Source organism: Ailuropoda melanoleuca, chromosome 7 (genome assembly GCF_002007445.2).
Source record: "Ailuropoda melanoleuca isolate Jingjing chromosome 7, ASM200744v2, whole genome shotgun sequence".
NCBI classification, from domain to species: Eukaryota; Metazoa; Chordata; class Mammalia; order Carnivora; family Ursidae; genus Ailuropoda; species Ailuropoda melanoleuca.
In genome coordinates, this window is record NC_048224.1 from 4,912,443 (window position 1) to 4,984,531 (window position 72,089).

Consider the following 72,089-nt stretch of genomic DNA (forward strand, 5'->3'; position numbering starts at 1 on the left):
ATGTTTTATATGTCTTTAGGAAAAATTATAAAAATATACGATGCCTCTAAATACACCAATGTTTAAGTTTACATAAACAGATGAAAAATTGATAGTTTTTGATCACAACCAAGTCTGAAAGACATTTGACTTAGGCGCTGTATCAGTCTCTACAAACAAGATTGCAAAATATACAGGGTCAGAATCACAAAGTTTGAACATTACTCTAATCCACTACTGAACACCTTGCTACCTTTTGCCTATCTCTTTCACAGTTTTAGGTCAAAAGCAAAGTTCTTGGCATAAGATAGTGAAAAAATTCAATAATTCTTAGACTAGATTTAAGCCGCATTATGGATAGCATGATCTTTTGTGGACCTGCTGGAATCCAAACCACATTTTATATTATGGCTTCTTCATTGAAATGTATTTATTTCCATTTTCAGACATTTAACATGTTAAAAACATGACTTATTCCTAAATGTAGCATAGGGTATGTCTAGATAAGGGAATCAAACTCACTGTTTTGGTAGATAGTGATATTTTAATATCCAAGAACAAAGTTCACTCTTAATTTAACACACAAATAAAAGTGATAAAAAATAAAATGCTATATTATTCTGAATGTTATTTAATCATATAGTTTTGTGAATATGCCATAATGGACAAATATAATAAAAAATGAAATTCATATTTTTAATGATGATTTTAGTTAAGAACAAAGTTTGTTAAAATTGTGTTGAATTCTAGTCACAGACTGAAGTGCAGATCTTAACACTGACATTGAGAAAAGACAAATAGTATTTCTAAATATGTCGTAACTTTGTAAAACCTAATTGAGTCTAGTAAAAATTAAGTTCAGAAAAAAACATTTATGATAGAATCATCGAAGTATTTTATATAGTTGTAATCCTGATTCATACTCGATTGGAGTATATCTAAAAGACTTCATGAAAATCAGGAAAGCAAAAAAGTAATGATTCTTATTCCAAGTTAAAAGGAATTCTGGACACTGGAAAAGGGGTGTCACATGATTTAGGTACACCTGGGCACTGACTAGTCTTTCTCCCTCTGGTTTCTTACTTTGGGAAAATTGAACAGCAAGTAAGTTAAAAAAAATAAAAGAAAATGGACTTCTAGAAATATTTCCTTAAACAGTTGCATGTAATTTTTTAATGTAGGTTCTAACAGAATGTTGATGTAGGCTGGAAAGAAAAAAAAGGTGGAGGCCCAGCGTAAATGCATGATCTTCCTATTTTGACTGTGACGATCACAGAATCATAGTCCTTAAGCAGTCATCTAAAAGGAAAAGCTGGGCAAGGTTATGACCCCACTTTGTACCTTGGTTTTGTGAACTCCCATGTCATTGCCTAAAGCCTGAACAAATAGAATTACAGTAGCTATGGCAGACTGTTTGCAATTCCCACTGTGATACTATTTTCTATCCCTGTACAGATGCGTCTTTGCAATGTGCCTATGTTATTTCAATTAAGAGGTAGAATCTATTTTCCCTCCCACCAATCTGAAGGGGTTGTGTGCTTGTTTTGCTTTGATTAAAAAGATATGCAGTTGTGACTATGAGCAATGTCCAAGAGGTATCGCAGCTTCTGCTCTACTCGTCTTGATGCTCTAAAATTGAAATGTAAGAAACTGAAGCTAACTTAACTTCTATGGAGATGAGAGCTCTTATAGAGAGACAGTGTTAGCCTACAATGACCACAAATGATATGCATATAAGTGGATAATCTTGGGTTCAGTCAGATGACTATGGACTTCTGAGTGCCCACAGTTGACATCAGCAGAAGAATGGTTCAGCTGATCCCAGTCCAAAAGATCAACCAATAGAATCATGAGCAAAGAAATGATTACCATTAAAACAAAATTCCCTGTGTTTTCAGGTGGTTTGTAATGCAGTAAGAAATGACTAAAAGTTGGAGTGTGTGTGTGTGTGCGTGTGTGTGTGTGTGCAGTAGTGCATATGTATGCAGGCCCTTACGCATGCACATAACGGTTTCTTCCTCCTGATCTGCAGATCAATCATATGCATTGGGAAAACCAAGCCAAAGATTATAAATTTACAAAATTCAAATAAAATATGTGTCATCATGACTTGACTCCAACATGTTTTTCCAATAGCAGGGGTCCTAACAATAGCATTTATTTTTACAAATGCATACGTGTATGACAAATATAATGAGGTGCATCTTAACATTACCCCATGTTGTTAAGCTATATTTGAAATAAATTATTTTGAACTTCATATATAAAGAACATACTGATATTCTCTTAGTACAATGCCAAATACCTGCCTTTTTTGTTTGTTTCAATACATAAGAGTCAAAACCATTCAGCAAAGTGATGCATTATTTCTTAAGGCATTTATCAATTGAACAGGTAAATAAATTATTCAAAAGATAAGCATGAGAAGTGTATTTAATAGGGTCACCATGTGAATAAATATTTTTTCCAAAGATAATTTTAAAATACTCTCTATAGGCAAACAGATGAATTAAAGAAACACACACACACAAAATGATCTTTACCAAACATATTTTAGTTAGAGGTCACCACTATGACAAAACTCAGTATGCAAGTCAATGCCAGTGGCAGAATGAGGTTGAATTCAGGAAGCCAAAACAAAACAGAAGAGATTAGAAACGCAGATATATATATATATATATATTTGTTCTAAAGCTTGATTATTTTTTCCCAGTTTGGAGTTCTGATCTTAATAAGATCTGTGTTGCCTTCAGCTCAGGATAAAACCAGAGACATTGCAGCGTAAGTTATCAACATTCACCTTGGAAAAGTCAGAAACTCTATTAGGGTGGTGTTAATTTAGCAGATATATGGTGCGCTCAGGCACTAGTGGAAAAGTGAGAAATACACCTGGGGTTTGCTGAATTTTCTAAGAAACTTCACTATCCAGTTAATGGCATATGTTTCCCATATAATCTGTCACATCTGCCTGGTATCAAGAACAAAATACTTAGAGGAAAGAATCATTCGCTATTCACTCCTGAGCCTAATTATAAGTACCCTTGTTAGACTACAAAACCCTACAGATATCTTCCTACTATGAGGAAGGGATATAACTATGTGATGGAATTTTATACTATTTAGAATTAAAATATATTAATATCATTAAACATCTTGATAATGATGAATATTATACTAATACAACTATTGTCATTATTCCTACTACTAATTCCTAGCAAGGGTTTGCATTATTGCTTATATTCCTAAAGTTAACCTAAGAAGCAATTATTACTGTTCTTATTAAATGGAAAGAAAAAAAAACTGAGTCTTAGTAAGGTTAAATCACTTCCAACTTCACCTAGCTTGGTGAAAGATCTACATTTGAAACCAGAGGTATTGATTTCAAATCACTTATGTTTAACTATTTCATAAGACTAAATGCTCAATATTCTCTGAATTCAGTGGTTGTTGTAGACCATTATTGAAATATGCCTACAAAAGAAATATAAATCTATTCTACCAGTTCAGTAATCAGAAAAAAAGTAATCTCATTATATAAATGGGATGTGAGATTTGACAGAATAAAAAAAAAATTTGAAAAGAATTGAAATAGCAAAACATTCCCAAAGTAAAATGACAAAGGCAATCACTTTAAAATGATGAAAAGAGGCATCGCGAAATTGTTTCCCATATCTGAAGACATCCTATGACAACATCCAGGACCCTTGCAATGTGGAATTTCTGATCATCTCAGGGAAATCTTTACACCAAGTTCGAAGGAATAACTGTGTGAAGAGGTCAGTCCCACTGTTCCCATAGCAATTTATTATAAATATGTTCTAGGCAAGAGCACTATTCCAAGATGTAAAGGTGAGAGATGATGATGAGACGTTATTGGGTTTTCTACTTCGATCACTGAATCTTTTGTTTAAAATCAGATACTAAGAATGCTTAGTCTCATGCAATTTAATAATGAAAATAAATACCATTGATTAATGTTTATTCACTTTTTCAACATAATTATTCAACAACTACTCTATTCTAGGTACTGTTCTATCTCCAAAAATTAGGCAAGGGACTCAATGAAGAGAAGGTGGAGAGCTGAAAAATGTCTTCAAATTGGAATCAACCAAGTTCATTCCCAAACAGTGTTCACAGTATAAAAGAAGTAGTGCATTAAAGACAGAACTTTGTGCATTTTGGAGAAGCTTAAGAAGTTGAAGCTTGAACTTGGGCTACAGGAACAAGTAAAATTTGGGCCAGTGGAAGGGAAAAAGTAAGCTATTTCACACGAAAGAATTCAAGGGCAGCACAGGTATGGTGTGAAGATTTTTTTGTATGGTTTGTTTATGTTTTATTTTCTTTACAACATAAAACATAATTTGTGTCATCACACATATTTTATATAGTTTTCTTTGTAAATTAGGACCAGTAATAAAGAATATATAATGTATATATAAGGAATAGCAAATCACATGTTAAAGTGTTAAACTTCAAAATTTAAATCTGAAATGTAGTATCTTAGGTGGGAAATTAGATTCTTGATTCAAAACTTTTATTCTCTTGACATAATCATATAATGCTATAGTTTTTGTTAATTGCATTGCTTTACTTATATACCACAGATTTTGATATGATGTGCTTTTATTTTTGTCAATTTAAAATATTGTCTAGGTTCAGTTGTGTCTTCCAATTTGACCATTGCATTATTTAGATGTCAGTAGTGTATTTTCCAAATGCTTTTAGATTTTCAAGATGTCAATATCTTACTGATTCCTACTTTCATTCAATTATATTCAGACAAGATATTTTGTATGATTATAATAGGTTTAACTTTGTTATGTGGGGATTTTTTTGTCACAGAGAGAAGACTCACTGACCAAACTGTTTTTGAATATCTACAAGGCAGCATAGATTAGCAGCTGGTAAAGGGTGCTTGGAATTCAGGAAGGAGGTCACAGAGGTATGTTAAACTTTTGGAGAAGAGGAGAGAGTTAACGTAGCTTTAAAATACCTGCTGAAGTAAATCCAGTATGGAATCAAGAAGAGCTGAAGAAATCCTGCCTCTGACCATGTTGGAATAGACAGACAGGATTTATCTATGAACTTGAAAATATTTTTTAAAAATATGAAAAAAAAAAGGAACAGTTGTTTTTAAGACACTGGGCACCATGAAACAAAATTACAGTAATCTAAGACATGGGAAACGAATGAGAAGAAATAAAAAATGAGAAGAACAGAATGACAGCCACAGTTTACAGCCTTAAAAGTTTTCAAGCATAATGCAATGACAGGGAATATGGGCAGATCAAACAGATACCTTGAATTAGGAAGAGACATCCGAGAAGCTATGAAAAGATCAGCTAGAGTTTATAGAAAAAAGTACTAGAAAGGAGAGCTACACAGAGAGCAAGAACTCTGGAGATAAGCAATAGATTTCCCTAGGGTATTGATAAGGAGATTGACCAACATTTACTCATCAGAAAACTACTTGAGATCATGCAGAAAATGATAAAGGATAAGAGGAAACAATACCTGGTATTCACACAGAACTTTAAAAAATTCTTCATCTTGTTTGTTTTATTTCTAGTTCTATGTGTTTATTTTACTAACCATGCTGGAAAACCTCATAATTCACAGATACTGAGAAGAGTACTCAGATGGGAATAATTAACTCTAGAATAAACATAGCTTTTGTCCTGCCTGAACAATCTTTAAAGCAATACCCCAAAGCATCAAAGGGATTCCTAGTAATAGAGGTGTGTCTAGGACTAAGTTCAAGAATAAATATAGGAATATAAAATTATCCCACACCCACAAATGTAAAATGTACATTTTGCATCCCATCAAAAAGTACCAGGTATGCAAAGAAGCAAGAGTATATGATCCATTATTGAAAGAAAAATTAATCAATAGACACCTTCCCACCACTGACACAGATCTTAGAGTTAGGCAACAAGGATATTAAAAGAGTTATTATAATTTGTAAATATATATATCCCATGATGTGGAATTAATAGCAGGTTAAATATTACATAACAAAATATTACTGAACTTGAAATCGTAGAAATATAAGCTATTCAAAACAAAGAGAACAAAAAGAAAATATTGCTTATATATGACTTTGATATATAATACAACATACTACATTTAATAAAGCATATATAAAGTATACAAACACACACCCACACAAGCACACACACACACAAAACATCAATGAACTGTGAAACAACTTCAGTAACCTATTGTAAGTGTAATTAGACTTCTCGAATTGGGAAGAAAGGAAAAAAAATTCTTGAATAAATAATGATTAAAAATTTTCAAGATCCAAGGAACTCAAAGAACCCAAAGCATAAGAATAATGAAGAAATTGCACCAAGACATATTATCGAATTGCTTTAAACTAGTATTAAGAGAAAATCTTAAAAGCAGCCAAAGAAGAAAGACATGTTATGTAAAGAAAAACAAAGATGAAGATGACAGCACATTTCTGAACAGTGCGCTTGAGAAGACAGAAGAACAAAATCTTTAATGTATGAAATATGGTGTCAACCCAGAATTTGATGTTCAGGAAAAAACAAAGGTGAGGTAAAGTCTTTTGTGGATACAATAGCTGAAAGAATTCATTAGGGAAAGAGAAGACTAGAAGAAATGTCAAAAGATGTCCTTCAGACACAGAGTAAATGATACCAGACGGACATATGGAACTACACAAGGAATGAAGAGCATCAGAAATGATAATGACATGGATAAATAATAAACATATTTTCCTTTTATATAAATCACTTTTAAAATATACACTTTTTAAAAACTATTTTATTATCAGTTTTAGGTTTACAACCAAATTGAAGGAAGTGTACAGAGTTTTCCCATATACACCCTCCCTCTACACATGCTTAGTATCCCCCATTATCAACATCATTCATCAGAATGGCACAGTTTTTACTAAGGATGAACCTACACCGACATCATAATACTCTTTATATTGTACATTCTATGGACCTCTGAAAATATATAAAGATGTATATCCATCATTATAATATCATACAGAGTATTTTCACTGCTCTAAAATTCCTCTGTGCTCTGCCTTTTCATCTTTTCCCTTCCACTTCTGGCAACCACTGATTTTTTTCCCCCATTTTTTTTAAAGATAAAATGGACCTATAACATTTTGTAAGTTTAAGGTGTACAATGCGATATAAATCACTTTTAAAAGATAAATGGCTACACAAAATTAGTAATAATATAGAGTAGGGGTCAAAAGATATGTAAAAGTAAAATGCATGATCTTCGTAGCCCAAAGAATAGGAAGGAAGAAATCAAAGTGTATTATTTTAAGGCTTTTGTATTATCTCTTAAATTTAGACTGTAATGATTTTAAAGATGTCTGTGAACCATGAAGCAGCCACTAACAAAAACAAAACAGAGTGTTATAGTCAATAAATCAACAGAGGAGAAAAAAATGGAATCACAAAAATAATACAAATGAGGAAGGAAGGAAGGAAGGGAGAGAGGGAGGGAGGGAGGGAGGGAGGAAGGAAGGAAGGAAGGAAGGAAAAGAAAGAAAGAAAGAAAGAAAGAAAGAAAGAAAGAAAGAAAGAAAGAAAGAAAAAGAAGAAAGAGGGGTGCCTGGGTGGCACAGCGGTTAAGCGCCTGCCTTCGGCTCAGGGCGTGATCCCGGCGTTAGGGGATCAAGCCCCACATCAGGCTCCTCCGCTATGAGCCTGCTTCTTCCTCTCCCACTCCCCCTGCTTGTGTTCCCTCTCTCACTGGCTGTCTCTACCTCTGTCAAGTAAATAAATAAAATCTTTAAAAAAAAAAGAAAGAAGGAAGAAAGAAAGAAAAAGAAAGAGAGGGAAGGAGAGAAGGAGGGAGGGAAGGAAGGAAGGAAGGAAGGAAGGAAGGAAGGAAGGAAGGAAGGAAGGAAGGGGGAAGAGAGAAAAAAAGGGAGGGAAGGAGGGAGGACGAAAGAAAGGTTAAAAAATAGGATAAATGGGGGTGGAATTTAAATAAATAGAGGTTGAATTTAAATGTAGTAGCATCTTAAGTGAAAAATAGCAATAAATGCTTAAATTAAAAGGCAAAGATTATCAGATTGCATAACAAAGGCAAGACCCAACTGTAAGAAATGCATTTAAGAAAGACATCACACACAGAATATTTGCAGAGCCTTAAATTATCTCAACCAAAATGTGTATTAATGACAATGGTAATTTTAACATATGTCCACAAATTCTTTGATACTCCAGTAGCTGGGAATTAATTCCCCTTTGCTTGAGTGTACCTGGATTTAGACTCATTTCTCACTAATAGAATATGAAAATGGAAACATAGCAATTTCCCAGTGGAGATATGTGGCAGACACTACCTCACTCAAATGATTAAGTTTAACAGCACCATTAATGAGTCATTTTGATAGGCATTACCTGATATGAGAAAGAAATATCATCTCTTTGTAAGTCATCCCTAAAATTCATAATCTCATTGTAATCATGAGAAAACATACCTATATTCTATGGAATAACTTAGCAGTACACTTCCAAAATATCAAAGTCATAAAAGAAAAAGAAAGACTGAGAAACTGTCAGATTAGAGGAGATTGAGGTTATGTGACAACTAGAGGCACTGTGATATCCTAAACTGTCTACTGGAAGACAAAGGAAAAACTAGGGAAATATATGCATATTTAAAATTCATATATTCAAAATCTATAGTTTAGATAAGAGCACTGCACCAATGTTATTGATAAATGCACCATGGTTATGCAACTATTAACATCAGGAGAAGCTGGGTGAAGAGGAGATGAATAGTCTCTGTCCAACCTTTCCAACTTTTCTTTAAATCGAAATTCTTTTCAAAATGCAAAGATAAAAAGATACTATTTGAGACAGAATCATTCAAATATATTTAAAAACCAGATTAAGTATAATTTTAGAATGTCCTGTAACACATAAGATTCACAGGTAAGTTCTGCTTGAAAAAAAACACAACCTTAAGTTATGATTTGAAAATATTTAAGTTTGAAGTTGCTTGTACTAGAAATACTACAACAGTTAAAAAATAGGTTAGCTTGAGATCTTGGAATAGGAATATATGTCTTCAAACAGTATGTCACCATTATCCCAAGTGTATAGGCCTGTCCATCTCATGTGCAGAAGTGGCAGGCACACATCTTATTTAGACAATTCCATAGAGAGTTGTAAGATTCTGGATTTTTAAAGGGGTTAGTAAATAGTCTCTTCTATACAAATGAAAATGTAAATGTGAATAATCCCGCATCTTTACCTTTCCTGGTTCTATTTCAATGCAGCAGAGAAGAGAAACCAAAACCATATTTTTTAAACAAAACCAAGATGCTGGTAGTAGAAGAAGGAATGACCATTTTCTAAATCTTGTTTTCAGGGCTGTTCATATTGAAACAGCTGTACAGTATAGCGCAGAAATCAAAGCAATGAAGCCACTGTCTACCAGAATAGCGTCTTACACAGCAAATGCAAGGAGACACTCCATAATGTCAAGGCACCATGTTTAATTGCCTCTGTAGCAGACAGAATGAATTTTCTAATAACCAATTTCAAGTTCTTAAGAGGTTCTCTCACAGTTTAGCATTGCCAGGTTTTCTGCTGTTTTGCAGTTTACCAGGCTGTTGTATTTTCAAATTTTCAAAAGGATTGCCTAAGGCAATTAGCAGTCAAGTGAAGAGATAGAGGTGATGTGTGCCTCTTCTCAGGTCATGGTTGATACTGAATAAATACTTTTGTTACTATATAATCATTTCGCTGGTTTAAAAAAAAAATCTGCCACAAAATCTTCATCATGACTTAGTTGACCGACCCACTTTAAACCTTGCTTGCACTCCTTAGGCACATTCTCAAAAAGAGACAAGAATAAATTTATATTTATTTTAAAAAATCCTTATAGACAGGAAAAAATTCAAATATCCCTGAAATATCTATAGTTAGAAAGAGTTTATCTCTGCTTATTTTCCTTCTCCCGGAACTACAATTCCGTATTATTTTGGCCACCGCACAAATCTTATCAACTTAGGAAGTACCAGCAAGAAGCTATTTTTATTGTTTAATTTTTTTCCCCCAAACAATTCTAGGGTGGCAGTTTGGGAAAATTGCATAAATCAACTGACATAAGGTAATTAGAGACTCTACAGTGATTTCTGCCCAGTGAAATTCTTATTTACAGGTCCGTCGCTGAAGTTGCACATCCCGTGTACTTCGTCTTGAAAAGATTGGCGGCTCCCTCTGCTGTTTCTCTGGGTGAGGTGCGAAGAATCAAGGCTCACCTCTTTGTGTAATTTCCTTTCCTGTGATGCTGGACTTTCACAGCTTGTCAATTAATGGCCTTCAAGCTGGCAAGCTTTCAAACACTGGCTGACTTTCAACAGTAAGATGGCACCTTTAGGACACCTGCTTCGAAGACCGATCTACTTCAAAAGAAAGCCTGATACTGCTATTAAAGCAAGGCATGTGAAACGCACCCTTTCTTTGAAGCTTTCTATTTCTGTGTATATCCGTCTGGTCTGTTTATAACAGATGCAGGCTTCTGAAAAGCAGTCCTGCTTGGCAATAAAAATTTGTGGCTTCAGAATCTGATTCCTTTTACATTTTTTTGCAGAAACATTTATTTATTTTTTTATGAAGCACACACTGGTTGGTAGGTATCATTTTTCTAGACCTCATTCACATCATGTGCACAAATCAACTTTTTTTCATTTTTCATCCTACTAGATACATTTCACGTAATAAAATCTACATCTCTTTTATCCATGCCTTTGTTGTTGTGATTACAGAGAAAGGGGGAAGAAACAGGTGCTATTGTCTCTTTCAATATAATTTTCCAGAAATTTGTCTGCATTCATAATTCCTTTTTTTGTGTGTGTGTACTGAGAGGATCTTTTAAATAGCCTGGAACAAAAGTATTCATTATATTATAGTGGCTCAAATATTTTAGCTTACGGGACAAGGATAAAATAACCTGCCTCATCTACTACAATATGTGGAAGCATAATTATTCTCTTTTTCCCTAAAATGAAATTCAGCATGTTCAGAATTCTCCATTATAAATCAATCTAAATACATAAGAAAACAAAAAAGAATAAAACCTCATTCCAGTATCTTTTCTTAGCAATATTACTATTTATGAAAAAAGACAATACATACTTATTTCTGTCACTTTTAAGTTTTATTTAAATTCCAGCTCATTAACATACAGTGTAGTATTAGTTTCAGATGTTTTTCTATATTTAAATGACCAAGGCTACTACAATTTTCAAACGGACTATGACTTTATTTTTTTCCAACAAATATCTCTGAAACACGCTAAGTGTATAAAAAGCAAAGTAAAATCTACCTTTACCAGAAAATAATGATTGTTCTTTGTGGAATAATTCCTTTCCAGGTATCTAGCTCCTAGATAAAGAATTACTCTGTGTATAATGATGATACTATTGTGCATCTCCTCTGAGGTCAGATATTTGTTTTCACCACAATGAAATTAAATGTAGAGAGATTTCCACGTATTGACAAATGTGAAAGAAAAGGTCCTTCCTTCTTCCCTGTACTTTTTTCAAGGTGCTGTAAGGTAGTGATAAGGGCAAAATAATAAAACTGACCATGGATATTACATTTGAAATGCTTACAATTTTGGAAGGAAGATATGTACATAAATAAATACAAGTTCAAATGGTAAGAGCCATACAAAAAATAAAGATGTAGTGCTTAAAGAATTTGAAGTACATTGCATTTAAGTAAACAGAAAATAATTCAATATCTTGAACAGTATACTATGAAGAGAAAATAGTCTGTTTCTACATAGTGATGAAACAATCACGTCATTAAGAAAAAAAATAACCGGAGGTGCCTGGGTCCCTCAGTAGGTTAAGTGTCTGCCTTTGACTCAGGTGGTGATCCCAGGCTCCTGGAATTGAGTCCCTCATCAAGCCCCATATCAGGCTACCCCCTCAGCAAGGAGTCTGTTTGTCCCTCTTCCTCTCCCCCTCCCTCCACTGCTCAGTGCTCTCTCTCTCTGGCTCTCTCTCTCTCTCAAATAAACAAACAAAATCTTTAAAAAAGAAAAAAAGAAAAAAAGAACCAATTTCTTTGCACAAGCAGAATGAAAAATTTCTCACTGCTCTTCCTTAAAATCTAGGCAGATCACTTTCTATTGAGAATACTTCATAGCTTTTAGAACCTAGACACCTAACGGTGGAATGAAGAACACAAACACACTTACACTTCTCTTATTTGATTGTTCAACTATTCTTTATTCATTCAATGAAATTATAAATAAAAATTATAACATTGGCATATTATGACAAGAAAATGTTGAAACGGATAAAACTACATTGAATTAAATGGACATACAAGATTACAATTTGAATTTTGAGAGAGATCTTAGTCCTTAGCCGAATAGCATGAATAAAAATCAAGTTGGTGTAGGCCAATTTTGTGATGTCCTCAGGACAACTGAGAAGTTACAGTGTTCTCTATAAAAATTATCTCCAGTGTCTGTAATATACTGTCTGTTGTTCTCTGAAAGTTTGTCGAGCTAACTCAGCCCCACTCTAATATGCTGGAGCCTTCCCTCTCCCATCTCATGTTATTACTGTATTCACTGGAGCATTGTCCAAAGTCGCTCCATATAGCAGAGGAACTGTGATGGGACAATGGAATATTTCCTTTTCAGGTATCTAGCTCCCAGCTTGCTATGTTGAGATCCAGAAACTCCCTATTTCCATTCCATTCCTGGACTTACACTATTGAAAAACACGGCGTGATCGATGTATGTTTGCACCTCCTGAGACTGTGGAGGGAAAACCAACTGACTCACTACGATCCGATACCTAATAGTGTAAAATACAACTGAAATAGTTTTGTTGAATAAGCAAACACAAAGCACGTTTCAAATACAACACTTAATCCTAGAAATCACTGATTTGGGTGATAAAAAATATCCCTCATCTCTTGTTTTTAAACAAACAGTGCTTTTGTATATTTTTCTTGCTTATGTCTCTGCAAAGTACCTTTACAACAGGAGAAAAAATGTCTCTTACATGAAGTATACCACTACTAAACAACTGAAAAACTTGGTGTTGAACATTGTTAAATATGAAAAATAAATTACATATTTCCTGCTGACCGTTATAAAGGAGCTTTCAAAGAAATAGATTGTTTTTAGAGCCTCGGGTATATCTTGTTATTAATATACGGACAATAGTGTATTCACATCAACAGTTTAAGACTTTTCTTTCTTTTGCAGACATTAAAAAAATAATAAATAACAGGGTTTTTTGGGTGTATTTCCCAAAGAACAATGAATAGTATGCTATTATGCAACGGTTTGATAGTTCCATAAAACATCCCCTTTGGTGGAAAACTTTGTTATAAAATATCAATACGTCCATGTGCTTGGACAGTCACTGCTCTATGTTCTTCTCCATTTATGATGTTGAAAAATTGTCTTTCACAGTTCCATGTTTTACAGATGTTATAATGTAGAGAATGTTAGGCCTTAATATGGCTGTGTGTGCTGATTCACTGGAGAAACAAGTCCTGACCCAATGAAAATCACATGTTACATTTCTAAGGAAATGGATCAGAAATAGTCAGAACTGCCTAGTGCATCTGCTGTTGTCTGGATGGCTGTCTTCCAATTGTAAATGATAATGCAGTAACTGTTCATATAAACACCAGAATGTTCTGCATTGATTTCTGCATCTTTGGATCTTGGTATTAAGATTTTGATCATCTTTTCTGTGTGGAAGTGTGATCACAGTAATTACGAATTTTATATCATCTAATTCAAGGGTCTTCTAAGGTTTTATGTCACACTTAACAAAATAAAAATGACATGTTATATTATACTGAAAAGACAGACATATTGCCAGCTACTTATAGATATGCTTAGTAAGAATGCAATGATAATGATCACAGAATAACATGAATCAGGGGACGCCTGGGTGGCTCAGGCGTTAAGCATCTGCTTTCGGCTCAGGGCGTGATCCCAGAGTCCTGGGATCTAGCCCTACATTGGGCTCCCAACTCTGCTGGGAGCCTGCTTCTTCCTCTCCCACTCCCCCTGCTTGTGTTCCCTCTCTTGCTGGCTGTCTCTCTCTCTGTCAAATAAATAAATAAAATCTTAAAAAAAAAAAAAAAAGAACAACATGAATCAGCTATGCTGGCCAATTTGTATTTGTATCTATTACTAAAAAAATTTCACAGAGCTATTAAGGGTAACTTTTCTTTTTTTTTTTTTTTTGCTTATACATATATTTTTTATTTTAACTCCAGTATAGTCATAATACAGGGTTATATTAGTTTCAGGTGTACAATATAATGATTCAACAATCATTACTTAGTGCTCATCACCATAAGTGTACTCCTAATCCCCTTCACCAATCACCCATCCCCCCACCCATGTCCCCTCTGGTCACCATCAGTTTGTTCTCTATAGCTAAGGGCCCGCACATATGAGTCCGATCATGTGGTATTTGTCTTTTTCTGACTGACTTATATCACTTAGCATTATACACTCTAGACCCATCCATGTTGTTGTAAATGGCAAGATTACTTTTCTTTTTTTATAGCTGAGTGATATCCCATTGTATATATGTACCACATCTTCTTTATCTACTCGTTGATCAGTAGACACTTGGGTTGCTACTATAATTTGGCTTTTGTAAAAAATGCTCCAATAAACACAGGAGTGCATATATCTTTTCAAATTAGTGTTTTCATACTCTTTGAGTAAATACCCAGCAGTGGAATTTCTGGATTACATGGTAATTCTATTTTTCCTCTTTCTGAGGAATCTCCACACTGTCTTCCTCAGTGGTTACACCAGTTTGCATTCCCACCCACAATGCACAAGTGTTTCTTTTTCCCCACATCCATGCTAACATTTGTTGTTTCTTGTGTTGTTGATTTTAACCATTCTAACAGGCGTGAGGTGATACCACATTGTGGTTTTAATTTGCATTTCACTGATGACTGGTGATATTGCACATATTCTCACATGTCTGTTGGCCATGTGTACGTCTTCATTAAAGAAATGTCTGTTCCTGTCTTCTGCCATTTTTAATTAGATTTGTGTGTGTTTAGGTTCTTTATATATTTTGGATATTAACCGTTTATCAGATATGTCATTTGCAAATATCTTCTCCCATTGAGCAGATTGTCTCTTACTTTGTTGGTTATTTCCTTTGCTGGGTAGAAAATTTTATTTTGATATAGTCCTAATAAATTATTTTTGCTTTCATTTCCCTTGCCTCAGGAGATATCTCTCAAAAAATGTTGCTACAGTCAATGCCAGAGAGATTACTGCCTGTGCTCTCTTCTAGGATATTTATCATTTTAGGTCTCACATTTAGGTCTTTAGTCTATTTTGAGTTTATTTTTGTGTGTGGTATAATAAAGTTGTCCAGTTTCATTCTTTTACATGTAGCTATCCTATTTTCCCAGCACCATTTGTTGGAAGAGACTTTTTCTCATTGCATATTCTTGTCTCCCTTGTTGAAAATTAATTATGCATATAAACATGGATTTATTTCTGTACTTTCTATTCTGTTCCATTGATCTATGTGTCTATTTTTGTGCTAGTACCATACTGTTTTGATTATTACAGCTTTGCAGTATATCTTGAAATCTGGGGTTGTGATACCTATAACTTTGTTCTTCTTTTTTAAGATTATTCTGGCTATTTGGGATCTTTTGTGGTTCCATACATGTTGATTTTGTTAGGGGCTATCTTTGCCTCCTAGATCTGGATTTCTGTTTCCTTCCCAGATTTGGGAAGTTTTCAGCTATTATTTCTTCATATAAATTTTCTGTCCCCTTTTGTTTCTCCTCTCCTTTGGGATCCCTGTAATGTGGATATTATTACATTTGATGGTGTCACTGATTTCCCTTAGTCTATTTTCATTTATTATTATTATTATTATTATTATTGTTTCTCTCCCCTGTTTACCTCAACTGCTTTCCATTACTTTGTCCTCTATGGAACTGATCCATTCTTCTGCTTCCTCTATTTATTACATCTACTGTTGAAATTTTTAATTTCAGTAATTGTGTTCTTCATCTCTGATTATATTTTTTATCTCTTTGCTTAGGGTCTCACTGAGTTTCTCCACTCTTAAGTCCCATGAGTGTCTTTATGACTGTTACTTTAAATTCTCTATCAGGCATATTGGTTATTTCAATTTTGTTTAGCTTTCTTGATGTGATTTTGTCCTGTTCTTTCATTTGGGACATATCCTTGTGTTTCCTCATTTTGTCTGTTTCTCTGGGTCTGTTTATGTGTTATGAAAGTCAGCTATGTCTCCTGCCCTTGAATGTAGTGGACTTATGAAGAAGAGGTCCTGTTGGGCCTGCAATGCAGTGTCGCCTATTCATCAGAACCTGGCACTTCAGGGATATCTCCTATGTGTGTTGCCTGTGCCCTACTGTTATGGATAAACTGTGTTTGCCTTCAGTCCGTTTGTCTGTAATGGCTCTCTTTGCCTGTTGTAGGCAGGGTTTGGTCCCTGTGTTGTCAGCAGGTCAGTCTGAGGCCTCCTTGAGTTGAGTCAGACTAGGAGTTTGCCAGAGATGCAGTAGCGCCAAACTACAGGGCACTTTCCCTGTGTTGTTCCCTCAGAAGCTTTTGTTGGTGGGCAGGGCCTGCAATGAGACCCAATGTCTTCCCCCAGTCCACTACTGGGGCTGCAGTTGGACGAGAGTGTGGGGTTACCTTCCCCTCTCTCCTAGGCAGGAGTTACCACTTTAGAGTAGTCCTGCCCCTGTTGGGGTTGCTTGCACACTGTCAGCCTTGTGGTACCACTTTGGATGGGCTCCAGGAAAGGACATATTAGAGGGAGCAGGTCAGCAGGAAAGTGCAGGGGAAGGGCACACTGTTTAAGTTAGGTGGAGAGGGTACATGCTACACTGGTTCCCACAGGTGTCTGTGTATCTGTGCTGGGGGTTGAGGGTGGGAAATTGTGCCTGCCAATTCTTTTGTTCTTGAAGAAGTCCCTCAAAGATCCCGGCACCTCTAGCACATGCTCTGAGACTGGTAAATAAATCTCCTTCCTGTATACCTCAGGCATTTTCCAAACTTCTGCTTCCATGCTGTATCTCATCAGAGCTGGTTGTCTTGCTGTCTCTTTAAGAGCAGGAACTCCACCCTCATGGCTTCCAAGAGCTGAGCTGGCTGATTCTTAAAGTTCCAGGTATTAAACCTCACTGAATATTAGGTCCCCTGGTTTTTCAAAGCCAAATGTTATGGGGATTCATCTCACCCACGTGGGTCCCTTACACCTGGGGTGTCTGGCATGAGGTCTGGTCCTCTCCTGGTCCATGCCTGAAGCATCCTTCCCTCCAGTGGACAGTCACACTCTGACCACATCCCTGCTTCAATGTTGCTTTTCCTCTTCATTTAGCTGTGGAGAATTTGTTCTACCAGTCTTCATGTTGTTTTCTGGGTTATGGACACTGATGTGGGTGGTATCTAGTTGTATCCATAGGTAAAGGGCAGCTTAGATTCTGTCTATTCCACTATTTTCCCTGGAAGTCCTCCTGTTAAGAGTGACTTTTAAAACTCTTCCTTCGCTACAGTTTAGCTGCATTTAAACTTCTTTCTTAAGGAAGTATATTGCTACTTAATGTGTTTTATCTGTCACATTCTTTATAGTTTAGCTCTGCTCAAACAGCAATGAACATTTTAGATGCCTTGATCAAATTCTCTACTGCTTAGGGCTTTAACTAAAGCATGAAGTGGATGGAACGAAATAATTAACTCCATAAATATAGTCACTCACATACTGTGATTAAAAAAAAATAAATGGGTGGGTCTTGTCTCTAGATAAGGGTAACAGGGACTAAAAAAACCTGACTTGTCTCATGGACATTTATCATACTGTATTGAGAGTACTCTGTATAATTGCCATGGTAATTGGGCATGCTAAAGCAAAGTATAATATGACTGCAGTACTCTAGGTACTTTAAAATATAATCAAAGTGAGGTTTTCATTCTCAATTATACCAATAATTAAAATTGTAAATAAATCAATAAAATATAACCACAGATGCTATAACAGTCATCTCAGAGTTAATTAGCTAATAAAATTTGCTTTTTCAAGAAGATAATGTTTGATTCATTCTATTAAGCGTATTTGTAAAGGAGCAAAACCACACTTGTGTGATTCATGAGCTCCTAGAATATCACCATTGTTTATTTTCCTTTTGGGAAAGAGTCCCTATAGGTATTCTGTATTAAATCACTGCTGAAGCTTGGAGTCAGGAAAGAAAACATATGCTAATCATACACTTAAGATAATCATGTAGATTATCTCAGGTATAATGATAGTCTACAAATATTAAATATGTTCTATATATGACTACATGTATTGTTTCATATTTATAGACTGTTTCTTAAAAAACAACATGCCCCTAACCTTCTACAGACAGTATCATTTGACTTTGCCAAACAAATAATAATGTTATTAATGTTTTTTTCAGATTAAATGCCTTGTAGAAAGTCTTCACAGAAGCATTCTCACTGCCTGCAGACTTCCTGACAATCCTTTTGTTTTACACTAGTCTAAATGCTCTGGCCATATATGTCCTGATAACAATGCACTTCTGTTATGAGTAATCAGTGTGCAATTTTTATAGTATTGACATATTACGGTCATGAAAATTATGACTCCTTGAACTGTACCAGAGTCACACTTGCCACACATTCACAGAGGAGAATAAATATGTATAAGGACAAATGAAAAAAAGAACAAGGGACATCATTTTTATCTAACTCTGAAAAATAATATGGTAACCTCTGTAGACACTGGTAGAGTGGGACGGAATATAAGACCTACAGGTCTGAGATTTAAAGGACATTTTCCAAATGCCTTTGGCTTGAAAAGAGGGACTCAAAAAAAAAAAAAAAAAAGATGAGAACTTTTAAGTGCAAATGTTCAGGGCTTTCTCCCATCTGTCAATAAACAATAATGATAATATTAAAAAAACAAAAATCAAACTTACTCTGTACCAATACTGTATTAAGACATTATATAAGTTGTTTTCTTTCAGCTTCATGTGAGGTAAGTCGGCACTTGTACCATCTTCAATTAAATGATGAAGACATGGATTTGTTTTCATCAGTGTTTTTTTTTATTTATTGTTCACATTTTCTATATATTTCCAATCTATTTTGGTAATTTTCATTTGTATAGAAAAATATACATTTTGTCTAGTTTTGGAAATTCTTTGGAATAAAGTAACTCATTTTAATCTCATATATAAAGTATCTATATTCACTATGGCTCTTTCTTTTTTCACCTTCTAATATTTTGTAGTTTTCTCTTTTTACCTTACATGTCTTGCTAGCAGTTTAACTCTATTACTTGATTTTAAGAAAATCAGCTTTTAGTTTCTTGAAGTTCTTTCATTGGGGTTGTTAAAATGTCTGTTTATTATTCTATAACCTAATTAATTGGAATTTGTGAAGGTGGCTTGTAAGCTTTTGATTGACACTTCTTGAGAAGTTCTATATGTTTTAATTAATAATCCATCTATTACAATGTCTTTTCAAAGTTCAAAAACAATGCATTATTTCTATTTGTTTGACAAAAACTACAAATTTTGTGCATTCCATTAGATCCTATTTGAGAACTGTGGTTTTCAAAACTCCTTTGTCTTTGGTATGTTTTCATCATTCTGAACTATATATTTCAGAGAGAAGAAAGTTAAAAATCTATCACTGAGCTGGAAGGTGTGGTAAATTAAATTATTGCCTCCCAGTCATTTGCCCTTCTTTATTCCAATGACTTTGTAATTTTTCAGGTCCTCCCACAAGGCAGAGTAAAATCCCTTGACCCTTTACTGACTTGACTGGCTTTAAACCATGTGGTGTTAGCAAGTTTTGTGCACGTGGGGCACGATTGGGCTTGCCCTTTACTCTTCTGCCATCTCCATGAACAATGCTTTTCCCAAATAGTTGCTGCACCCAAAATGATCACATGTGGAGAAGACCAGAATCAAGCCATCTATATAATATAAACCCAGCTGGAATTACAGCTTGTAGCAGAACTGCCAAACTGAATCCAGTCTGAATCAGCTGATCTCCAGCCATTCCACTTTATATCTATTGTTTACCCTACATATTTTCCAAGCCTTGTGTCATTATTCTTACACCAATTTTAGCTAGTCTTTGCAACATAAAATTTCACAAATATTTCCTTTGTTTGTTATGGGTGTGTCTCTCCCAACCATGTAAGCATATGAATGTTTATTTTAAAATAGATTAGATTTGCAGAAAAGTTGCAAAAATAACACACAATGTTCATATATCCCTGCCACACTCTTACATTGATATGATAGTTAACATCTTGCATTAATGATACATTTGTCACAATTAATGAATCAGTATTAGCACATTATTATTAACTAAAGTCCATACTTTGTTCATATTTTTAAAAAAAATTTTTCACCCAGTGTTATTTCTCTACCAAGATCCAATCCAGGATACCACATTACAACTTTGTTGCTGTGTTTTGTTTTGTTTTGTTTTTTGTTTTGTTTTGTTTTGTTGTTTTGTTTTGGTCCATCTCCTTAATATCTTGCAAGGACAGTTTTCCTAGACTTGTTTTTGAACACCTTGAGATTTTTTGAGGAGTACTGGTCAGGTGTTTTATAGAATGCTTTACAACTTTTAAAGTTGTTTGACAGTTGTTTTCACAATTATATTGGAATTACAGGTTTTAAAGAAAAAGACCACAGGGGTTAAACTCTCATGCTTATTGTATCACAGTAAGGGTAAATGCTATCAATATCACTTATTCATTATGTTGATCTTGATAACAAAGCTGAGAGAGTGTTTGTCTTGTTTCTCCACTATGAAGTTATACTCTTTTCTCCCCTTTTCATACTGTACTTTTGGGAAGAAAATAACAATGCATAGTCCATATTTAAGGGTATTATGCTGTTTTAGAGTTCCTTATTCTGCTGTAACAAAATAGCACAATCGTAGTGGCTTAAACACACAAATTTATGATTTTATAATTCTGAAGGTCAGAAATCTGAACGGGCTTACTTCTGGTCTTTCTCTCTCTCTCAGACTTCTGCTTCCATTGCCACATCTCTTTCTTTGACCCTCCTGCCTCTTTCCTTTATAAAGGAAATCACCTTTTAACTACATTGGGCCCATCCAGAAAATCCAAAATTATCATCTCACCTCAAAGTGCTTAACTTTATCTGCGAAGTTACTTTTTGCCATGTAAGATAACATATTCAAAGGGTTCCACAATTAAGATGTGGACATCTTGGAGAAGGAAGAGAGGCATTACCTACCACCCATACTGTTTACCACACAGAGTCACATATTTTCTTATAATTTTTTAATAAAAATATTTCAAGTAATTCAATATTTATATTTCTATTCCAAACATAACTTTCCTTAATTACCTGTTAAAACTCGCCCATTCTTGGGGAGCCTGGGTGGCTCAGTTGATTAACCATCTGCCTTCAGCTCAGGTCATGATCCTGGAGTCCCAGGATTAAGCCCCACATCAGGCTCTCTGCTCAGCAGGAAATTTGCTTCTCACTCTGCCCCTCTCCCTGCTCCTTCTCTCCCTCTCTTGCTCATAGTCTCTGTCAAATAAATAAATAAAATCTAAAAAAATAAATACATAAAAAATAAAACTCTTCTATTCTTCATCTTATTGCTTAGAGTTTTAATTTTGCTAGTTTGCTGAACACAGAAAAAATTAGTTGTTATTTATATCATCAATAGGTAGCAAAATTTTCTGAAATAATATGCCAATTTCTGACACACTGCAATATTTCATTCTTTCCCTTTTTTGGTTCATTTTCATACTTGCTAACAATATTTGTAATACTTTGCTGTGTCATAGTGTGGTAAGAATACTTTCATTTTTTTCTGTCAGAAAATATTATTATTTTATATTTATTCTTTCATGATAGTTTATGTATAAATTTAAATTTGACTAATACTTTCCATTATTATTTTGAAAATATTGTTGTCTTGGAGTTCATAAGGAAAATGTTGTCACTGGATTATTTTTCATTTATAAGCAATTTGCTTTTCTCTCAGTATTTTCTTTCTTTTATGATTTTATTTACTTTGAGAAAGAGAGAGAGCACAAGTGAGGGGAGGGGAGGAGGCAGAGGGAGAGAGAAAATCTCAAACAGACTCCACACTGAGTGCAGAGCTCGACACAAGGTTCAATGGCACAACCATGAGATCATGACCTAAGCCGAAATCAAGAGTCAAACACTTAACTGACTGAGCCCCCCAGGCACCCCTCTCAGAATTTTCTGAGAATTCTCTTATTTCCTTGTATCTTATAACCAGGAGAATTATATATTGTTTTCTTGGGTTTTTTTTTTTTTTTTTTTTTTGCATCTTCAGAATAAAGTGTCCTGGGGTGTGTTCGTTTAGGTTTATTAAGTTATTGGAATGTACTTTTCATCTGGAAACATAGGTCTTAAATACTGGAGATTTCTGTGTAATTTTTCATATATTCCTTTTAATATATTTCTTCTTAAAATTTATTCTGTAACTCCTATACAATGTATATTATAGTCTATTTGTTCTACTTGTTAGATGCCTTTATTTTCTTTAAATTTTGATATTGCAGATGTTATTAGACCAGATGATGGAGTAGGAGGCTTCTGAATTTCCCTCCTCCCACAGACACACTGAATGCACAGCAGTACGTGAAGTCTACCTGAGAGAAATCCAGAAACTAGCTGGGTGCCTCCTCTACATCAGACAACTAAGAAAATAGCCATATTGAAATGCATAAGAAAGGATGAGACATACTGTGGTGATAAATCCCATCCCTTTTACATAATCAAGAGGGAACCCATAACTCCTAGCTTGAGAAGCTAGGGTTTGGACCTCATACCTGCCACCCCAAGTTTTAAGGCTCCCACCTGAGGGATAGGCCCCTAAAAACTCCCACCTCTGAAAGCCAAAAGGGCTTTCATTCATGAGTCCTATTATGCAAACATAGAAGCAGTTCACAAGAGATATGCAAGCACTCACCATGCATATCCCCCAGGTATCAGGGCAGAAGGAATAAGCAAAAATGACCAACTCAGTTCTTTCCCTGAAAGTGTTTGACCTCGTACTTTATAAGCTGCTGCCTGAGGGTCCAGCTTCTAATTAGCATGCATTCGGGTGCTGATGGCAGTCTGGTAGTCTTCTGTGGAGCCTGAAGGAGCTGGCAGCACTGCTCCAACATTCTCCCTCTAGTTCACTCCAACAACAACAACAACAAAACAAACTGCCAGTCTCTCCCTAGAAGGACTACACCCACACATGCCCTGACTTTAAAGGTTCCCACCTAAATGACAGGCCCCCAGATCACCTAGCTTTGATAGATAATGGGACTTGCATTCACAAGCCTAAAAGAACTATAGCAAAAAAAGAAGCGGTTTTAAACAGTAACTACTTTCTCATTTTGCATTTGCCTTTCTATCTTCTCCATTCTCTTGTTAGAGTAAATTCCTCAAAAGCCATAAATGTGGGTTAAGAGAGAGCTAGTAAAATAGTAGGAAAAGAGAGGAGAAGAGTTTGTCAACTTATTGTGTGTTCATTTTGGCTTCTGGACTTGATTGGGCCCAGTCTTATACCATCCCAATTTCATTAAAAAAATCCTGCCATCAATGTCTAATTTCATTATTCATTTGATTAGATAACACAATTCATGATGGTCAGCTTTGTGTCTTGTTATGATGGGTTTAATGTCTGTTAGGGCCCAGTAGCAGTCAGGAACTGCTATTTAAATTAAGAGTAGTTATTGCTAGAAATTTTTCTCCAAAAATTCAAATTGTCAATTCTATGATTTCTCTATTGGGCCTGAACAAGGGCAGTATTTAGCACATATGTTTGTCGAAAATACTATCCATAGCATTGGCTGTGTCAGTGGCACAAGTGCGTTGAGGGCTTGTGTGGTAGCTGAGACCTGAAGTAGAGCCTTTGTTTGTTTTTACTTTTGCCTCAGATATTACTGAAAATGGGAAGCCTCACAGGGCATGGTAAATGGATCTGAATAGTATGCCATAAAATATATGGTTCCTCCAGAATTCCCCCTCAAATATCTGGCTTTTTTGTGGTGTATGGCATAAAATACAGCAAATTTTATCTCACATTAGAAAAATACACCAATATTCTCAAGACCATTGTATTCTTAGAATTTTCCTCGGGATGGCACACCAGACGTCTTCCTCTTTTTGGCATGCAGGTGTTTTACTAAGACTTCTAGATTGCATGCTACTTCTGGCTTACCAGCAGCAATTAGCAAAACATAAGTGTTTTAATGCATAACCTTGTATTTTGTGGGTTATTCATATTATGAAGGATTCTCCAGGCAATATTGTGATAAACACAGGGATTTACGGTACCTGAGACAATGGAAGTATTAAGCTGCTTTTGCTAGGTAAAGACAAACTGCTTGTGATTTTCTTTCCTATATGAATGAAAGTGAAAGGATTATTGAGGTCAATAGCTCTGGACAGCTATATACAAGGTACCAGGTGTTGCATTAATTTGTTAGAGTTAAGATACTTCATCTTAACAGCTGAAACTGACATAGGATGAGACTACACTTCCAGCAGTTTACTTTTATTATCTAGTTTTCGCACTGGCCAAATCACCACCCATGAATCTTTCTCTACTATCTATAATTCTACCAAGGATGTGATACCATTATTGTCTTATTTTCTTGGCAAAAAACAGTAGCTAAAGAATTTTCCATTTGGTCCTGATTCCAGAAATCAGAAAACCCATTAGAAAATTTTCGCTGTTTTTAAGTGTAACATTGTCCACAGTACTTTGGGAGACTGGAAAAAATAAACAAACAAAAACAAAGAAAACTCTAAGGTGGGTCTCTGGTCCCATTGAATTCACTGTGAGGCAGACTTCTTACATAATGTGGATGGCATACACCCCCATTGTAACTAACAGAAAAAAACACTATTTTGGTCTTCAGGTACTAGTCAATTTTTGACTCTCATGACATTTGCTTCTAAGAATGGCTGTGTGCAAGTCTCTGTGTATATACATGTTTAAATTTCTTTCATATAAATAGCTAAATATGGAATTGTTGGGGCTATGGTAAAATTAGATTGAAATTTTTAAGAAACACCTAAATTGTTTTCAGACTGGCTACATAATTTTACATTCCCACTAGCAATGCAAAAGTGTTCCAACGTCTTCCCATCCTTGCCACCATTTGCTATTATTTATTTACTTATATTTTTATCTTACTTTTTTTAACTAAAGCTATCCTATTGAATGTGAAGTGGTATCTCATTGTGGTTTTGACCTACATTTCCTTAATCACTAATCATGCCAACCAGGATTTCATTTGCTTATTGGAAATTTTCATATCTTCTTTCCCAAATTTTTATCCAATTCCTTTGCTTATTCTTTTAAGTCGGATTACTTGTTTTTGTTGTTGTTGTTGTTGTTTGTTTGTTTTTGAATTGTAAGCACTCATCGCAATATTGTCAACACACAAAAGTAGTGGCTGGAAAAATTCAAGTATGTATATTAGAATAGTTTATTACAGCAGAATTTCTTCACAAAAATAAAAATTAAAAGTAAAGCTATGATGAGAGTAAGGTTTCAGTGGTTCATGTGCTAGCCACATAATGAAAGATATTCATGGATGGGTAATTAGTTAAATACTAATTTGTTGAATCAAAGAAATGTATCCAGAGAAAATAAACTTGTTTAAGAATATGACATTTTCCGTGAGAAGAACTTCTTGGAGAGTTGAGAGCCCTGGGAGCAACATCAACAGTTAATTAGGAGCAAACTACCAAATACAGTATTTTTCATATTTCTACAATAATCTAAATTAATATGAAATATAAAATAAAATTATTTCCATATAGTAAGTCAATTACCCTGAATGCTACAATATCCCATATTTAGTACTCACTAAATATTTGTGAAAAATGAGGGGGAAAAAAACAGATGATGTATGGAATTGTTGAAATACTGTATTGTACACCTGAAAGGAATACAATACTGTATGCTAACTAACTAGAATTAAAAAGTTAAAAAAAAAAGAAGAAAAACGGGGGGGGGAGTAACTGATTTTGTGTTGTTTGCATTGGATTTTGAAAACTAAAAAGATGTAATTGTTCCTGCTCAGTTATTTATTCAAGGAGTGAATGCCAAGAATAAAGTGACTGAAAAATTAGAGAACTACCTTGTATGAACAGTCTGCATGAACTGTTATAGGCAAACACCTTTCAGAAGTTGAGAAAATATTAATTTAGTACAAACAGAAGTGAAATCTCCTAAGGAAGTGTTAAAGTTCACAATGTGTGGAGCAGGGAAAAAAAGACTTCCTTGTACAGATTTCCAAAGATTATGAAAAATTAAGGTATTTAAAGTTCGTAGTATTCATTGTATTATTTTTCAGCAGGTAGTTTGAGGAGTTTTTAAAATATGTAACTCTAGCATGTGCTATTAAGCTAGTAATGTCAATAGTAAATGATATTCACACTTGTGTACTTGATCATTGTTATTTTTGTGACTTTTTATTATATCAGAACTTAATAACCTTATTTGTCCTACAACACACCAGTTTTATACTTTAGCAATGGTGAAGTTTCGTTTCAATTTTTCGAGCTCAAGGCCAAATTTGAAGTTCTTCTCAACTGGAAGAACCATTTTCAATAACGATTATTTAACACTGAATGATTTTGGAAATAAGCTTTTGCTATATGCTTGAAAATATTTCTTAGTGAATTCAATCTAAAATTACAAGGTAAAATACTGTTTTTTATGTGAAACATATTGTGGCAAAGTCATTTTGAGAGTGATGTTTGAATCACAAGTTATGTCAAGTGACTTAATACACAAGTTTTATCCTGCCAAAAGTTAAAGAGCAAGATATCTAGTCCCACAAATATTTGCAGTTAATATATTTTCTAAGTTACGAGTCAACAGCCTTTTTCAGACCTCAGTGCAAGCACAAAGGAAATTTTCGTATTTCACAATCCACCTAACTGTGTAATTGAGGAGCTTCTATCTAAGCTCTATTTGGAACTTACTGATCTGCGATGTGATGGCGTGCTAAAGGGTACGTATCAAAGGAAAAATTTAATATAATTATATAAATGCCTTCTAAGTGGTAAATATGCTCAATTAAAACCATACACTCATAGACTGATAACAGAATTTAGCAGTATTAATCTATGAGAAAAGACACATTTGAAGATGACATGTAAAACCTAATCACAGACCAGCATTAACAGAAGTATTGCAATTGATTTTGTTCATGAACACTCACTTTGAATACTAATTAAGAATAAAAATCCTCCTAAATACTTTCTTTCTTCTAGTTACTAAATATGTATTCCAAAAACTATATGTGATTTTAGTTTTTGTATTTGAAAATTATCAATTAAAATTTGTGTATTTTTTTCTCTTGTTATAGAATGATCTATGTAATAGCCTTGATTTGCTTCTACTCCAGCAAATCTACAACTGTTTTTTATCTGGCCCTTGACAAAAAATCCCAGATCTGTACTACACTTTTTTGTGTGTAAAGAAAATGGAGAAATAAGAAAATACATAGGTATCTGCAATTTTGAACAAAAAAGACAGGGGAAAGGGAATTGAGAGATTAATGAAACTGGTTACTTATAGGACATTGATAGAAATGAAATGGAAATAATACAGGGCATTAGGGAAGATAACATTTCTCTGAATATACTTTTTGCATAATCCTGCCACTTCAACCCATTTTAATTTTTCACATACTCATAAATAATTGAATAAATGAATAGTTAAATAAATAAATACAATCCATAAAGAAGGGATGAAAATCTCTAAAATTTAACATAGGCTCAAATGAACCAAACTGTATTTCAAATGAACAACATAATCACACTAAACAGAATTTAAAAAAAAAATTAACTCAGGTAACTTTTGAATACTGTATTAGAATTATATATCCTCATGCAAAAGACAAAAATAAATAAATAAAATAAACCCTTCCAAATGGATATTCAACTCTAATTAGTAGGTTTATTTTGTAGGGGCAATAGGACTTCTGAAATTCCTTTTTTTGCATTCAAAATTTTAGCAAATGAGTGAATATATTTTGGATAATGGGAACTAGCTTTCTCACTGTCAGAGTAGGGAGTTACAAATATGGAAGGGACAAAGAATAAGCAACAACATGGTGACATTGGATTGGGACTAGAGTTATGAATGTAATCTTGTGGTTTTGTCTCTGTATTTTTAGGTAGCATGACAAAGAAATGGATACACACAAACACACACACACACACACACACACAGAGTAAATATATGTTGCAAAATTACACAGGTTGGACAACTGAAAGGAATCAAGATGTAATTCCCCTAGAGAGCTGAAAGCCAAAAACAAAACAAAAAGACTCCACAGAGCATAAATATGCAGGGCTTTAATATAGGTAAAGGGTATGGTGCAGCAGGACAAATAAATCACAGGCAAGCTTTGGTGTACTAAGAGAGTTCCTTGCCTGGTTAATCACGATCCTTTATTAGTTGCACAGGAGGAGTTTTTCTGCAAAACATGAAGCACCAAGTTTTCCATGCAGACTCTTTATTTCAGTTGAGTCAAGGAACAGTTGCATCGGCCTCTTATACACTCCATTTGTTACTTGGCAAGTCAGGTTGCCTAATACGTTTAAATAGATTTAAGTTGTCAATTTACACATTTTAAAACTATATAAACTAGTTGGCTTTGGGTATGTTTATATCTCTATGCATGTACACATGTATGGATACATGTATGTTAATATATATTTATATTTTATATCTCTGTCAGTTGAGAGGGTCTGGATGCAATGACACCTCAGTAACAATGAAAACAACTAGTACCTACATTTTGGTTACTTAATATTGTTCGCCACTAATAGAAACTAGGAGTCTTTGGAAAAATGGCCAATTACTGAGCTTAGGACATAAGAAAGCATAAGATTAGCCTGGGAAGTTTTCTTGTTCCAAAAAAGGAACTGCTTAAAGAATGGCAGGTGCATGTCAAAAGGAAAGAAGGAAAAAAATGAGCCTTGAAATAAATATAAAAGTAAAGTATCATAACAAATTTACTAAAGTAAGCATCAATAAATCACACTAATACAAAAAAGTAAATATACAGATAACCAAATACATATGAATAATTAAATATAAAGAGGAAATTATCCCTTACAGTACAATGCCAACTAATCAATGAGAAAAAATGTTGGACTTAGAAAACCTCTGTTTGGTAACGACAACAATTAATTCTGATAATTAATGGCTACTAAAATTAGCGGGTGAATAAGTGAAGAATACAAAATATTTACATAAATCTTAAAATTATCTGCCCACAAGATACTTATTCCTTACAAAAGTAAACTAGTGACATGACCACAGTGAAGAAACATAGCACTCACTCTCCAAACCAAATGATCACAGTTAAATATTGCCAATAATAGGATTAATCAACAATGTGTATCTCCTGATATGATACAATGGGAAAAACTTAGCATCATTTTTGTGTGTGTGTGTGTGTTTCTGCCAAAAATGTATAATCATAAGAAAACATCAGACAAACCAAATTAAGGATATTTTATAAAATTTGTAGCTTGTGCTTTTAAAAAATGGCAGTATCATGAAATACAATAAAAATTCAGGAACTCTACTAAAAAAGTCTGAAGAGACATGCCAACAACTAAATGCAATTCATAATTATGAATTTTCTTTTGCTAGAAAGGACACCATTTGGCCAACTGCCAACATATGAGTAAGGTTTGCAAATAATGCTAATTTTCTAGTTTTGATAGTTTTAAGGGAATCCCTTAGCCACAGTGCATGCTGAAGTAAAAAAAAAAAGAAGAAGAAAAAGAAAAAAAAAAAAAGTACTCTATCATTGTATCAAAATCGTTTGATAGAAAGCATTAAATTTAAAACAAAATAAAATAATTTAGATCATAGGACTCTAAGTAGAATTTCCAAAAAAGCTATAGAATGTTATAAGTAAGAAATTAAAAATCTGATGGCCATAAAAGATAAATTTGTTAATAAATCATATTTGTTAACAATTAAATAAAATAGGCTTTTATTAAAAAACAATATAAAATTTTGGGAAAGATTAATAATAATAATAAAATAAGTGCAAACATATTCCATGTTCATGAATACTAAAACTTAATTAATTACACCTGGGGATTTTCTTCACATTATATAAATCCCATGCAATTTCATTCAAAATACTGTTAGACTTTTTCACAGACATAAGGAAGCCACACCACGGGAATAGTCTCTTCCCCTGGACAATTTCACCAGTCCAAAGATCAAACTCACAGATTGGTGAATCTAACTGGTTTGACCTGAGTCATAAAATCACACCTTTTTGCACTTTAACTGTGGTACTGTCTATATCTTTCCCTCAAAAAGATCCATACATAAAATTGGGATTCCTCCAAAGTGCAAAGTGTATGTAAAGGAAAATTGTGCTTTAATTGCACCCACCATTGTAGGCTAATTTAATAGTTTTTTTAAAAGGGGGGGAAATAGGGAAATTACTAACAAGATATGAATTGTGTATCTGCTCTTTAGCTTGGGGCATTTTTGGATACAAACCAAAATGTGCATTCCTGGACTTGAGTTGACTGCATGAAAAGTGAGGTGGTCAAAATTCATTTGATTTACATTGATGTAATGTAAACATTTACACAGTGTAATAGTAACAAAGAAACATTAGATCTGTTGGGTGCCATTGGAATAGGTATTTCCTATGTATGCTAATATTTGATGGATATTCAAAATTTTCCATGCAGAAAAGTAGTGAGGAAAAATCGAGCTGCTTGTAGATCCAGGTTGATATTCCATGACCCACTATAGCAAGCCATAATGTAGGTTACCTTTTAGCTTTCAGTTTTAACTAATTGAGCTTGCAACCTAGGTTCTAAACTCATTTGCTTCTCTATAGCTACAAAACGGCATGTGCTGTCAACATGTGAATGTAACAAATATTAACATTGCACATCTTTAAAATCACATTATTAAAATGGAGTCTCCATATTTTTCTGTTTTCAGGTAAACTCTTGCCTTCTGGATCTAATTTAATCTCACATTCAGATTTTCTCTCATTTTTATTGGTCTTAAATTTAAATCTTTATATTGATATGTAAATGTAATTAAGGATGTAATGTAAATTAAAAACTTATATATCGAGAGTCTGTAATAGGCCTTAAAAAACTAGTTTACAATAGACTACTACTTATAGATTTAGGAAAGCAAAGAAGGCAAATATCTTGCCAAAGTTAACCCTGATTACAATACTTAATCTAATAGATGTGTATGACACAAACCACATTTTGGTTTGTATCCAAAATTCTAAAATGTGCCCCACCCCTGTCAATATTTCCCACCCTAATCCAGGGGACTGGTAATATGATAAGAGATTGCACTCTTTATGACACCCCTTTGACATGGCATAATGGATTTTGCAGATATTTTTAAAGTTACTAATCAGTAGACTCTGAGTTAATCAAAAGGACCTCATCTAATCACGGAACTATTTGGGTGGACCTCATCTATTCACATAAACCCTGTAGCAGCGGTGGTGGTGTGAACGAAGACATCAGAGAGACAAGGAGCACAAGGGCTTAACCTGTCCTTGCTGTTTTAACTATGGAAAGGTCACGTGAGAAGGAAAGTGGGTGGCTTCCAGGAGGAGAGAACTGCCCTTGGCTGAACACCTAGCAAAGAAATGGGAACTTCAATCCTCCAAATGCAAAGAATTCGTCAAAAATCTTAATGAACTTGGAAGCAGATTCATCCTCTGAGCCCGCATAAGAGAGCCCAGCTCAGATGACACCTTGATTAAGGTCTACGAGACCTCAGGAGAGAACTCAGTAGAGTCCTCCTGGCCTTCTGACCTAAGGAATTTGTAGATAATAAGCGGGGGTTATTCTATGTCGTCGAGTTTGTAGTAATTTGTTACTCAGAAATAGGAAACTAATAAAATAACACACTCATAGAGAGGTGTTAATCGAAAATATACTTACAATGTAATATTTGCTTACTACCACTTATCCTAATTAATACCATAGAGAACAGGTGCTAACATGCTAATGACTTTGAGGATTATTATGTAAGTTAACCTTACAATCTCTCGAACTTGCTTTATAAGGTCAGTAAGGAAAAGCACTACATCTAATTTTATTATTTACTTCTCACACGTCTAACAATATTTTATATATCATAATTGGTCAATAATTTAATTGATTAAATTTACACAAGTATTTTAAATCTGTTTTTATGACCAATTTTTTCGGTAATCCAACAAAATTATTGAGTGTCCACATCTACTTCCTGCACAGAATTTAACAATATAGAAGAATGTAATCTTATTCTCAAAAAGCCTATAGCCCATAAATCTGAAACATTGTTTACTTAAAAGATCTGTACTGATAGATATTTAGAATGTTTTTTACCTTTACACTATCAAAGACTAGTAAATTTATATTTGTGTACTGGTATAAATATATCTGTTGTATTTCTCAGCTATGGAATTATTGGACTAGTTCATGCATTTTAATTTTGACCGATTTTGCCAAATTATATCCTCTAAATAATTGCCAGATGTATAAAAACAGCATCTGATTTCTTTCATTATTTATTTACTTCATAGTGAGTTTGAGTTTCATTTTTTTGCTCATTTCCAAATATATATATATCAATGATGTATATATGATATATATATATACATATATATATATATATATATATATATTACTGGTTACTGCCTGTACAATATTTTGTCCGTTTTTCTACTTGCATTTTCTCTATATAAAAATGATTTGTAAAAATACTTAGAAAGTCAAGGAAACCCTTTGCCTACATATGTGTCACATACATTCCTTAACTTTGTTGAATGTTTGCTAGATAGACATTTTATAATTTTATGTAAATACATTTACATTTTTATTTTTTTAGGAACTCTAGCTTCATATTTTATACACTCCTGATTTTCTCCCTTTTTAATTAGAGGACTCAAATTGAACCTGAAAAATGCTGAGAGTGGAAAGAGAAACTCTGTATATTTTGGAAGAGTATTACCTAGAGCTATATTAACTTTGAATATATACAAAATCTGGAGAGCCTCAGGACATCTATATAATGAGAAACACATATTCAAACATTTTTGACTTCTTTCCTTTTGTTTTAGTTTTCAAATTAGAAATCTCCAGAATCAAATTTTAATCTAAATGATTAATAGTAGTGATTCTATGGAGGATTATTTCTTACACAGAGAAAATAAAGTTGTTAGTAACCAATAATGAGCAATCCGTGTAATTTTAATGTAAGGACTGAAAACTTTTACTTGTCTACCAAGGAGATAATGAGATGAGGGGAATGCCAGTAAAATAATCTTGTAGTATTTATGACATTAGGGGATTGTCACAATACAGCCTTGTTTTAGCTGAAGTACTAGAGTGAGTACACAGGAAAGGAGGAACAGAGAGTTAACAGAACTTCATTTTCCAGTATAATCCAGGAAGTTATGCAGGAGAAATTTAGGGACTTGAAGTATCATAAAGCTTTTTAAAAATAGTAGATAGTCATTGATATGCTTAATATAGAAATTTGATATCAATGAACTCTGATAAATGGGATGTTTAAAAACATGCTAAGATCCATACAGCAAAGCATCTTTATTGTCATTGAGATTATGATTTTCCTAGAAGCAATCTGCACTAGAGATTTTTTTTCTTTACTAAATTTGGGGATAGCTCCAATAGGTCCTTTTATCCTAACCTACTAGATGTTAAATTCAAAACTCAGTGTTACCAATGTGTCAGGAATAAAGGGTGTCATTGAAACAAGAATATGAGGAATATGAGGTCAGTACTTACCATGAGCTAACCTGGCCAGTATAGAGTCTCAGTGGTGGAACAAATAACTCTGGTAGTGTTTGTGAGACCACAAAGGACAATAGTGGCCTGTCTACATGCAACCACAATAAAAATCTCAGCCAAGTCTTAGGAGTATAGCTGTCTGAAGCAAATCAGTATCATATAAAACAGATGCAGAATAAATTGCCCACAAGGGTGCATATAGGAAACTGAACATAGCATAAGATAACATGCTATAATTGTCAAGATAAAGCAAAAGTAGCAAAGTAGAAGTACTTGCTCCCGTGTTAGACACGTAAAATTGATGCTAGCATCGACAGATGATGATCAAATCATGTTAGATGGACTAAATGCGTATGTGTAAGCATCCCATCCAAAACTATCCAGTTCAGAACAAAAGGGATTTACTTGCTACATTGACTAAGATGATGTTTCTGCAACCTAAATTAATATGGGTTCAAAGCAGAAATTTAGAGAAATTACAGGGGGGAAGAAGGCAAAAAAATCTGTCAGTACAAAGTGAGTGAGGAAATCCTTTTAGTCAGTTGGAAAACAAATTATTGTGAGGCCAAAAAAAAAAATACATAATGCAAATAGAAATAGAAGAAGCAGGCTCATAGTGGAGGAGCCTGATGTGGGGCTTGATCCCAGAACGCCGGGACCACGCCCTGAGCTGAAGGCAGATGCTTAACCGCTGTGCCACCCAGAAGCCCCTCCACAGGATATATTAATAAATATAATTTTATTATAACATGGATAAGCATAATTACACAGGTATAATACTAAATATAATTTTATAATAATTGGTGCTAATTATTTACTGGAAAACAGTTTAAACGATGGACATTACAAAATTGTTTTGATAATCTCTAGACTTATATAGTCGACTCTCAACTTTTATATGTCTCTGGGTTGTCCCAAATATTCTTAAAATAATCAAGTAACCAGCTGAATTCCTGATCTTTATCTCCCAGATCTGATCCTTTCTGGTAGACTTCTTTATCATTCTCCATCCTCGTCACCCTTTTTTAAAGCTACTATAAACTAATTACAACAATGGGCCCAAAATAATTTTTATGGCTTCTGAAACTTTTAATAATCTTGAACCAAATCATGTATAATAATGCACAAAACTCATTCATAATATTACAAACCAGTTATCTTTTTAACTAAACTCTATGCCCAACATAGGGCTCAAATTCATGAACCTGAGATCATATATGCTCCACCCACTGAGTCAGTCAGACACCCCTAGAAACCCAAATTTCTGTCACACATTGAAAAAAAATGCTTCTGAGCAGCCATGGCTCCAATGAGGAGATCAAAGTTCAATTGCAAAATACTTGTAAAAGAATAATTCATACACATATATACACACACACACATCCATATATACTTGGAAACACTTAGAAAACAATAGTACCTACATATATATGTATGTATGTATATGCATGTACATATGTATGTATATATTATATAAACTTGTATAATCATATATATTATTATATGTTTTTGCGTGCGTGTGTGTGTGTGTGTATACACACACATATTTATGTAACTGGGCAAACACATTCAACCTAAGTATCTGGTTTAATGTAAGAGTCAGGGAAATTAGAAAAGATGTTAGAAGGCATAAAATTAGAAAGAAAAAAGGAAATATTTATTATCAGATAACCTAATAATCCATATAGATTGTTCTAAGAAATCTATAAAAACTTTAGAGCTAATAAGTACATTTTGCCAATTTGAAAAATTTAAGTTAAATAGTAAAAAATTAAGAAAAAAATATAAAATTAAATATTTTAAAATACCATAAAAGAAAACAAAAATCCTCAGTGTTAAGTTCCACAAAAAATATAAAATAATTCTTAGGTAAAATTTAAACATCACTAAGATGAATGCAAGAAGACTGATAAATAAATGGAAACATACACCATGATCATCAGTTAAAACCCTTATAATTTGTATGTCCATTCTTCCTAAATTGATCTTTACATAAAGTGAAATTTAAGAAAAAAAAATAGCATGCCTTTTTGAAATTTATAAGCTATTTCTAAAATTTATATGGCAATGCAAAGAATTTAAAATAGCCAAAGCAATCTTGAAAAAAAACAATGTTGGAGAACCTGTACTACCTTATTTCAAGTCTTACTGTAATGTTACAGTAAATAAGAGATTATGGTCTTGGCATAAAATTAAATAAATTGTTCCATGGGTTATAATAGATTACCCAGATATAGTTGATTTGTATATAATAGATTGGTTTATCACAAAAGGCACCAAAGCCATGTAATGTGGAAAGGACAGACTTTTCAGCAAATGGAGGTATAACAGCTAGCAATCCACAGACAAAAATATAAACTTTTATCATTCCTCACACCGTACATAAAAACTAATTTAAAATAGGCCAAACATAAATATAATATGCTGAAATTATTGAATTTATAGGAAAAAAGATCATGACCTTTTTCCTATCTTTGTAAGCAAGATGTCTTTGCCTATGAAAAAGTAGGCATTTCCCACAAAGCACTGTGCATAAAAAGTTGATAAAAATAAGCTTCATTGAAATAAAATTTGCTCAAAAGATATATTTAATAAAGCTAACAGGTAAGCCACAAACTGGGAGAAAATGTTTAAATAAATATATCAGATGAAGAACTTGTATCCAGGTTTTTTAAAGTATTTCTACAATTTACTAATAAAATGAAGAACTCAATTAAAAATTGATAAAGGACTTGCAAATCCTTTTTACAAAGAAAATACTTATTGGCAATAAATGCATGAAAGTGTTCAATATTGTACATCATAAGAAAAATAAAGTAAAATCAAAATGAGGTACCATTTCATACCCAATGGAGTATCACATTTTAGAAAGACTGATCTGGAGCAACTAAAACTCTCATACATTGCTGGTAAACATGCAAAATGATACAAACACTTTAGAAATCAGTATGAAAATTTTGTCATAAAAATTAAGCAACCCCCTAACCTGTGACTCATTCCACATATATAGTTTGTATTTATAGCCAAGAAAAATGAAAATATATGTGAAAGAAAAAACTTGCAGGTGGATGTCCTTAGGAGATTTATTGATAATAGCCCCAAACTGGAAATAATCCAAATGCCCAAGAACAGAGGAATGGATAAACAATCTGTGGTTTATCCACAGAGAGGGATACCACTCAGTATCAAATGCAAAAATTAACAACTCACTACTGATGCAACACAACTGATAGACCTCAAACTTTTGTTTAACCCCCAAGGGAAAGAACCCAACACAAAAGTATAGGTACAGTATAGTTCCATTTACATGAAGTTCTAAAACCACCAAAACTAACACATGTTGAAAGAAATCAAAAATTGATGGCTTCTTAGGCATTAAATGGGAAGAAGGATATCTCAATACAAACATCAGATGGCAAAAAATAAATATGAGTGCTTAAAACAATCAAAGGTTTGCATATGTGATAGTGAAGTTATAACTCCACAACACTTTAATAACGGGTTGCATTTATTTAGGAAAAACAAACTTATTTAACTTTTAGACATAAACAAGCAGATACCAGAGGATAGTACCAAGTATTTGAAAACATTTTTCAACCCCACACTTAAATTTATACAGAGGTCCATTTGTATGGATATCAAGTATTCCTTTCTTTTCAGTCTTGTTCCCTTTGTTTCATTATCATTTTAATCAGAGTTTCTTCTGTTCCTCTGTTTTCTGACTCCCACTTCCTCCCCAGTTCCTGCTCTATCAGGATGACTGCCTATGGTATTTCAAATTCATGGTGAAATTTTTTCCCTGACTTCAACTTGAAGAGTGATGTAGGAAAGATGCTAGGGTTCGAAGCCAATGGCAAAGAAAGAATTCTTGAGAATTCTTGAGAATTGAGTCTTTGGTGCAAGAAGGTGGTTTTATTAAAGCCTGGGGACAGAACCCATGATCAGAAAGAGTTGCACTCTGGTCATGAGGAGTGGCCGCCCAATATATACTTTCAAATTGGGAGGGGGTTAGGGATAGCAAAATATCTAAGGAATTCTGGAAGCAAGGTTTCCAAGACTTTGAGGGGGCTAGCTATTGTTGGGAAAAGGTAATTTATTACTGTCTAATAAAACCCTAATCAGGAGAACCTTCAGATGTATATCGGTGGGCCATATGCTTGGGGGATGATTGCCAACATGTATCTTGGGGGGTTCAGAGATAAAGGAAATCTCTAAAGGAATTTTTATATGTTAAAGTGGACTTACAGGATGGGGGCAGGTATCAGGTTAGGATTGCCTTTTGCCCTTTAGCAAAGTGTCAACATCTAGGTAGTTGAGCCTCTGGAGGAATGTCACTCTGCCTGTTTCAAGGACTTGTCAGTGGGCTGTAGGTAGGAAGGAAATTTCAGGATATTTAATAATTTTTCTTCTGTCTTTGTTTCCCACATCAAAGGGTACTCATGGATTTCTTATGGTAATAGAAATATCATTCATAAGCATTTAAATTTCTTTACAATGGGACACCAAGAAGGTTGTTTTTTGGTTTTTTTTTGTTTTTTTGTTTTTTGTTTTTTGTTTTTTGTTTTTGTTAAGAGGGGCTTTTTCTCATCGCAAACTTTTTTTTTAAAAGTAATCCTTGCCACCAACATGAAACTCAAACTCACAACCCTGATATCAGAGATTGAGAGTTGTGTGCTCTACCAACCAAGCCAGACATGTGCCCTTTTCTTAGGGCAAACTTTTATGAATATTTCCATGTCACTGTCTTACCAAAGGCAACCACTCCCTGAAGGTTGAGGAAAAGTAAAGAAGGTGGTTAAAGTGGGAAGGGGTGACAACACAAAACCCTTTTCTATTTCAGGAATAGTTTTTATTCTTAAAAGAACAAGATATTTTAGTAGGTAAACGGCTATCAGCAAATGATACAGTAGGTTTTGTAATCTTTCTCTTCTCTCCCGACTCAGTTTCATTTGCTCCTCCAGACAACTTGCCTTTTCCTTCCTGGGCTCCCAAGGCAGCCTGCACTAGGCTGATGTCTCTGCTGAAGTGTTAGCTGATAATTAAGATGACAGCTGAAACCTAAAGTGATGGCTGACAAAATTTAAGGTATCAGCCCTACCAGAGAGTTTATACTTTACTTAATAAGAGATTTAAAAAAAATCTTCATTTTGTTATTTTCATTTTCAAGGCTCAGTCTTTAATATATTCTCTTTTATTGTCAATGTGCATGAATATTTCAGTTCACAAAATCAGAGAGATGCACCATATTTATAACTATGTCTATCAGTTCCTATCTTCTGCCCCTACCCATATCTACAATATTTATCAAAACATTCAAAATAAAATGGGGATGATAAATATATATATGGCCCCCATCAAATAGAACTAATTAGAGTTCTCTTTATTTCCTTCAGCCAATTCTTTCAACCCTCCAAATGACTATTAGTAACCTTAAAATAGGCATTTTAAATCAAAACATGACTGGCCATAGGCTACTTAGCTTCTACCCATATGAATAAAATTTTGGTGATTCCTTAATCAAACAAAAAATCCACGAATTCTCAAGTCAAGTATTTTATTAGTCCTCTTAACAGCATCCACGTATGTTCTAATTAACTTAACAAGTCTCTGTTTCAAGAACCATACTCCTATGATTTTGATAATGTTTCTCTTTTGTATAGTATATACCTAGATAGTACCTCTTCAAATAAATTCAGACTTTTTCAAGTACTGTATGTAAGAAATTGTTATACCTATGACTTCCCCTATTCAAGTAAAGCAATCCCAAGACCTTCATATAAAAGGATTTTTAGGCAATTCATCATTCTGATCATTTCATCTGATCATTTTCATCATTTTCTTCTGCTTAAGCTATTTCTAGTAATCAGTATTGAGGGTCACTTATTGATGATAAGGTAGGTAGGGCTAAATAGTGGCTATGCTTGTATGTTAAATAATGACTAGGAAAGCAGCGAACATTTGGAATGTGGAGAGGTTTAATCTGGCATCAGTGCAAAAGGATGTAGGAGATACTGAAATTCAGAAGGCAATAGTAAGGGGCTGAGTGACATTGGAACAGAGTGGAAGTACAGGAGTGTATATGGAACTATCCTGAAGGTATAATTCATTTTATTATGCAAATAATTGGGAAAAGATTACAACATACTCAAAAATTAGAGTGACTATGAGTATAGAAGTACAACTAACTGGAAATTCAAGGATAATTAGACAGGTTTGGGAACTAGATTAATTCAGACTAAAGTATATGGAGATTGAGTTACTGGAAAGATATTTGGAAATATTCTGAAGGAAATATGGAATTTATGAGGTGATCTGAAAAGAGTAGATATGTTTAGAGATTTATATTCCAGAATTCAAATGATTAGAATCAAGAAGTGACATTTTATACCAAGAGAGTCTTAGTCAGTTCAGGATGCTATAACAAAATACCACAGACTGAATGCTTTAAACAACAAACGTCCATTTCTCACAGGTCTGGAGGCTAAGAAGTCCAAGATCAAGGTGTCCAAGATCAAATATGGTGTCTGGTGAGAGGCTGCTTCGAGGTTTGCACAAGGGTGTCTCCCCATTGTATTCTTACACAGCAGAAGGTCAGAGGAAGCAAACTCTCAAATCTTGTTTTATAAGATCACTAATCCCATCATAAGTGCTCTAACCTCATGGCCTGATTACCTCCCAAAGGCCCCATCTCCAAATACCATCATTTGGGGATTAAGGTTTCAATATAAGAATTTTGGGAAAAAATAAACAAGCAATCTATAGCAAACAAAAAGGAAAAGATCACTTAGGGGAGCCTGTGGACAGGCAAAAACGTTGAGAATATGTAAATACAAGAAATAGAAGGAAAAAATAACAACCAAAGAGACTAAGAAGAAGTGATCAGAGGAGGGTGAGAACTGGTATCATACATTTCACAGAAAATGACGGATCAGAATTAGTAAGAATGGAAATTACATCAGATAGTAATAGCTATCATGACTGTATATCAGTGCCTGTACTAAGTGCTTTAGGAACATATCTCACTTAAAATCATAGCATCTCTTAAATAGTAGTAATAGCCACATGAAGTAACAAGGCTCAGATAGTTTAAGTAATGGACCTAAAGGCATATATCCAGAAATTGGCAAAGCTGGAATTTGAATTTCGGGCTTGTATGAATGTGGTATAACCGCTAAATTGCATTATCTTCAGTAATGACTATAAGCTGGGGCACCTGGCTGGCTTAGTGGGAAGGGTATGTGACTCTTGGTCTGGGGGTCATGAGTTCGAGCCATGTGTTAGGTACAGAGATTACTAAAAAATAAACACACTTAGGGGAAAAAAACCAAACCAACAAAAAAACAAAAAAACAAAAAAAACCAAAAAAACAATGACTCTAAGCTAAGAGAATGAAAGGCCCAAAGGTATTTGTTAACCAAATAGTGATCGGAATGAGCAGTTTGAGAGTATTTACCAGGATAGAAACTTAATGACAAATAATTGAGATGTGACTAGACTAGACTAGACAGTGTAGACAGCAATCAGAAATATGGCACTGAAATAAAGATATAGTTTAGTTTGGTAGGTTCCTGGAGTAGAATGAAGAACATTTTATACTAAATGCTTTTTTTTTTTTTAATGATTAGGGAAACTGGAAAACTGCTCTGTGTTAACAGAATCATTTCATATTTGTGGTATAAGTGGTTCTATGGGTCACTGACTCAGAGATGAAAACTGATGCAATTGAATAGCAATTTATGCTCACTGATGCATCACTAGGAAATGACCAAAATTAGGTAGTCCTTGTTAAAAGTAATTACATACAAGAGATTAAAGAAAGTGAAATGTTAAAATCGTAAGTAGACTTCAAAAAGAATTACATTAATCTTGTAGAAAATAATACTTGTTTTGCTTAAGAAATCTTAGTACCCTTTCTTGTGTAGGTACATAATTTATAAAAATCTGAAAATACACATATATTCCTATAAGCCAGTCTATGCCTTTTAAAATTTAGAATATAATGGCTAGAGTCTTGATTTTATTTTTATTCTTTTAGGACATTAGTGATTTTATAACAAACTGTGGTATATTATAGTAACATTCACAGCATGCCTGGTTAAGAACCACTAGGTTCTTAGGACACCTGTGAGTAGATTAGTACAACTGAAATTTTGATTGAAGAGTCTAATTAATTTGACAACACTATTTGAACTTTGACAGAACTAAACCTATTAAAATATAAGATAGGATGTTGGTGTGTTTACAACATTTCAATTGATATGGCCCATAAAGATGGAAGAAAACTTTCTTATTTATTAACATTTGTAACTTCATTTTACTAATGGACAGAAGACAAACACTTTTTCATGCTGTGGTAGTTAGCATCTAATTAAAGCACACAGTCATCCACTTTGATACACTGAAGGAAATTTTAACATAAATAATGCATATTTCAAGATTACATTCAACTATGTACATGGAGCACATATAATGGTGGTCTAGGGCAGGGTAAGGGAAAGGAAACACACAAACACAAACACACAAACACTTCCTCTGTCTAGGTATGATTGTGTGACTAAGTTATCACGGATAGAATAAGAGCAAAAATAAAATATGCACTCACTTGAGGACGCCCCTTACCTATGGGAAATTCTTTCAACTGTCTCTTCTTCTTCTTCCACATATGCAGTCTCCCAATTCTGACTATGTTGAGACATATGACTACAGGGAGAACAGACCAATAATATGGAAGAAGAAATATGGGTTCTTCAAGGACCTTATCAAACAGCACTGCCTTGGTAGCCTGATTTGTCAGATTGTGGTAGAAGGAGTGGAGGTGGGGTGAGGAGATCCTGAATAATGATCTATTTAAGCCGCTGAGTTGTCATTGGTTCAGAATTCTAAGGAAAAATATTTGAAATATTTACTTTGTCAATCACCAACACTAATAGATGATATTCACATACAAGGCTGACTTTGTACCACTACCTAACACCAAGAAAGCATAACTAGAAAGTCTTATTGATCGTGAGGATTGCATAATTTTTTTGTAAAGGACTAAAAACTAATAACTAGTAAACATCTAAAATCCTTCATTTCCCCTTTTAATTATACAAGTTAGGAAAAGAAAATTTCTCTATTATTTAATTATTTACCCCATAGATACCCATTGTTACCAGCTTGGTGTATTCCCTCACCAGGCTATAGAAATATACTTCTCTATATAAACATATCTAACATATACTGCACAGAATACATTTACATGATGGAATAATATAACACATAACATTCATCAACCTAATTTTTCATTTACAAAAGTATGAACAGATTCCTAGATCAGTACATATAAATCTACCTTAAAGTTTTTAGCTTAGTATTCAATTTTATTCCTCTACCATATTTAAAGTCATTTATTTTTTTTAATTTCTTTTTTAAATACTTTATTTATTTATTTGAGGGAGAGAGAGAGCAGAGAGCATAAGCAGGGAGGCAGGGAGAGAGGCAGTGGGAGAGGAAGAAGCAGACTGTCTGCTGAGCAGGAAGGTTGATGTGGGGCTTGATGCCAGGACCCTGCGATCATGACCTAAGCCAAGGGCAGACACTTAACCTACTAAGCCACCCAGGGACTCCCAGAGTCGTTTATTATGGTCATTTAAATTGTTGTCAGTACTCTGCTATTGGAATACATAGTTTAATAAATGATAAATAGGTAGTATATAGGTGGATAATGTATGTACTCATGGTATTATTTCTGTAGGAAAATCCTAGAATTATTATTCTGCCACAAAACAAGCATAATTCACCCTAAGATGTTGCCTCCAAAATGTTGGCACCAACTTACAGCCACATAGCATATCCGAATGGTTATTCTCCACTAATTACCATCAGATGTTATCAGGTTTTCACCTGCAGAATGTAATTAACTAACTAAATAGTTCTTATAGTAGGGCAAGATCAGATATATACACATGGTATCCATAAGCAAAAAAGTATGAAGAAAATAATTTAAGTATACAAGTTCACTGAGATAAAGCAGAATAATGGTTGCCAACAATTAATATACGCTGTATATATGTGTGTCTGATATATGCTTTCCAACAAAAAGCAAAGAATAATTGCTTTCCCCTTTTTAATTTTTCAAAAGATATTTGGTGCAAATTTTTTCCTTTTGTTCACACTGTTCCCTCTAGAAGCATCAGATGAAGAAATACAGAATTGTAACATTACAGTAATTGAAATATGATTATATCCAAATGCTTCCTAATTACTAAGGCTTAAATTCAATTATTTTGGTTAACATGAATAGGGGGACACAATCACAAAAGTTCCTGATACATTCCTGCTGTTCATGGCACTGAAGCAAATACTACGTAGACATGAAGCTAAAAAAGGGGACATTAGCTCTCAAAGTCTCCCTTTTGTAATTCTGTAGTATAAAAATTAATACAGAATGAAGTTGATCTTGACTTAAAATAACTTCATATTTCTCTGATGTATTTCTGTTGTCCTTTCCTACTTTCTATTTGTGGGGGTTGGGGAGTTAAGTGGCTCTTTTCAGAAAGAGTAAAAGAGAAATGGCTAGAAAATGTGCTCTAGTATAGCAATTGAAAAACCTGAAGTGATGTAAGGCGAATGGTGCTTTAAAAGGGACACTCAGCAAACCTAATTTCCTAGGTTCTGAATTGCTAAAATGTGAAAAACTACACGGGAAATAGATTAGTGAAAATGTGTGCAAGAAAAACAGAATACACAATGTGTATCACCACAGAAATCAGACCAATAATAAATAAATATCCTGTGAGATGCAGGCTTTGTCATTCAGACATCAGAAGACTTTATTCCAAGTGGCAAATTCTTTAAAAGAAATGGAGGCAAATCACAGATAGAGGGTATTGTTCATTTTAAAAATTTATAAGATCTGTGATTCCTCACACAAAAGTAACACAGCGCAAAACAACACCAAATTACCATTCCACCCTCATGCTATGCCTGAGGAGTACATTACGGGTAGGAAGACAGGTTTCAAATGATATCAGAGAAACGTATAGAGCAAATGTGCATACAAAATTTCCAGTCGTGCTTGTTTAATTAGATGCCAGTAACAGCAGCAAACAATAGTAAAAAAGACATAGAAACAGAGTGTTAATGAGATTCAAATAAATCAGATATCACTGTTGGACTGCAGATAAAAGATAAGCCCCAGTATATCTGCATTTTAATCAGCCTGATCACAGTTTTGATGAATGTGCCAAAGGGACTGTTCTTAGCTCTGTTTTTACAGTGAGTGAAAGGCAACAAAAGGAGCAGTTTTGATTCTCACACTTCCTGACAGATGAGTCATATGGGATTAATGTTGAAATTCATTAAAGCTAGAATTCTAGCTAGGGATCATATTTTACTTGATACATGCATTACCATTTTATAAATGTGATACTTAGGAGCCTGGTTAGCTAATTAACGATTTTGGCAATTGGGCAGAACCTGAGAGAGAGATAGCGTGTGTGTATGAAATGCATAAATACATGAACACACTTACACACAAATAACAGAATGCATGCCACTTTTCCAAGGAAAATATTCTCAACCACATAGGATAAAACATTGATTTCGTTATCACCGAATGAAAGCTACATCTCCCAAATATAGAGCTGTTCTCATTATCTAACCATGTACTATCCAAGTTTCTAGACTTACAAGGTATAAGAAGAAAAACTATTTTATTGGGCTAATATTTACTAATGAATGGCTTAAATGCTACTAATGAATGACAACTAAATACCCAACACTTAACATTAGAATTTATTCCAACTGGATGTTGCCTGTCAGTCTTTTATTGAATCTCAGATGTACAGAACATCTGACATTATGCTGCAAATATAACAGATAATAAGAGCAACTTCAATAACAGATCTTGAAAAAGATGCAAGATTTCATAAGGTGGATGGATGAAGTTGGTTTTGGACAAAGGCTTATATCATCAAGGTGTTAACAAAGGAGTCTTTTTGAGAATTAAAATGGATTAGTGGTTGAAGAAGTTAATTTGACAATGTTTTACATGTCAAAAGAGAATGGTTTGAGGGTCAAAGGATGGAGAACTTCCTGGTCAAAAGATCTTGAACAGTTTTTTTTTTTTTGTTTGTTTGTTTTTTTAAATAACAACTTTCTGAATATGGCATGGAAGCAAAGATGAAGGAAGAGTTATTTTATCACATCACCACATAACACCTTTGGAAACAAAATGTAATCAGTAACTCAACCCTTGATTCATCTTTTATTTGTCTGAGGTATTAGAACATATGTGTAATTATAAATCTAATTGTTGCTCAACACATGAAAAGGTAACTTTTAAAAGTTAAGTTTTATTTTTAAGATAAAATTCCAAGCAAATTTTTTTCTCCATAATTTACTAAGAATTTGCTCACTTTTTTAGTGGCTTCTCCTTAAGTGGTTCTGTTAATGGAGGCATAAGAAATCTACAAGGTATTTAAAAGTTGTTTCCATGAAATATTTTGCAGAAGATAAACTCAGAAGAGCCACATGAAACCTGAGCAGCCACCAAAACTGCCAGAAGAGTTCAGCAACACTGGGGTTCAGACCCAGAAACTAACACAGAACCAATATGAGCTGGACCAGTGCTGAGGACATGCACAGAAGCCCCCGGAACTACCTTACAGTTACCTTAGTGCATTGTAATATTAAAATCTCTTCCCAGAAGCCAGACAACTCTGCTAGTTTTTGAACATACTATGTATGGACTAGCATGTTAACATGCTAAGCATGTGCATTTAACCTAGGTGTCTAAGTAATAGAATATATATAAATTCCCTCATGAATGTGCAAACCTCCTGCTTTTGGCCTCTGGCATACTGAATAAAGGCTCTCTGCACTAACCCCAAGGGGAGACAATGTTTGAGAACTATCTCCTTGTCTCCGTAGTTGCTGCAAATAATAAAAAACCTTTTGCTGAAATCAAAAGACAGCTGATCTATTGGTTGGTGCCCCCTAAGCTGGGACCCTTAGTGTTCAGTGACAGTTCCTTTTAAGAGTACTATCTGTCACCAGATGATAAATTCCATCTGGGCATGCAATATAAGTTTAGATCATTGTCTGAATTTATCTAACTGACTTCTTTGGGTTAAAATGTCAACCATTTTTTAGGCTGAACATGAATAAGACATAACTTCCCTACAGAAGTGCCTAGTTTACTGGAAAAGACATTCATGAAAACAATAACAGTGTTCCAGCGTGTTAATCAAAATAAAAGTTGTAAATTCAAATGCGAGATTTAAGTGGATAATATGGTGTCTTGGTTCATAGAAGACCACACAGATACCATTTGGTAGAGAAACATTTTGAGTTGTGTTCTTTTGTATCTGTATCTGCTTTTCTTAATTATAAAGATTCATTTCACTTGGTTTTAAGTATGTGTGTTTATATATTTATACAGTTTATATCTTCTATGCTTTGTCATATTTTATGTCTGTTTTTTTTTTTTCTGTCTTTGCATGTATAATCAACCTCATGTTCCACCACATTAAACCAGCTTGGATAATTTAAAAGGACATCATAACTGCAATTCTTAAATATTCCAGGATCAGAAGGGGAGCTGTATAAAAAAATAAACTTAGTTTGAGAATGATAAAAGGGAAAAAATTAAAATATTAAAACTTTTGGGCATAGACAGCTGCTTTGAAAATTGAATCTGAAGCTTTGGAAAATCTTGTTTTTCTTAAGGCAAAAATGTAGCTGCTTTCTTTAAGGGTGAACATACCATGAAATAAAACAAACAGGAACAATAAAAAAAAATAAGAAAAGGGATATCTAGCAACATGAGTAAACATGAGGTTAAAGAGTTCCATGGAATGGTGGACCTAGGCCCAGAATTGCTTTCATAGTGTTCCACCTGTCCAGTCAAACAGGGCCCCATGCTTGATTTAATGCTCAGCCATCTCTCTTGAAATTTTTTATTACTTTAAACAAGGGTCCCAGCATTTCTGTTTTATGTTGGACCCTGCAATTATGTACCTGGCCCTGCCTAAGACAAAACACTGGCAGTGTTTGCAGAGAAATCAGCGACCAAAGCAGTAATTCTTTTTTTTTTTTAAAGATTTATTTATTTATTTATTAGACAGAGACAGCCAGGCGAGAGAGGGAACACAAGCAGGGGGAGTGGGAGAGGAAGAAGCAGGCTCCTAGTGGAGGAGCCTGATGTGGGGCTCGAACGCCAGGATCACGCCCTGAGCTGAAGGCAGACACTTAACAACTGCACCACCCAGGCGCCCCAAGCAGTAATTCTTAAGTAGAAAGTTAACAACTTAAAAGTTTATACTTAAAAACATGCAATTTCCATTTCCCTATACTCTACAAATATAATCTTCTTCACATGAATTATTTTCTCTGAAAATGAAGATGTTTTCAAGGTTCTCAGTCCTTTTACAAGCAGAGGTATAGTAGGATATATATTTACTCATTTACTTGAGGTATTTCTTGGTCCCCATATAAGTTTATAGCAGAAGTTCTACAACATTTTGGTTTCAAGACTCCTTTGTGCTTTTAACAAGTATACTCTTAAGCAATCTCTTACTTTTGTTTTTGTGGATTATATCTTTACATATTACCTTTTAATAAACTGAGAAGATTTTAAATTCAAATTAGTTCATGCAAAACAACAAAAAATACATTAGCAGAAATAACATATCTTATGAAAAACAAATACATTTTTCAAAACCAAAAAGGGAATTCTGGTTACTGCTATAGGATGCAGGGAATTGGTAAGAGTGCCACTCTTCTACCCTTACAATAACAACAGAACAATAAAAGTCGGACTAAATTGAAATTAATGACTTTTTTTTTAAATCAATAAATTAGAGAACAGAGCAACCAACTGGCCCCAAATATAAGAGGAGACAAGGTTACATGAGTACTCACTGGGGTAAACACTACCAGTAGGAAGCTTGCAAAATGCAAGTTCCAGAAAATAAGGTGAGGTTTTGGGGGCTGCAGAAAATGGAGCTATAGCCACACACTTTCAGGTTTGCTCTCTGTGAATACCACTGGGCACACAAAAAATATTTAAGGAGAGCTCTACAAATTTGTTTTGTTTTGTTTTGGTGACCTGGGAAAAGGGAAGAGAAGCTGGGAAGAATGAGCATGAATGTCCGCCTTAACTCTTTTACTCTCTCTGTTATAGCACAAAGGAATTTAATAAATTGGAAGAAGGGCTACAAGCATCATTGCCCTAATGGCATTGGTGAAAACTCAGTGCAGCTGGGGGAAGGAAACAGAAGAAAACAGTACCTCAGGGAAAGAGGAAAAGAATAAACTGGGCCCTAAGCTGCAGTGCTAGGAGGGCCAGAAGAACTGTAAGAGTCACACTTTCAAGACCCAGGGTCACTGTGACCACTAAAGACTGAAGCTTATTCAGAAAACAAAACAAAGCAAAAACAAAAACAGAAACCATCCTCTCTTTTCCCCCACCTACCACCGGTCTGTATCAGCAAGCTAACAGGCTTCAAGCAGTGTTTGTGTGCATCATACATTCTTTGGAAATTGAATACATTTTGCAAGTAACTACCATTATTTAAAAAAATACCATAATTCACCATTTTAAAGATATACTTTTATTTCTTACAAAGAAAAATTACTGCCAATTAAAGCATGAGCTGCCAAAGATTATAAGACATAGCCCATTTTCATCCAGAGATGTTAAAAACTGGAAAAAATATTTGTCATAAAATTGTTGAAATGCAGTATAATATTGCTGCTCTGCATAATAACAAATTAATAAATGATATTACTGAAGAACATAAATACATAAAAATATTCAAAAAAAATTGATTAAAGGATTATTCTTTGCGAGATGCCCTGCAATGGGGAAGTAGCCAAGGGGAGCTGTTACATTAAGTTGTATGAATTATTTACAGTAAGAATGTTAACATTTATTATGTGTATTTAAAAATGATTTTCAAAATTACACATGAACGTGCTTTATAAAAAGTGAAGCATTATGCAAAAACAAATGACCAACATCAGACTCTTCAACCATTTAGAGTTTTACTGTCAGTACAAGAGTGAGCATAAGAGAATATACCAGAGGTATATATATCCCAAATATATAAAGAACTCATACAACTCAATGGCAAAAATCTCCAGTTGATCCTATTAAAAAATGGGCAGAGGAACAGAATGGACATTTTTCAAGGATATACAAATGGCCACAAGGTGCATGCAAGGTGCTCAAATCATTAATCATCAGTAAATACAAATCAAAATCATAAAGGGATATCATCTCACACCTGTTAAAATGGCTGTCATTAAAAAGACAATAGGTAATAAGTGTTGGCGAGGATGTGGAGAAAAGAAAACCCTTGTATACTGTTGGTAGCAAATAAATTGTTATAGCCACTGTGAAAACAGTATGGAGTTTCCTTGAAAAATTAACAGCAGAACTACGCTATTTTTGTCAAGCCCCCTTCTGGTGTATATCCAAAGGAAATCAAATTACTTTCTAAGAGATACCTGCGTTTTTTGTTCATTGCAGCATACTTTATAATAGCCAAGACATGGAAACAACTTAAGTTCATCAATGGATGAATGGATAAAGAAAAGTGCCATAAATATAATACACACAAACACACAATTGAATATTATTCAGCCATAAAAAAGGAAATCCTGCAATTCCTGACGACATGGATGGACCTTGAGGGCATTATGCCAGCAAAAATAGTTCAGAAAGAGAAAGACAAATATTGTATGATCTCACTTATATGTAGAATCTAAATAAAATAGAATAAAAAAATAAAATAAAATAAAATAAAATAAAATAAAATAAAATAAAATAAAATAATAAAATAAACAAACAAACTCATAGAAACAGATAACAGATTGGTGGTTTGCCAGTGGTGGGGCAGTATGGGGATAATGGTGGAAAGTGGTCAAAGGTACAAACTTTCAATTATAGGAAAAATACATCTTGGCAATATAACATACAGCGTGGTGATTATAATTAACAATACTATACTGTGTATTTGAAAACTGCTAAAAGAATAAGTTCTCATCAGAGAAAATAAGTGTGCGACTATGTGAAGTAATGAATGTTCACTAAACTTACCGTGGGAATCGTTTTCCAATGTATACATAATTATGTCATATACCTTAAATTAATACTATATTATATATCAATTGTATTTCAATAAAAATGGGCAGAAAAGATGAAAATGGAAGTTGGTCTTCAGGTGATTTCTAAATAGATAACTTTCACTAAAAACAAATGAATACATAATACTTCACCTATCTTTTCCAAGTAAGGTAATAGAATTTTATTTAAGACAAGTGAGCAAGAAAGTGTGTCTCTTTCTGATTCTTCCTCGTCCTTATAAAAGAAGTAATTTATAATGTTATTGTATAGCTACACAATTTTCCATCTTTTCCATATATATATACATATATAACTTAAATAAGAACTTGGAAGTCAGAGATGAAAAGTATTATAGTTAAATTTTATAAAGCACTGATGTGGGGGCACCTGGGTGGCTGAGTCGTTAAGCATCTGCCTTTGGCTCAGGGCGTGATCCTGGGGTCCTGGGAGCCCCACATTGGGCTTCTCCGCTGGGAGCCTGGTTCTTCCTCTCCCACTCCCCCTGCTTGTGTTCCCTCTCTCACTGGCTGTCTCTCTGTCAAATAAATAAATAAATAAATAAATTTTTTTAAAAAAAAGCACTGATGTGTTAGAAAAGATACCTTAAAGATGAAAGATGTATATTAAAATGACAATAATGTCAATAGTTCATTGCCTCTTCAGAATAAATAAAAATACCACCAGATGTAGAGAATTTATAAGCTCCTGAACAAAATGGCTGCTAAGATAACTTCCTAAAAAAGTAAATATGCTATTAAAAAGGAACCTTTCTTCAAAATGTGTTATACGGAGAGCAGTAAAATAGAGCATGAGATCTAAAATCTTATTTTAAAAAAGTTGAAAATAAAAGTTAATGACGCATAAATTGTGACCTAATCTTTATGTGGATAAAATAAAGAAAAAGATGGCAAAAGTAATTATTAATCCCAATTTAAAGGTGGCAATTCAAGTTCAGTAAAGGTGTGCATTCAAGCATTGGAAATGTAGGCGTGTAAACTAGGAAAACTTCTAGAGTTCTAATGGTTAAGAAGGAAATCAGTGCACATTTTTTTTTTAAGTGCATTATTGTTTTCAGTCATTAGAGCATCTTTTAACAATTAACTTTTTCCCAACAAAGTAAATGAGACCCTCAGGGCTTTCCATGATTAATATACCTTTAGAAGCTTAGCAATTCTCTTCTTTCTTACCAATAGCATTTTGAAAATCATTGTTTTTTGTGTGGTAAGTACTTTATACATATTAAGTAGGTAATATTAGAACTATTCCTATGGGGAAATTAAGTGGAAATTGTAAAATAAAATAAAAGTTAATAGATTTTTTCACTTTTTGTAAACACATATACCTACGAGATAGCAAAATGGACACACATTATAATTTTGTTTAAAAATATTAGTATTGCTTATTTTTTACATTATTTGTAATAGCATTTGTGTCTATAGAGATTACTCTAATGAAAGAAAATAAATGTTTTCATTCAAAGTTCAACTTAGAAATATAAAAAACTCATCTGAGATTTATGTAAAGTTCTAATTAAGAGCATGTCCTGAACATGCTGCTGTTTTATTTTAATAGAAAGGGTTCAATTGCATAAATTTTTTTAAAGGTTTAAAATGTATTTACTGAAGATTTTGTCTTCATATTTGTATATATTCTTTTATACATATGTTGATGTTTGATAAAAACTTAATAAGAAATTATTTACTCTTTATAGTAGGTGTTATTTGACCCTGTTAGAGGCAATAACGACAGTGAGATCTGAGGATTTCACTGAACAGTTTTACAGCAATAGACAAAGTAGTTTCATTACCACAGGCTCAGTTTTCTCTTGTGAGTCTTAGGCAATTCTTTTACTGTCCATATTGCAGACAATTTGTTATTTTAACTGTTTTCCTCTGAAGTCACATCGTTTCATTGAAATCCTTGGTCTATCTTGACTCTCAGGGCTCCCTTTAACCTAAAAGTCATTCTGATGGGTCTATGAGACAGGAATTACTCAGGAAATCAAGTTGAAGATTACAAAAAAATTTAGTGTGGTATTTGGAATAAATATTACTTTGAGTTGAAACACCCATCCCTGAAGTGCAAGAAGTAATATAGTCCAAGTAATATGTTGTTGGTGGATCCTAAATAAGTTCTATCCTCTCCCGAGTTAAGAGGCAGGTTGTTTATGCTTCAAGAGAGCCAAATTTCTTGTCCCAGGAACATGAAGGATGAGCCTCTGTCCAGAAGGACCTCTTCACAAATATTGGTATTTTAACAGTGTATCTTGTTTATTTGTTTTAATAAAACATATCTATTTTTCCAGTGTTTCACAAGTCTGACATCATGATCAGATTTTCTCTTGTGCAAGCATATTGCCCAAGGCAAACAGCATCATTTCTGGTGACATCTTGTTTTGGATTATGAATAGCATCCAAACCCTGAGAAAGGTTCATGGCAAACAGTCTGATAACAGACTTTCTGGAAGATGAATTACCCTTCAAGTCCTTTGTCCCCTTTCAGTAATTTAGTTTTTATGACCTGGAACTTCTTTTTTCAAATTTTAATTTTTCTATGTATGAATTTCAATAAAATGTTTAGTCCACAAAAGGACCCAAATTGAAATAGTAATCCACTTCTTTGGTAGAAATGTTAAACAAACATGGGTTAGGAGCAACTATCCACATTTGAAACCCTCTGGGTCTCAATCTTCTTATTTTTTTAAAAGATTTATTTATTTTTTTAGAGAAGGAAGGGGTGGGGCAGAAGGAGAAGGAGATAGAGAATCCTCAAGCAGACTCCCCCTGAACCGGTAGCCGAATGCAGGGAGCCCAAAGCAGAGATGGGTCCCAGGCCACTGAGATCATGTCCTGAGCTGAAATCAAGAGTTGGCTGCCTAATCAACTAAGGCACCCAGGCGCCCCTCAATCTTCTTATCTAAAAAACAATCATGTTGACTTCTATCATCACCGATATGTCTGATGTTGTTTCTGATGATTTGACTCTCTGATTTCATTATCAAGCAAACTTATGTTTTCTATACAACATTCATGACAGTTTCCCTAAACATGTTAGAAAGTAGAAACTTTGTTTCCTGCAAAGAATGAATAATTCTCTTTTTTGATTCCAGAAATTTAAAAAATGAATATGACTATAAAGAACAATACAACAAACAGCCATGTTCCCATCACTTCAGTGTTCACCCTAAACATTGTGTTTAATTGAATCCTGCCATTTTGAAAAGGGAAAATAGAAACATTTATGATAACAGATTTAGTTGAAATTCCCTTTACTCACTCTTTTTAATTCTCCTTTTCCCCAAAGGAGAAATACTATGAAAAGTTCCACACATATTTCTTCAGCAACACAATTTCTATATTTATGAAGAGATATGATTTCAATGAGCAATGTATAAAATCACTTATATGTTTGCTTGTTTTTTTTATAAACTGCATTATTATTGCTCAATCTGTATTTTCTGTTCACCAACTTCCTGTTTTAGAGATCTACTTGCGTTGATATATAAAAATATAGTCCATTCTTTTAAATCCTTGCATGATATCATTTTGTTTGAAAAGTATTATTAATAAATATTTAGATTGTTTCCTGGCTTTTAAAGTAAAAAATACTGCAACAAACACCTTTGTAGTTGTCCTTTTACAACATTTGCAAAAGCTTTTGACATTTTTGTTGGGTAAATTTTAAATTTTACTACAATGAATTTTAGTTTATTTTCAACTTTCATTTTAAAAGACTGCCAAATTAAGAATTGCTTTTACTTAATTAAGCATACTAGTCAGTTGTGTCTTCAATTTCTTCAATTAAAGCTATTTAAATGACTTTTTTTTTCTGCTAAAATGATGGTATATTTCTTTTCCATATAAAAAAATATAGTGGAATCTCTTGAGTTTTTCTGGCAATGCTTTATTTATTTTTAAAGACTATTAAGTAATATACTCTGTGTGACATTCAATTATTGATTTACAACTAGATAGAAAACAAAATCTAACAATAGCAGGTTCCCCATTAAATTTCCTCTACTGAAGGCTCTAAAAAAAGTTAATATTATTCTAAGCAAAAACAAATGACATAAAATCTTATTTCTTCATGGTAAACTTCATTAATAATTTGAAGCATCATTTTTAATAAATGAACAAAGCAAGCCTTCTCTGTAACAATTCATTAAATCTTTACCTCAAAATGATTGTTATATGCAAGTTACAAATTTTACATGCAAGTTACAATTTTTTCTGCACTTGAAACACTGCTATATTAACTTTTGACAACTCAAAACACTTTTCCACAATACCAAATACATTATTAATAGCAGTGTGATTTTCTCTAAAGAACAGTAAAGGTTTATATAATCCAAGTCATCATTTAACAGAAAGCCAATTTTGTAAAAGAAAATAATGGAGGTAATGCAAATTTAAGTTGAGCATTATTCCATATGAAAAACAGAGAATTATCTGAGGTTTAAACCTAAAATTTAGTATACTTGTAAACCAGACCTATTTTTCAAAAACCTTTAAACTTTTCCTGATACATACAAAGAAGTATCTGCTGTATTATCCTATATTTTCTTAGCTGCACATCACTACAATACCATCCTATGGTGGGCATTTCTTGCTTGTATCATTAATATAACAATAAATTCAAATATCTAATTTTCTAATTTGAAAAATTTGCAGTAGGTACACAATACATTGGAAATTAAACCAAAAGAAACAGAGAGAAAGAGAGAAAGAAAGAGAAACCTCTTTTCAACCAGTCTGAGCACTGTAAGACTCAGTAAAAGTCTTACTCTCTAAGGAGTAAGGAGTCTTACTGTAAGGAGACAAGGATTGTGGGTATGCGCGCGTGCACATATGCACGCACACAGTAACACAGTCAGAATCCATTAAATAAAAATATGACTCTTTTAATAAGAAAAATTAGCCAGGATTATAAGAATTGATTAGCAAGGAAATAAAAAGGTTAAAAGGCCTTTTCCAAGCTTAGACATCTGTGGAAAAATATTTGAACGTCCCAATAATTACCCATTAATTAATATTGTATTCATTGTATTCTTCTTAAATTTTCTTGTTCAAAAGAATATTGATATATGATGAAAAAAATAACATTGATATAATTTCTGAATTTTTTTTAATTACTCATCAGTATTCTTCAATTGAGAGAAGAATAAGGCAAATGATTGAAAAAAAATGGTCATGTATAAAACATAAGCACAGTGTCACAAATGTGCCCACATTATCTCCATCCTTTGTTCAAAAAGAGATCACAGAGTACATTTGGAGACAATTACATGAAAGCTATATACAAAGAATTTATATATATGTAGAATATATTATGTTCTCCCTATATAGAATATATAAAGTATATGTAAGAGTTCACTGCATTTCCACGTGAAACGTTAGTGAAAGATAATGAATAAGAGACCTCAGGTAGAGAAGAGCAGGTCAAGATGTGAGTGCGTGAGGGAACGAGTGTGTGTGTATGTGTGTGTGTGTGTTTGTGTGTTTATGTATGTATGTACATATTGGTGAAAGAGGTTGTTGGTGAGGAATGAATGAGGACAGCAAGGTAAGAGAGACAAAAGAAGAGCAAATACCAAGCAAAATCTCAAGTACCTGGTATGCTGAAGAATTCCACATAGAACAGTGCTAGTGAAAGACAGTGGAATGAAGTAGTAAAGAACTATGGTAGGATTAAAGCATAGGGACTATATACTATGTTTGATTAAATGATGACATTAGTCAAATTGTTGTGTTAAGGTAGAGTTGCTTTTTAAAAAATGCTCACTCTTGTATTACTGTTTTATTTGAAAACTGTAAATATCTTCTTTCAATGTGGGTTTGTACCACCACTGCCTTGAAAAATTTTGCCATTCTCTAAATAATTTTTCATCATTTCTTCATTCATAAAAAAAAAACAAAAACAGTATTTCAAAAGTTTATTGAACATAATTAGTTTATACATGTAAAGCACACAGAATCATTCATGGCATGTTTTAAGCACTCAATACATAAACAGAACATGAAGAGAATTGGAGACACTGGGAGGATAGAAACCAAACTACTAGCAGTGTTTATCTCTTTGCAGTCACATTATATTTTATTTTGTTCCATCTTTTTTCTTTTGGTATTTTATATATACTGTTTTTTGAAAATGACCATTATGCTGTTTCCATCAAAACATGTTCCTAAATTTATGATCTTTTCTTTATTAAATATTTTTCCCATTGACAGAATTTTAAAAAACTATTGCAAGGGAGTAGAGTTGGGAGACCTTTTGGGTTAAATTTGTAAAGAGTTGGGATTCTACCTCCATATTTGTCAATATTTTTTATTCTTCATACTTTTCTGGAATTCAAGCCAATGATCATTGGAAAGTATTTTCTGAATTTTGTTTTTTAGGGTTTTTCTCTTTTTTTTTCTTTTTCATCATTCCTTCTCCTATGTCCAACTTTTTAATTTAAACTGTTATTGTTTTCATTTTCTGTTTTTTCCCCCCCTAGATTAAGAATCAGACCAAACTTTGGTTATATTTATGAGTAAGAAAGAAGTGATGCCTCTATTTAAAATTCTGATGTATTTTCCAAATAAGAAAGTTCCACAGATGGTGAGTAAAAGATGGCAGAATCTTGGGAGATCGTCCAAATAATTCAGTCCCATGGACAACGGCCAGAATACTATCTCATTTTCTTCCACCTTCAAAACTATGACTTGCATTTTGTTTTAATTTTACCTCTATAGGAAGCTGGTGGAACAAGTAACCTGATTCAAATTTCAATTCTGCTTTCCAACACACACCACATACATATCTACACACGTTTATGCACACGCATGCATGCGCACACACATGGTCTGTCCCCAAGAACTATCTCTGGGAAGAAATCCCATCTTCACTCCTAGCCAAAAGTATTTCTGTGGTATCATCCAGGGAATAGCCTTGAATTTTTCAGAATCTGAAGTTCGTATATGTGGTATCTGTGGATTTTGATTATTTATTTATTGTAGATGAAAAAGAGAGTGAAAACCTAAGCCTTTAGGAGAGAGCTATCTGTACATTGTCACTTGAAGATTCTACTAAATTAGGCTGTTATTCTTAGAGTTTTAAATCAAAAGAGACTTCTTTTCAACAAAATTGCTTTCCACTTTACCCTGTGCATGGTTTAAGCACATGGTGAATGATAGTTTTTGGATGACTATCAGTGAAATATGAAACGAGCATAAGGTCTTACTAAATGTTATGGAGATTCTTTATAAATCAAGGAAAATTTTTAAAAAAATCAGGAGTAAAAGAATCATTCCTCTACATATTAGGGAAAATGAAACTGGCAATGTCTAAGGCCATGTTGTTTTAAAGAAGTCCTTTAAATAAAAGTTCATAAAACTATTTTTAAAAGAAACTTATTATTTTTAGAGAACCATCAAATATACAAAAATTCCATCATGCTACATACTTTTCAAATACATAGTATATTTTTTTATTTACCAGTCTTTTTTTAGGATATTCAATACACTGTAAGTTTGCCCTTTCTTCTTTGCTAGTCTACCGAAATTTTAATCTACACAAAATTCTGAAAGGATCTCCCTTGTATATCCCCAATTTAATCAAACTGTATATTCATTCTTTGTCCATGGCTCTCATTCATTTAGCATATATAATTCCAATGATTATTTTCACCTGCATTGTAACTTCTTGATTCTCTCCATTGTACATATAGTGTGCCAGCAGTCTCCAATAATGTAGAGATGAAGAAAGTAAATGAAAAGTTAAGCAATGTGGTAGTGTAAGTATAAGTACAGTGGTCACTTCATAGACTACTCAGACCCTTTCCACAAATTTCAGTCTCAGCCTTAGTTTAAACATGCATATGCTCATGTTTCCTGCACACACTCACGCACATATAGATACACACACCTGCAGCAAGGGTATATAGAAACTAAGTGGAAAACACATCACTTAGAATTTTTTTTGTTTTTGAAACTATGATTGTATGTAATCTGTACGAGAACTGTACAAGAACACAAACTTAAAGCCAAGGATAGTTGAAGTGTTCATTCAATGGGACTCTCATTCCATTCAGAACTAGAGAGTCAGAAAGAAATTGATTACCTATTACAGTGGTTGTCTTGCCCTCCACACAGGTTACCTAACGGATTTTTTTTATCTTTGGGTCTTGAGGGAAAATTTTGGGTGAAAATTCCTCCTGGGTTATTAATCAATACAGGGCAATCAGAATCAATTATTTTTAAGAGTGAATAAACTGATAAAAAGAAGCCTATGAATATAGTCTGATATCACGAAAAAGGATCCAATGATCAGAGAATGTAGTCCAATATCTCTGATGAATATCATTGCAAAAATTCTCAACAAAATATTAGCAAACCAAATTCAACAGCACATTAAAAGAATCATACACTATGATCATGTGGGATTTATTTTCAGGATTCAAGGATGGTTTAATATATGCAAATCAATAAATATGATATACTACATAAATTAAAAGAAAAATCATATGATAATTTCAATAGATGCAGAGAAATCATTAAACAAAATTCAATACCCTTTCATTTTAAAACTCTCAACAAATTGGGTACCAAAGGAACATAATTCAATAAAATAAAGACTATATATGCCAAGCCCACTGCTAACATCATACTTAAGAGTGAAAGGTTAAAACCTTTTTCCTTAAGACCAAAACAAGACAAGGAGAAGGAACAAGACCCACTTCCATCACTATTCAACAACACACAGAAATCAATTGTGTTTCTACACACTAACAACAAAATACCTGGAAAAGTAATAAACACAGGAACAGAAACCCCGGCAGAAACCAGTGCCTCAATAGAAAAACGTCAACTGACAAATTGCTAGAGGCTCAGTATAGACAAGTCTAAGGGTTAAAAACTTCAAGGGGACTCAGCCATAGGGAGGAACCTACACTTTTGTGAGTTCTGTATCCAAGAGCTCTATCAGGTTCTCAAAGTGATATCAGAGAAAAATTCCCTCTTGCTTCTCATAGGGAAAGGAAAGGAAAAGTAACCATTTTAAAATGTTTTAGAATATCTTATTCTTCATACGGCCTGCCCTTACGAAAAAGCAATTTACCAGAGCTTAATCTGCTAGGGTTTTACCCAGGGGTAGGTAAATAACACTCCAACTGGTTCTAACCTTTGGGTGGAGGAAGGGAAATTTACAGGCCTAGCCATCCAGTTTTAACTAATGGGGCAGGGATTAAGAAGTGTTGGTGAAATTAACAGTCCAGGGGCACAGTCTCACAAAGCCTGAGACTTAATCATAAGAATATAGAAAGCTTCCCTTCCCCACAATCCTTATCACTATATTACCAAAAGCGCATTTACCACAGTTCCATTTATGCAATATCTCATGTCATGTTCTCAACAAGAAACTACAAGGCAAACTAAGAAGAAAAAAAATCATAGTTTGAAGAGACTGAAGTGTCAGAACCAGAGTCAGATATAGCAGGAATAGTGCACTTATCAGAACAAGGTTTTGCAAAAAAAACAATGATTAATAAGCTAAGGGCTTAAAGGAACAGGTAAACAATGAGCAAGCATAGATGGTTAATGTAGAAAGAGAGGTGGAAATGAAAAAATATAATAATAAAAAAAGAAATGTCAGAGAATGTCTTCGATGGGTTCATTAGTAAGCTGAGCCTTGCTGAGGAAACAATCTCTGAGCTTGAGGATATGACTGGAGAAACTACCAAAACTGAAAAGCAAAGAAAAGAAAATGGGCAAGCAAACCAGAACATGATATCCAAGATCTGTGGGACAACTACAAAAGGTTTAACACATGCATAATGGAATATCAGAAGGAGAAAAGAGAAAGGAACAGAAGCAATATTTGAAGCAGAAGTGATTAAAGTTTTCTCAAAGTAATTTCAGACACCAAACCACATATTCTGAAAGCTCACAAAACAGCAAGCAGAATAAACACCAAAACAAAACAAAAACTACACCTCGTTATATCAAACATATTCAGATTTCAGAAAAGCAAAGGTAAGAAACCTTGAAAGAAGCCAGAGGAGTTTGAAAAAAATACCTATCAATAAAAGAGTAAAGATAAGATTTGCATCTGAATTCTCAGAAATCCAAGTAAAAAGACAGTGGAGTGAAATATTTCAACTGTTGCCAAAACTTGGAAGCAACCAAGATGCCCTCCAATAGGTGAATGTATAAACTGTGGCATATCTAGACAATGGAATATTATTCAGAATTGAAAAGAAATGAGCTATCAAGCCATGAATAGACATGGAGGAATCTTAAATGCATCTAATTACTTGAAATAAATCAATCTGAATAGGCTGCATACTACATATGATTCCTACTATATGATATTTTGAAAAAGACAAAACTTGAGAGAGTAAAAAGATTGGCGGTCCCAGGTATTTGGGGGAATGGAGGGATGAATAGGCAGAGCCTGGAGGGTTTTTAGGCAGTGAAACTATTCTGTGGTGGGTACAGAAGCATGTCATTATACGTTTGTCCAAACCCATAGAACACCAAGAGTGAATCGTAGTGTAAATGATGGACTTGGAGTAATAATATGTTGGTGCAGGTTCATAAGTGAAAATGAACTGCGCTTTGGCGCAGGGATGCTTAAAGTGAGGAAATGTGAATGTATGTAGACAAATGCTACACAGAACTCTCTGAACTTTTCAGTCAATTGCTCTGTGAACCTATAACTGCTTAAAAAACAATGCTTATTAGTTCAAAAATGTAGAGAGAGGATGTTGCCTGAGAAACAAAGAAACCAGTCTGTCAAATGAAAAAATTAAGTTTGAGCAGAGTCCTTAAGGAATGACTGAAAGTTAAACAGGGTAAGGTTGGAAGTAGAATTAAATGAGTGATTAAATAATTTGCCAAGACTTCTTGTTAGTGTACTATTTAGCTTTCAAAAAAAGATCGTTCTGCATCTCCATCCCTGCAATTGTTTCATAAAGATGCATAGTTTCTCTTATTATAAATTTATTTGAATACAAGAGCTGAAACCCAGTAAAACATAAGTCTCAGATTAAGATTGCTACTTTAAAAAATAGTTAAACTACAGACTGAATTACCTGCCTTACCACTTTATAAAACTAACTAATCCCAAGACCCAGAAGTCCTAAATTTATAGATTATAGAGAAAGACCGAAATAAATAAATAAATAAATAAATAAATAAATAAATAAATAATAAATAAGAAAGTGGTATATTTGAAAGCAACAGAGTGGGTATGTGGTTCTGTAACAATGAGGTTTTTATTTTCCCCTTTTTTTCTAACTATGATGGTACACTTTGGGGTAGTAATCTCTGTATTTCTCTACTATCACCATGGGCTTGAGCATTGTTTATAAGGGAGAGGATTTAGCTTTTACAGAGAGTTAATATTATCTATTCAGAATTGTCCTAATCTGTGTATAATTCACTACCGTATGACTACTTAGTACTTACTTACTCTGTGCTGTGACAGTTCTGGGAAAGTTGAAAATCCTATAGTGAGTGATGGTAACTGTTCCATTCAGCATGAAGTACAGAAATGTAAAATTCTGTTTAGTAAGGTAGGGTAGGCTTCGTGAAAAGGTTCAGGACTATAATATATTTTTCTCTATGCATTAATGAAAACATTATTTATTCCTGAATTTTACTATTGAGAATACACTGATGTTGACAAAACCTTAGCTAAATTCACACATTTTAGGGACTCATCTTGATAGTCATAAAAAAGTAAGGAAACTTGGATTATTTGATTATATTTCCAAGAAGCCAGAGCATATTAATGTATACAGCAGAAAATAGTTTGGGAAATTACACTTGAATGAACAAATATTCTATAATCAATTCCATTATGAAGGTGTCAGTGTTTTGAGAGACATGTCTGAAGTTGATGGCTGTGAAAATGTTCCCTATTCTAAACTGAAAATAGGGATTAATTTAAATTATCAATAGTGAAATATGCAGATGGAAGTTTGGATAATGGAGTTATTTTGAAATATATTTATGAAATCATCAAATCAGTCAATAACCAACCCTTGTTGAACACCCATTGGAGCTTTGTACTAGGTTAACTTTGGGGATGCAAGGAAAAAGAAATTCTTCTGCACTGGGCATGCACCTGATATCTCAGTATAGACAAATGTAGCAGAAAAGGAACTTCTCAAACAGGTAGGAGAACTTTTTGTGTAAGGTCGTAAACAATAAAGGATCAATAATGTTACTAATTTTGAAGTCTTTAAAGTTTGATCCAAAATTATCTTTGTAGAAAAAAATTAAAAACCCTTATATGCAAACATAGCAAATATAATAGAGAGGTGTTTTGAGGGCACTCAGCAGTGGGAAGAAAGGGAGATTGAAGGCCTCCCAAATCCTGTCTAGTGGATTTCTGCCTTTAATGCTTTCCACATCCCAGCAAGATAGTTCTTGAAGATAATGTTGAACCCCGGGATACCTATGTGGCTCAGTCTGTTAAGTGTCTGCCCTCAGCTCAGGTCATGATCCCAAGGTCCTGGGGATCAAGTCCCACATCAAGCTTCTTGCTCAGCAGGGAGCCTGCTTCTCTCTCTGCCTGCCGCTCCCCCTGCTTTGTGCTCTCTCTCTCTCTGACAAATAAATAAATGAAATCTTAAAAAAAAATTAATATTGAAGCCCAACAAGAGCTCCCAGAAGCACAATTTGGAAACCATATTTTGAGATGAACATCCTACTTAAATAGCAAAAAGGTTACATGGCTTGCCAATAATGAATGCTTGTTAACTAATAGGGGAAATGAGACAAGACTTCTATGGAGTTTCTTTTCAAATGTATAAAGCAAAAAATATTATAATGCTGTATATGAAAGAGAGGCACCACTTAAGTCAATAGAAAATGCCAAGGTAATCTGTGATTCCTACAAAAATGGATTCAGTTTCTTAATCTAATCATAGAATTTTATGTATAAACTGTAAAACAAAACTGTAATCATGAATGGCCTTTACAAAAAAAAATGGTGAGCACATGACATGAAAATGCAATACAGCACATGTCACTTGCTCTTGGGAATCCCTGAAGAGAGGAAAAAAATATTCATCTCTGTAAAGTAAATAACATGGAGGTGACTTTACACTCAGTGAAATAAACCGAAGTAGGTACAATTTTACCCAGTTTAAATTAAATCAATATTCTCCACCAAGTAAAATGAAAATGTGAATAAATGACCATCGGTGCCTGAACACACCAAAAACTATTCGGACATTGTCCCAAGAGTCTAGATAGTTTCATTTCTTAGATAGATTTAATACATCGGCACAGCACTTTACAAAATAATAATCTCACCATCACATCCTAGCAGCATGGCCAAAATTGTATTATTCATGTTTCACCATCTCTTTTTTTAAAAAGTTGCTCTCTGGGGGCACCTGGGTGGCTCAGTCCTTAAGCATCTGCCTTTGGCTCAGGGCGTGATCCCAGAGCCCTGGAATCGAACCCCACATCGGGCTGGCTCCTCCCCTGGGAGCCTGCTTCTTCCTCTCCCATTCCCCCTGCTTGTGTTCCTTCTCTCACTGGCTGTCTCTCTCTGTCAAATAAATAAATGAAATCTTTAAAAAATAAAAAAAATAAAAAATTGTTCTCTGTGTAATAGTCATAGCATGGCTTTGATAGCACTTCCTTTGGAAATTTTGTCTGACCACATAAGACTCTTTTTTTTTTTTTAAAGATTTTATTTATTTATTTGACGAAGATAGAGACAGCCAGCAACAGAGGGAACACAAGCAGGGGGAGTGGGAGAGGAAGAAGCAGGCTTATAGCAGAGGAGCCTGATGTGGGGCTCGATCCCGTAACACCGGGATCATGCCCTGAGCCAAAGGCAGATGCTTAACCGCTGTGCCACCCAGGCACCCCACACAAGACTCTTTTAAAGTGATTCATGAAAGAGTTTGAAGATTGGACATGTGTCTCTTTCCTCTTCTTCTCAAGATTTTTTTTCAAATAAAAAGTTTTATTTGTCCCACACAGGGACAAAGAGAAGTAGAGTGAATTAGTGTGATATTTCTTAATGATTGATATAAAAGTTATTCATTCAATAAATATTCATTATTCTACATATCAATTTCCTAGGTACTGAGGTTGTTGTGAAAAAACTAACAAAATCTCTGATAACAACAGAGTTTACATTCTTGCAAAAGGATAATAAATAGACACTATATTTAATGAATTACATATAAGTGTGTTTAATGATATATATACTACTAAAATATGCATTTATGTATTGCATTTGTTATCAGTTATCAGGTGGAGATGAATCCTGTGAATCCTGTGAAAACCAATTAAACAGGATAAGGGGTTAGAGAATGAGCAAGTAAGGGTAGGATGGCTGTGTAATGGAAGATGGTTAGGAAAGCCCTTCAATATTAGGTAACAATTGAATAGAACCTGACTGAGTTGAAGAGGCAGGTCATGCTGATATCTAGGGAACAGTAATTTCCCGAACAGTGATCAAAAAATGCAAGTGTCCTGAAGCAAACAATGTCTAATGGATTTATTATAAGACCAAAAAGGACAGATTTCAGTGTGTCTGGATTTCAGTGAGAGGAGAATGTTTAATCTAGATTCTTGAAACCCATGTTTCTTTCCAGGGTGTTTCTCCTGCAAGGAAGCCCAATTTCACTCCTTTCTGGAGAAAGGGTTCAAAGGAAGGTAATTTTCTGAGTCCTTTAATGTCCAAATATCTTCATTCTGCTCTCCTGTCACTTAAAAATTTAACTGAATATAGAATTCTAGTTTGAAAATAATTTCCCTCAGAATTACAGTGAAATCATATTATTGTTTTCTAACATTGAGAAAAACTTGAAAATATGGTATCAGTCTCATTCTTTTTCCTTTGTGTTTTCTTCCCAATTTTTCCATAAAAACGTATTTTTATATTTTTGAAGATATGTTAAGAATCTTATTAAAATCCTTATATCTTATCTTTTATGTACAATAAACATAAAATCTATGTGTACGTATGAACATATTTAAAAACATATTACACAACTGTAAAACTGATGGATAATAAACAATAAACAATAAAAGTTAATAAATCTTAAGTGTCTTGAGTTTTGCAAACTGCGTACAATTGTGTAATCACTGCCCAAAACAAGTCGTAAGTTCCTTTAACTATCCCCAAATATTCTCTTTTGCCCCCTTTGACCAATTCTACCATGGTAAACCAGCCACCGTTCTTACTCAGGGGCAATGACTAATCTGCTTTCTATGATTATAAATTCATTTTACCCATTCATGGATTTCATAAAAGATAAAATTGTGAAAAATCTTTGTTTTTGGCTTCTTTCACACAACAAAGTGTTTCAAGATTCACCCTTGTATCAGTACTTCACTCCTTTCCATTGCTGTGTGAGTATTGCAGTATAAATGTGTCACAATTTCTTTATTCATTTTGCTGCACGTTATGGTTTTTAGGTTTTAGCTATTATGAATTAAGCTGCTTTGAACACCACAGTACAAGTGTTTCATGAATATGTATTTTTACTTATCTTTTTTTAAATTTCAGTTAAACTTTGAAAGTGCAAATGTGTCATCATAGGATAGATATATGTGACTTTTTAAGTAAGTATCAATCACCAAATGAGTTTTAAATGATTTTGAATCATTTTACACTCCTACCAGCAATGTATGAGAGTTCCAGTTGTTCCAAATCCTTAAAAATAAATGTCATTATCAGTTCTTCTAATTTTACTACCGATTTGGAGATGGTAGAAGGATTTTAAAAAGCTATCCTGCAACCCATGTGTTCACTTTGCCAGTTGGAAGTCCCCCTGGGAAAGAAAAAAACTACAGATGACTTAGTCTAATATCTTTGTATAATGGGTCTCTGGGTAATGAAACTAATGATAATTGCTAGGAAGAAGAGACCTTACTTCTTGAGTGTCCTTAATATGATGTTCATCGCTCGAGGATTATTCATAATAAACACACACAGAACTTAGTCATGGCTTCCTAGAGAACAGGTAAGTTACACAATCCTTTGTAATATAGCATGGAAATCAGAATTTAGAGAATCTCTGTTGCTTGAGGTATCCCACAAACCCTTGCTTGGAGTGATTGTCTATTATTCCGGGCCTAAGAGGGCACATTTCTTCTTTGTATGTTTTTGTTTATTTCAATATCTACCTCACCTATGCTGTAGATTTTCTTCACATGTCTGGCAGGTTCTTTGGCTTTCTTTTTACATTCAAAAGAAAGTGACTATCTTATTGGTGATTAGAATATACATGACTGTGGTTGGACTCTGAGATTTGCCATCTTCACTGTAACTAGACAAAAAGGGAGGCTTATATTTTATTTGTGGGAATTACTTATTATCAAAATCTTTTGGGAAGGATCTTTTGGGGGAAAGCTCTTAATTTTCTCTAGTAAAAAGTCTGAATTTCTCTCCAGAAGGTTGGAATGGGCTGTTAGAATTCTGTAAGGAGTGGAAGACTGGGTACTGTGTATTTGATTTTTTTATATTCACACCTTGAAATAATTCTTCCGTTTTGAGACCCTCACATAAGCCTTGCTTTTTTATGTGCCTCATGTTTATAAGTCTTAACCTTGTTAATTAGATTATCTATATAAAAACTTGGTATTTTGTACCTGAGAGAGGAAACCTCTACAGGAGTAGTGTTAGAGAATGTGGCAATGATCTAGGACATCAAATCTTTAATTAAAGGTGAGTAGAATGTCCAAATAAATAAAAATAGTGTGTGTAACTGTCTGTAGATGAATTCGACCCTGAAGTGTTTTAAGTAGGAAGAAAGAAGAATGGTCTAGAACTATGAGTAAGAGGAAAAAGGATGTTAACACACTGTAGAGAATGTAATGCCTTCATTGGAAGCTGTTTTTTAATGAGAAGAAGATTTTTTTTTTAATTTCAATGCATATATCATATAGTAGGCTCTTCTTTCAGTAAGGAATGTGTTTAGGGGCAAGTATCAGGGAAAGGACCCATAGAGGCTAAAATGTGTAAGGGTTTATTTTTCTCACTTAATAGTCTTGAAGTAAGCTTTTTTTTGTTTTTTCAGTTAACTTATTCGGTGGTGTCACAAGGAACTAAAACTCATTTCTGTTTTGTTTCTCTATCCTAGCCACTAGCTCTTTATGCTTGTACTTTGTCCCCATGGATATAAGATTGCTGCTAGAGTCCTAGATATCTCACGTTCATTTAAGGCAGGAAAAAGAATGAAAGTGTGCTACCAACAAATTTTCTTCTGGCATTTGTCTCCTTTTTAAGCAAAAAAGTCCCTAGTGATTCTGTTAATAGTATACTGGACATCCCTAGTTTCAAGATAGTCTTTTCAGTGAATGTTTTGTTTTTCTACCCTAAACACTGAAAACAGGGAAGGAAGAAACAGATTAATCAAGATTTTTGGACTTACCAACAAAAAGCATTAGCCAAAATTAAATTAATACTTTCCTGGACTTACAGAAGTATTGAGAAAAAAGTTAATATTTCCTTAAATAAGGTAATGTAAGTAAGCTCATGAAATGTGAAAGTGAGATGCGGTTGAAAAAAAAATTACTTATGCTCTCAATGAAACTTTCTATTTTTAAATAGTAGTGTATTATAAATAAGATACAATGAAGTGTCAATATTTTCACTGAAGTTTAGAAATTAAATTATCTACTTTCTAATCATTGCAATACAGTAAATAACAAAACAAATCAGAAAAAAAATTTAAATTACAGAGCATGTATCATTTGAATTTTTTTGTTGTTTGTTTTTTTTAAATATTTTATTTATTTATTTGAGAGAGAGAGAGAGAGAACATGAGCAGGGGGAGGGCTAGAGGGAGGAGCAGGCTCCCCAGTGGGCAGGGAGATGGATGATGCCTGAGGTCATGCCCTAAGCCAAAGGCAGCCTCTTAACCAACTGACCCACCAGGACGCCTCTCTTTTGAACTTTGGATATTAATTTCCTTCATGAAAATATTTACTTATTTCAGGACTATGTCTCTGGCTTAAATAGCACCTCTTCACTCAACTCAAATAACTCATTTATTTGACAAAGCTCCTGATTTCCACTCTAATCCAAGCATCAGAATAGGAATTACCAATTACTTTTATTTTTTATATATATTAAGGGGTCAGGTAGTTAGGAGACTAGATCTTAGGTGGACATTCAATATAATATGGTAAATCAAATAAGTGATCACTTTTAGGACACACATAAAATGGGAAGTTATTTTTCTAATCTGAAATTTTGTTTTATAATAAAAAATTTTCTGAAAATTATCTTTATAAGTAAAATTGCACATATTTCCTCAGTTCCCAAGTGCCATATGATAATGTCTTATAGTTAATTTTTGTAGCATGATTTTTCCTTAGCAAGGAATTATATTTAGAAAAAAATAATGAGGCAAGAAAGAAAAATGTTATTTAATATATAGTAATTAAATTTTCACCTACATTATGATTTATATTTCACGAGGTAATAATTTGCTTATCACAATTGAGTAAAACTATGGCTTTATAATTCATAAATACATGAGTACTTTACTTCAAGTCAAAAAACACCTGAAAGGCATAGTTACAAATATGACCTATTGACAGTTATGCTCTGTCAATGAGGAAAATTAGGTGAAGAATTACTAAAAAGATTACAAACTTTCTCTTGTGAACAGGTAGGAAAAACCAAAGTTGGATTCTAAGAGCAGACCTTTTAACCTCGCATTCTGTCTCACTTCATTTTATGAGTAATTAGCAGGCAATTTAAAACAAAATTAAACATTAGGTTGGATTTATTAATTACTAAGCAGTAGATAAGATCCATTAAAGCTGTTATATTAAAACTCAGATATTAATTATCAATCTTTTAAGGTGTTATATTATTTTGAAGATTTTTGGTACTTATATATGTAGCCCCTTCAGCTAGGATTATACTGGATATTTTATCTAAATATGTTCATATTTAGTTCATATTTGTTCTCATTATATTGTGTATGATATTTCATACTATATATGATAAAATCTGACAACACCAGAGATTGTTTTCACATTTTAAGAAAATGCTCAAAAAGTCAAATTTAATAGTTCTTCTTCCAGTTTCACAAATCATTAATACCAACTAAGATGAAGGAATATGATTTGAGAGACATAACCTTTAGGCATGTAAAAATTAAAATATTTTCCTAAACTTACAGTTAATTATACAAATATTTAAAAAAACAAGCATTTGAATCAAAATAAGTGAAATAAACATTGTCATCTGTTTGAGTAAAATGAATAATACAGTTAAGAAATGTACTCTTGAGGGGAGTTAAGATGGCAGAGGAGTAAGGGACCCCTTTTTCAGCCGGTCCCCTGAGTCGAGCTGGATAGGTACCAGACCAGCATGAACATCACGGAATCAGCCTGAGACGCAGGAAGATACAACTGTATCTCTACAAACGAACATCTCCAGAGCTGAGTATTGAGGTACGAAGCGGGGAGCCGTGAAACTGCGCACAGATATCGGAACATAAACGGAAGGGGGAGGGAGCCGCTGTGTCCGGGCGCCGGGAAGCTGTAGCCACCTACACGGGGGAGCTGGCGGAACGCGGACCTGCACCCTGGAGACAGCAGACTGAGACCGTGAGCCGGGAGCACATGCCACCAAGCATCTCATGGAGCTCCGGAACTCCGGTGTGCTCACTGGATTCAGACTGAGACTGGGAGCTCCGGGAGTGCGTGCAGGGCAGCTGGCGGGCCACCCACACGGGGGAGCCAGCGAACTCACAGATGGCACCTGCGAGACAGCGTGCGGGGTTAGAAGCACAAAGGGGATAGAAACACAAAGGACAGAGATGCACCGGCCCTGGAAGTGTGGGGCGCACAGCCCGGGATGCTGCAGGGTTGAGCAGAACCAACAGAAACAGAGTTAAAGTGGCCAGAACATCAGTGGAGAACGGTCCGCAATCCCTCTGTTCTGTGACAGAGGCTGAATTTCGGCCGCTGCTGCTCTGACTCTCAGAAGAGGCAGAGCAGACCTCCAGGGAAAGCCGCCAGAGAACAAAAGCCTGGAAATACCGGCTCACAGGTTGCCCATCCCCATCCCCCCTCGCAGGGGACACAGAGACTCTATCCAAACAGGGTTTCCTGAGGACCGGCACTGCAGTCCCCTCCCCCAGAAGGCAGGCTGAAAATTCAAGAAGCCCACAGCCTGGGCGCCTGAGTGGCGCAGTCATTAAGCGCTGTCTTCAGATTAGGGTGTGATCCCAGCGTTCCGGAAAGGAGTCCGTCATCGGGCTTCTCCGCTGGGAGCCTGCTTCTTCCTCTCTCACTTCCCTGTTTGGGTTCCCTTTCTTGCTGACTGTCTGACTCTTTCTCTCAAATAAATAAATAAAATCTTTAAAGAAGAAGCCCACAGCCCTAAGATCTCTATAAAACAAAGGTGCACGGCCTGGGTCCTGGTCAATAATTTGGGCTCTGGACAACCCCCCAACCTCTCCTCATTAGAATGACGAGAAGGAGAAATCCCCCCCAGCAAAGAAAAGATAATAAGTCTGTGGCGTACGCCACAGAAATAATAGATTTGGATGTATCCAAATTATCAGAAATGGAATTCAGAGCAACAATGGTCAAGATGATGAGTAGACTTGAAAAAAGTATTAACGAAAATGTTACTGAGAATATAGAATCCCTAAGGGCAGAAATGAGAGCGAATCTGACAGAAATTAAAAATTCAATGAGCCAAATGCAGGCAAAACTAGGGGCTCTGACGGCCAGGGTCACTGAGGCAGAGGAACGCCTTAGCGAATTGGAGGATGGGTTAGTAGAAGAAAAAACGAAAATAGAAGCTGGTTAAAAAAATCCACGCCCACGAATGTAGATTACGGGAGATTACTGACTCTATGAAACGATCCAATGTCAGAATCATCGGCATCCCTGAAGGGGTGGAGAAAAACAGAGGTCTAGAAGAGATATTTGAACAAATTGTAGCTGAAAACTTCCCTAATCTAGCAAGGGAAACAAGCATTCGTGTCCAAGAGGCAGAGAGGANGAAACATTCATGTCCAAGAGGCAAAGAGGACCCCACCCAAGCTCAACCACAACAAACCTATGCCATGCCATGTCATGTCATAGTGCAATTCGCAA